At 36.7% G+C, this 51,369-nt stretch overlaps 1 protein-coding gene and 1 non-coding gene across 3 annotated transcripts; one reads left to right on the top strand and one right to left on the bottom strand.

Moving 5' to 3' along the window:
- Positions 1–11,284: 11,284 nt before the first annotated feature.
- LOC133302013 (purple acid phosphatase 18-like) lies at positions 11,285–15,946 on the bottom strand. Of its 2 annotated transcripts, none has more exons than XM_061501725.1 (5): positions 15,716–15,946; positions 13,786–14,458; positions 12,080–12,264; positions 11,903–11,991; positions 11,285–11,721 (listed from the first exon to the last, which is right to left on the bottom strand). In XM_061501725.1, the coding sequence occupies exons 1-5, from the start codon at positions 15,908–15,910 to the stop codon at positions 11,502–11,504; spliced, it is 1,362 nt and encodes a 453-aa protein (XP_061357709.1). In that variant the 5' UTR covers positions 15,911–15,946; the 3' UTR covers positions 11,285–11,501. The 2 variants fall into 2 exon arrangements, with proteins under 2 accessions (XP_061357709.1, XP_061357708.1); XM_061501724.1 differs by having other exon boundaries at positions 12,080–12,268; positions 13,790–14,458.
- Positions 15,947–46,388: 30,442 nt separating this feature from the next.
- On the top strand, positions 46,389–46,495 carry LOC133302018 (small nucleolar RNA R71). The gene has a single exon (XR_009750280.1). It is a non-coding gene; the product is annotated as a small nucleolar RNA R71 (small nucleolar RNA).
- Positions 46,496–51,369: the final 4,874 nt, after the last annotated feature.

Below are 51,369 nucleotides of genomic sequence, written 5' to 3'. Positions count from 1 at the left end.
GTTCTAGCCCAGCCAACAACGTCGAGGAGCCCGGCCAACAACGTCGAGGTATTTGAACCATCTTGCCTAAGGGCAAGGTTGGAGTTCTAGCCCGACCAACAACGTCGAGGTATTTGAACCCTCTTGCCTAAGGGCAAGGTTGGAGTTCTAGCCCGGCCAATAACGTCGAGGTATTTGAACCCTCTTGCCTAAGGGCAAGAATGGAGTTCTAGCCCGGCCAACAACGTGGAGGTATTTGAACCCTCTTGCCTAAGGGCAAGGTTGGAGTTCTAGCTCGGCCAATAACGTCGAGGTATTTGAACCCTCTTGCCTAAGGGCAAGGTTGGAGTTCTAGCTCGGCCAATAACGTCGAGGTATTTGAACCCTCTTGCCTAAAGGGCAAGAATGGAGTTCTAGCCCGGCTATCGACGTGGAGGTATTTTGAACCTCTTGCCTAGGGGAGAGATTGAGTTCTAGCCCGGCTATCAACGTCGAGGTATTTGAACCTCTTGCTACGGACAAGTGGCCTGAAAGGTTCATGCTGGCCTATCAAGCTAAGGAGGAAAATTAAGGGGACGCTCTTACTTCCCTAACATCCTTACAAAAATAAGGGGGCCAGTCAAACAAACAAATATCGGTGCACATCAATCACGCGCATTAATAAGGGCATAAAGCCAAATTCACTGTAACAGTTAAAGATATTTTTAAACAGAAAAAGTTCTCAAAATGGTCAGAAAGCAAAAAACAAGAAAATTACAAGTCAAAATCGGCATTCCGGCTCTTCACTCCGCACCGTGGTTATGCATCATTTCCCTCATCTCCGCCTCAAAATCGGCTCTAGCTGCCTCTTTCCCCGCATTGGTTCCAGCTGCCTCAACCCTTGGAGTAATCCCAACTTGTGAGGTGCTACATTCTGGCAGGCTCTGATTAGATGAAAGCGGGGGAAAATAAACCTCACCACGATCATAGCCAAAACAGTCAAGCTGGTCGAGCCTTAAGGGGAATTCAGGGTTAAAATACCTTACCTGGTTAACACCACTTTTGAAGGCACTTATGGCGGCCTTTTGAAGAGCGGATCGGTTAAAATCATAAGCCATTTGCAAATTTTGAAGATCCGACTTCAACTTATCAATCTCAGCAGTCAACCCGGCAACCTTTAAATCCTTCTCCTCCAGCGCGTCGGATTGATCTTTGAATCGCTTTACGATGTTATCCTTACCAGGGGTAACGCCGACGGATTCAGAAATAAAATTCAGGTCTGCCTGGGAGTTCTCCAAAGAAGTCTTTAATTCAACAGAATTACTTGTTAATTCCTCATTGACAAGAACAGCTTTACCATACCTCACACGGAGCTCATCTAGCTCGGAAATAGTTTTAGAATGTTTTTCAAGCAGCAAGGAATATGGTTTCACCATTGAGGCAGTCTTGAAAGTATAAAGCTCGGCCTTCTGGAGTTCTTCCATCTCGGCTCTCGAGATAATTCCAGAACCAAAAAATGCAGGAGGAGGACAGACGACACCCCAGAACTCGGTTGTTACCCTTGAGTCCCACAACGCTCCCCTCCTAAGTCCGCTTGGGAGAGCGGCGGGAGCAGGAGTACCCCGAGGAAGAGTTATCACGCCATGCATTCTGCCCCCATTAGCCGAGGTCGGAGGAGCTGGATTTGCATCAGTCTCCGTATTCTCGCAGTCGTCAGTGAGATCCAGGATGGAGACTCCAGAATTCAAAGCCAAGGTGGAAGCTGCCGCAACCGGGCTGGCTGTCCTAGGTCTCTTCGCCGGGGGTGCAGGCGGAGCAGAGGCTTGGCCTGTTAAGGACAAAATATAATCCGGACCTGGCCCTTCCTCTTATTCATCAAAATTCATGTCGGAATCTGCAAATAAAAACAAGTTATAACGGTAACAGGAAATAACATAAGTAGCAAGGATTTAAATAGCACAAAGCATACTGGTAGGCTCTGGGGTGGAATGAGATTTGGCTACTAAAGAGGCTGCGCTCAGATGACCCTTGGAACCCACATGGGCTAACAAAGTCTTGGCATTATCCTTATCTTCTTGTGACAGCCTCAGCTTGAAGTCGACAGGCTTGCGACGGTGGTGATCCTGAGTCCAGTAGAGGGGAAAGATGGGTCCCCCATTATCACCAATGAACCATGGCCTCTTTCCCATCTCGGCCACCACTTTAAAGAAGTAGGCTTTGAAGCCCTTGAAAGAATCGTTGTACACATAAAACAACCTTCGGGAGGGTTTGCTAACTCGGCCTCGAATGCTACTCCACCCCTTGAGTTCAGGAGGTTCTGAGCCGGTACGTGGAGTGTAAATGGTAAAAAAATGCAAAAATAGGGGAACAGTACATGGAAAGGACAAAGAGTCGCACAGTTGTTCAAAAGCAACAATGTAAGCCCACCCATTGGGATGGATCTGGGTTGGCGCGAGTAGCAGGTGATTTAGGAGTTGTATCTTAAACGGGGAGAAGGGAAACTGAATCCCAATCTTTGTCACCAGATCTCGATAGAAGAAAAAAGAGTGTGGCTCTTCAGGGTTCTGACCTGAACAAACAGGTTCGTCATCTGCAGGAACAAACGTATTAAAATCAACCGGGTTGCCGATGGGAAGCCCGAACACTTCTTCGGTTGACATCTCGGATGCAAAGCTCAGCACCTCTTCTGTAACCGATGGATATTGAGTACGAAGATTATCGGTGACGGGTGCAGAACCCTTCTCGGCTGTACTCATCCCGGCCTCTGGACCTTGGCTAAAGGAAGCGATATTCGCATTCGATTCTGTAGAATGGGACTCCATAAATACCTAGAATAGTAAAATGGAGGATTAAAAAGCAAGAATAGCACGTAGCACAAGGGATACGTACCCGAATTAAACAAACTACTGTCAGAGGAACTAGAGTCGTCAGATTCAAAAATAGGAGCAGGGGTTGGCGAACCCGGGGTGTGTAAGCAGCTGCCCAAAACTAGGTTGGCTATGAAGTCATTCCCCCTCTCCACAAATTGAGCACTAAGGTATACACAGTTGAAACAAGGCTCAGGATTGATAATATTTTAGCGAGAAGGAACTCTCACACTTGGATTTGGAAAGGGAGCAGATGTAATAGCATGGACCGGGGTAGAATATAAGGGAAGAGAGGACGAAGTTGTCCTGGATGGGTTGCCTAGGTTACGGGGACCCAAACTTTGACCCCGGGCTGAAGGGCGAGAGGAAGCCCGTCTACCTCGAAGACCCCCCTGCGACCACGGACCGAAGAACGAGATGAACAGGCTCCCCTATGGCCACCACCTCGATAGCCGCCTAGCAAAGCAGCCTGAGTTTCTTCCTCGGTTCGAGGCCTGCCATATAACCAATACCTCGGACAAGGAGATAGGCTCTGGATGAACCTTTCCTCTTCTTCTGCGTGTCGTTCTTCTTCTTCGGCATCAATCTCATCACCACGACCGAAGATGCGTGGGCAAGAGAGTCGTCCTCGAATAATATAATTTCTCTCACCCATATCAGAAATTATTCAAAGTAGGGTGCGTAGGAAGTGAACAGGCAGCAGATAAGCTTATATAAACAATGCAGGACTAGTACAGAGAATTTAATCAGACAAAAACAGCATGATGCGTCACAAATGCAGGTTGGCACATGCAAAAGGAAGAAGCAAGCAAGTAAGTCTGGAATAAATGAAGCACTGTAAAACCAAAGGCCATGGCCAAGTTAAAAAATTGACGGAGAATGCGACAGAATGGAAAGAAATGCCAAAGGAAAGTACCTGCGGAAAATGGCGTTGAGGAAATTGGGAATTGGAAAACGTAGAAGATGGTGAATGCCGAAGGAAAATGACGTGGATACTACTAGCAAACGATTCTGGACGAAAAAACAGGCAAATGGTCTGAAAAACTGAAAATGGTAATATGGGGGTTGAAATCGAAAGGTTAAACCCACGAAAGCCAAAGGGCAGGGGCATTGCGGTAATTACAGGGTGGACAGGACAGTTGAAAGACGTTTCTTCAGAAGCAATAAATGCCAAGTCGGCGAGAAACACACCATGCCACACGTCGTGCCTATTGGAAGGGAGTACGTGGCAAAGTAATCATTAGGTGGAAGGGAAATCGTTTCCCACTTCAAAGCAATCATCAGACAGTAGTTAGTACAATCATTCTCTATGCTGCCGAAATAAGTGACCGAGTTTCTAGTCAAAGAGGGACGCAGGACCGAGAACCCGACAGAGTGACCCGGATGAAATTGGCAATAGAACACCCCTGATACATTAATGCTTGTAGAAACCTGGGAAAGCTCTCCTTCTCGGAGCCGAAGTAACAAACACAACGGCCAGATGACCAATGTACAAGCTAAAGCACATACAGGAATCGACTTGACTTGGACATCCCGGCAACCTGAAGACTCAGTCTACCGGGCTGGGGGGCAACTGTTATGGACCGAGGAAAGGCCCACAACTACAAGAAGCCCAACCAACACAAGCCCAAAGGTAAGCTCTATAAATAGGAGCTAAAGACCACAGGTATGGCAGATCTCTCAAATCCTATTTTATGCAATCACGACAGTGCACACACACACCCCTTCAGGCTGCAGCCATTATATAGTGTTTGGTGATTCGTTGTCCCCAAGATACCTAATTGATAGGTATCTAGAGTGAGCCCTAGATCTAACATCAAGTACCCGACCTACGGTCGGACACATCTGCCCAAGGCAGAACAGATCCAATAACAAGGAAAATGATTATAAGTGATTGTAATGAAAAAGATATTGAAATTATAACCTCCCTTTCAATAATCATGTAATTTAGTTATCTTGAATTTTTTTATCTTTTAATAATGCTTAGTAATATTATTAAGTAAACTTAGGCTCCAAATGTTAACATTCTGGTTTTAAAAAAATGATATTAAACTAACTATGGTATAATTAATGATAAACTTGTTTTAAGTAAATATTTCGTAACTTAATTATTTAATTTAGTTCATTTTTTCAATATTCCAGTAAAAATATCTTTTAATCATTATCTATTATACGTTTGAAAAAATAAAACGTTAAATTTCATGTCCCTTTTACAATAACATAATTATCTTGAGATAATATTTCATATAATATTTTTGAGAGATGTTTTATGAATACATTAGCTTTTATTTTTTTGGTACGGATCTTATTAAGAAGGACGACTTCTTTTTTGGCGATAATTAAGAAGGACTTTACATAATCAGGAATCACGACTTTCGTTTTGAAGGGTTAACTTCACAATTATATTATACATATAAAGATACCCTACACAAAGAAAAAAAAGAAAAAATAAAAAGAAGAAAAAACTTCAAGATCTTTCAGTTTTTGAACCTAGGAGATCATGGAGGCAAAGAAGCCTCCTTAAAAAACTGTCAACTAAAAACTGATGGAACCCCAAGAAAACAACACTCAGTAACATCAATGATGCACCCAAGCTGACTCGTGATGATGCACCCAAGCTGACTCGTTTGGATTGGGCTTTTCCATAAGTTATTTCTTTATTTAGGGATTTTTAATAATTACTAGTTATTTCCCATTTGTTATTTTAGATTATGTTTGAGTGTGCGTTGATTGTGTGTTATCTCCTTTGATTGCGCATAATTATAGTTATTTCCTTTTTTGTTATTTTATTTTGCCTATTTAAGGCGTGGAGAACCCTATTGTTATTCAGTTGTTTTTTGGTTAATAAAAATTAAGAAAAGAGAAATAGTATTTTCTCACAATCCTTGTATTTGTTTTTACTTCTGTTTAGCCAATTGGTTACTGCTCCGGCATTATTTGGTAATCAGAGCTCTGGTTGTCACTTAAATGGCTAAACAGAACAATGGCGGTCGAGGTCGAGGTCGTGGACGACGGGGTCGAGGCGACAGCGGCGGTAGAGGGCGTGGTAACACCCTTGATGGCGACGGCGAACAACCATACATCGACGCGCGAGATGCCACAATGGCAGCAATGGCTGCTGCAATGGCATAACAAGGTAGACGAATTCAGGAGCTCGAACAACGGTTAGCCCAAACCCAGTTGGACGAGTTAAATGAAGGAAGGAAATCTGAAAGATCATCTCATGAGGAGGAAAGGAACGAAAACCCATTCTGGGACTGGAACCAGGAGCGAGGAGGACGAAGTCAACCTGGAAATCAATCCTTTTTTGCCAATATTGGGGTGAAGATTGAGATCCCGGAATTCGAGGGCACCACGCATCCAGATGAGTTCATCGACTGGTTACACACCGTTGAAAGAGTCTTTGATATCAGAGACTTGACAAAAGACCAGAAGGTCAAACTGGTCGCTATCAAACTGAGGAAGCATGCCTCAATTTGGTGGGAACATATTAAGAAGCAGAGAAACAAAGAAGGGAAGTCAAAGATCAGGAGTTGGGATAAGATGAAGAAACTGTTGCAACAAAAATTCTTACCAATTCACTACCGGTAGGAGGCATTTGTTGAATACCATAATCTCAAGCAGAGAGACCTATCAGTTGAACAATATACAACAAAGTTTGATCGTCTGCGGATGCGCTGTGATATCGCAGAGGAGGATGAGCAATTGGTCGCTCGTTACCTAGGAGGACTGCGGACTGAGATCTCAGATGTTGTATACCTGCAACAATATTGGTCATATGAGGACGTGTATCGACTAGCTTTGAAGGTAGAGGAGCAGTGTAAGAGAAAAAGAAGTACTTCAAAATTCCAACCCAGATTTTCTGACAAAGGAAAGTTATCAAGTTCGACAACCAACACTAGTGTTGGGAAGGATCCTTCTAACCCGAAACTAGTAAGCAAAGGAGTAACGACCAATAGTGGAGCTAGCAAGACAGAAACTACGGCAAAGAGGTGCTTCAAATGCCAAGGTTTAGGACACTTCGCTGCTGATTGTCCAAACCGGCAGCATGTTACTCTTGTCAATACGCCAGCTGATGATATAGGCCCCACCTATGATGAGTATGAAGAAGATCAGGTGGATGGAGGGTCTGAAGAAGGTGAATTTATCTATGGTGATGTTGGAGAATCATTGGTTGTTCGGAGGGTTTTGAGTGTTGACGTAGCTGATGATGAGTTGTGGCTCCGACACAATATATTTCACACAAAGTGCACCAGCGGTGGCAAGGTGTGTAGTATGATCATTGATGGGGGAAGCTGCGAGAATGTTGTCTCTAATACCATGGTCGAGAAGTTAGGACTGAAAACTGAGGAACACCCATAACCCTACAAGCTTTCTTGGCTGAAGAAAAGAAGTGAGGTGAAGGTGAACAAGAAGTGCCTCGTGCATTTTTCTATTGGCAAAAAATATACTGATGAGGCGTGGTGCGATGTCATTCCGATGGATGCATGTCATATCTTGTTAGGGAGGCCGTGGCAATTTGATAGGATGACGCGACATGATGGCTTCAAAAACACTTATACTTTCAAGAAGGACGGGTTGACAATTACTTTGGGGCCTTCTGATTTGAGGAATGAGGCAAAGAATAAAATGCTATCCAGAACATATTTCCAAGAAGAAGTTGCTAATGCCGTTGAGGTATTTGCTTGTGTGGTGATGGAAGAGAATTGTAGTGTTTCTGACATTCCTTTGCAGGTCAAGCCATTGTTAGAAGACTTTGCTGATGTGGTTCCTGTGGAAATGCCATCGGGATTGCCACCTATGAAAGACATCCAACATTGCATTGATTTTGTGCCGGGAGCTGTTATTCCCAACAAAGCAGCATATAGGATGAGCCCTAAGGAGCATGAGGAGTTACACAAACAAGTACAGGAGCTACTGAAGAAGGGTGTAGTAAGGGAGAGCATGAGTCCCTGTGCAGTACCTACCTTGTTGGTCCCTAAGAAAGACGGAACCTGGAGGATGTGCGTCGATAGTAGGGCTGTCAATCGGATCACTATCAAGTATCGTTTTCCCATACCTCGCTTTGATGACTTAATTGATCAACTTCATGGGGCAATGGTCTTCTCAAAGATAGACTTGCGAAGCGGTTATCATCAAATCAGAATGCGACCTGGTGATGAGTGGAAGACCGCCTTCAAGACAAGGGATGGGTTATATGAGTGGATGGTTATGCCATTTGGTTTATCTAACGCGCCAAGCACATTCATGCGGTTGATGAATCAGGTTTTTCGACCTTTCATTAGTTCTTTTGTTGTAGTTTATTTTGATGATATCTTGATATATAGCTCCTCTGTTGAGCATCACTTACTACATCTGAGGAAAGTGTTTGAGGCTTTAAGGGAACAGAAGTTGTATGCCAATCTGAAGAAATGTCATTTCTTCACCAATTCTGTGACATTTTTGGGGTATATTATTTCTGTTGATGGTATAAGGATGGATCCAACAAAGGTTGATGCTATTACCAGATGGGAGACGCCTAAGAGCATACATGACATCCGAAGCTTTCATGGTCTAGCCTCTTTCTATAGGAGGTTCATTCAAAATTTCAGCACTATTATAGCACCTGTTACAGATTGTCTGAAAGGAATCAAGTTTGAGTGGACTAAGGAGGCAGAAACAGCATTCCAATTACTAAAGCGGAAGGTAACTGAAGCCCCTGTTCTGGTGCTACCTGATTTTTCTGATGTTTTTGAAGTGCATTGTGATGCTTCTGGTGTTGGCATAGGGGGTGTACTCAGTCAAAAGAATAAACCGATAGCATTCTTCAGTGAGAAGTTAAATGAAGCCAGAAGGAAATATTCTACTTATGACAAGGAATTTTATGCAATAGTTCGGAGCTTGGAGCACTGGAGACACTATCTAATCTCTAAGGAGTTTATCTTGTTTTTTGATCATGAAGCCTTGAAATATATCAATGGTCAGCACAAACTGAATACCAGGCATGCTAAATGGGTGGAGTTCCTTCAAGCTTTCAACTTTGTTATTCAACATAAGGCAGGAGCGCTGAACAAGGTTGCAGATGCACTTAGCAGGAAGCACTCATTATTATCCACTATGCAGGTGAAGGTTGTTGGTTTCGATTCCTTCAAGGAGCTGTATGTTGATGATACTGATTTTAGGGATATTTGGGAAACATGCAAGGCAGGGCCTTATCTGCAATTTTTGATAGTTGATGGGTTTCTTTTTAAGGACAACAGACTTTGTATTCCTCATTGTTCACTACGGGAAGCGATCAGCCTCGAGGGACATTCAAGAGGGTTAGCAGGGCACTTTGGTGTTGACAAGACAACAGCTTTAATCTGCGAACACTTCTATTGGCCCCGAATAGAGCGTGATATTGCTAGACTTGTGGAGAGGTGCAGAGTTTGTCACATTGCTAAAACCAAGGGCACTGATGCTGGCTTATACTTACCCCTACCTGTTCCGACTGCACCATGGGAAGATATCAGCCTTGACTTTGTGTTAGGCCTTCCAAGAACCCAACGAAAAAAGGATTCTATCATGGTAGTAGTGGATAGGTTCTCAAAGATGGCTCATTTCATTCCATGTAACAAGACTTTTGATTCTTCGCAGGTAGCTCATTTGTTTTTGCAGGAAGTTGTGAAACTCCATGGTGTACCTAAGACCATCACTTCTGATCGTGATGTGAAGTTTGTAAGCCATTTCTGGCGCACTCTTTGGAGGCTGATGGGGACAAAGCTACAATTCAGTTCATCTCACCACCCCCAAACTGATGGTCAGACCGAAGTTGTGAACAGAAGCTTAGGCAATTTGCTGCGGAGCTTGATTGGAGAGCATCCCAAATAGTGGGACTTGGTGTTATCGCAAGCAGAATTTGCTTACAATAGATCACAGAGTCGCACTATAGGCAAGAGCCCCTTTGAAGTTGTTTATGGGCTTAATCCAACTACCCCTATGGACTTAGCACCATTACCAGCACATAACTATTTCAGTGAAGATGCTGAGGATCACGCCAATCGTATTAAGGAGTTACATTTGCGGGTCCATGATCATATTCAAAAGCAGAACATGAAATACAAGCAACAAGCTGACAAGCATAGGAAGCGAGTTGTTTTCAAGGAAGGTGATTTGGTGTGGATCCACCTTAGGAAGGAACGTTTTCCGGCTAACAGGTTTGGCAAACTTCAGCCTAGAGCTGATGGCCCCTTCAGAGTGCTCGAGAAGATCAACGACAATGCTTACAAGATTGCACTGCCTCGAAAGTACAATGTTTCTGGAACTTTCGATGTTGCAGACTTGTCCCCTTATCAAAATGAAGAGGAGGACCTGGTGTACGAGAGTAACAATGAAGACCCGTTAGATTCGAGGACGAATCTTCTTTTGGCAGGGGAGGATGATGCACCCAAACTGACTCGTTTGGATGGAGCTTTTCCATAAGTTATTTCTTTATTTAGGGATTTTTAATAATTACTAGTTATTTCCCTTTTGTTATTTTAGATTATGTTTGAGTGTGCGTTGATTGTGCGTTATCTCCTTTGATTGCGCATAATTATAGTTATTTCCTTTTTTGTTATTTTATTTTGCCTATTTAAGGCGTGGAGAACCCTATTGTTATTCAGTTATTTTTCGGTTAATAAAAATTAAGAAAAGAGAAATAGTATTTTCTCACAATCCTTGTATTTGTTTTTACTTCTGTTTAGCCAATTGGTTACTGCTCCGGCATTAATCAACCTATCTCTATTAAATGATCCGAAATCCAGCAATTACAGTAAGTAGAAACAGTGAATACAAACTGATAACAGTGACACAAGGAACAGAGCCACAACATCTGAATACAAACTCAAGCAGCAACGGAAATTAAAGACAGTAATTAAATAACAATGTAGAAATATAAACCAAAGATCTCAACTTACCCTCAAAGCCAAAGACCTAGGCCTCAAGAGATCCCTAGAAATCCTTTTCCCCATTCCCAATTCCCATTTCACTCAATACATGCCTCCCTCACTACACACATACTCCTTTTATCTTATACTTTAGGAATATTCTAGAATAATTTTCATAACAAACTAACTAATTGTCTAATTCACTAACTTTCAGCTTCATGGTCCATCAAAAACCAAAGCAAAAACTAGGATCTCTATACTTCTCTACAGATAGCCCTTATTGCTGTTTAAATAACTGTCATGTTGTGGTTTCTACAGTGTTTGCTTATATTAGATTTAAGGAATTCTGAAAATTATATTCATGCAGCAGAACTATCATGCCATTAATCATTGTATGGATTTAGATTCAAAAACAAATTCAGGTATAGAAATACAAAATCAAGAAGTCCTTTACCACTGATTATACAAGTAAATCATTTTCAGCTTTTTCTTATCAGAAACCAATCTTACAAGTTTAGCAATTACAAACAATATCATCAAAAGCAAAGAGAGTAAGATACAACCAGCCTTTAACTTAATTTAGAGACTAAGTACTTACAGTAAATACAGTAACAACCATACAGAAAAGTAATGAAATATCTCAATTTACTCAATCCAACAACAAAAGGCTAAACCACCCAAGCTGCTACTAGTGCTATATATAATCCTAGTAATTGTCTCATAATTTGCATACACAACCAAACTGTTGCTAATCAGTTGTTGAGGAATAAGTGAAGAAAACCAGAGGATTTTAGGGTGTCACAGTTGTGTTTCCGAGTTCATTTTTCTTATGACCAACACATCCTGAGCTGAACAAAGAGGTTATCCAGATATCATCAGATTTTACTGGCTCATCATCCTCATTCCTGTGCCAACTCCAGAATGCATGCGTAGAGTTTACAATCTTTAGCTCACCATGACCGAAACTGGCTTCATGGAATTCTGACCAATTTGGCTGTGGATTTATATACCTGTCAACAAACAAATGATGGGATCATGTAAATGGCAAGATTGATATTAAGAGCAAATTTATGCAGAATGACATATTTTGAATTTTAAAAACAACTTCAATATAGCTTTTTTCTTATTTGGCATAACAAAAGATTCAGATAACAGTTTTATTTATTATGTTTATGGCAGAATCAAACTTACTTAGAAGCTAAGCCTTCTTTGTTCCCTCCATCACCAATAATTATATGGACAGCACCACAACGATCCAATTTTCCATTATATACACGTTTCTGTCAATCAAATTAAGAACTATATAACATCCGAATACCATTAAACAATTCTAACAAAGAAATGAAACTTTAAACCACATAGGCATACTGTGCGTTCATAAGCGTGCACATGACCAGCAATAACTAAATCAACGCTAGCAGCATAAAGCAATGGCTCCATAGCTGCCATCATATCATCCCCTTCGCCTTGATGAGCCGTGTTGCTATTATACCATGGCACATGAAATAACACAAGTAACCAAGGTGTCCTTTTCCTGTCCACCTTTGACAGATCTGCCTGTAGATTACAGACAAGAATGTTAAACCTGTGCACATAAAAATATTAAGAAAGACAGCATAGCCATAGACCGAGGAAGGGGGATTTGTGGCTATCAAGAGGAAGGATTGAAGTGTAAACTGTAAAATCACATGTATATATTTATGGCTGGCATGTTAAGATTAAATAAAGAGATTAAAACTATTATAAAACCCAAAATAACTTTGGAGTGAGTTCCTCTCTTTCTCTTTATATGTACACATGTAATAGGTGACTAAATATAGTGGAGGATATTTCAACTGCACACTGCTTAAGATCTCGAAGATCTGAGTCAAAGACCTGATTCCAGTGCTACAGACTTCTCATTTTTAAGCACATGGTTCACCCAAGCCATATGCAAATACAATGCATGGATCTGTCACTGGAGATTTCGCACTTCAATATGTTATTAGACATGATGAGCAAGTGTAATCACCTAATCAAGGGAAGGAAAATGCAATTATATTTATAGTTTCTTCATAATTTATAGATGTTTTTACATGATTTCATTGATAGATTTCAAGGAAACTAGATGGAAGACAATACGGATGCTAATCATAGCTTTTCAAATGAATCTAAGTCAATGCAACATATAACAAGACATGAGACAACAACTAAGCATTTTCCAAGTAGATAGAGTCGGCTGCACGGATCAATTGACTTCATTGCAAATATTTATAACAAGACAAATGAAAAAAAATGGAAACAAGGACATCATGGAAGTAGAATGTATCAAGATATAAAGACATCTAGAATACAGGATAGACAAAAAAAAGTTCCTTTTTGTTGCAAGCTCAGAGTTATTTACAAGCAATAGTGATATCTTAATACGATGTAATTAGAATTTCCAATGCAATATACATCTATGAATATTCACTTTGGAAAAATACTTTAAAGACAGCATAGCAAAATTTGTGCCATCAAAATGCAAAGCACTTAGAACCAACAAGTCCCCCGCCTTGTGGAAATAATTTTAAATATATATATATAAATGCATTTGTACAACATCAAGGTAAAGATCACTAAACTTCCTATATGTTTGACTTTAAGGTACCAAAAGTCCAAAACCAGGATTTATCCGTCAAGCTATACACAGCATAGATGTCTGCAGATAATATTTAATGACACAAGTGCTAGGATTGCATGGCCAGATATTTCAAAATGGGAATCCTTCTATATGGTTCAGATGAATCATGAGTTAAATATCCCTGGACTGTCACACAGATCAATTCTAATTTTCCCTATATGGATGTGATGCATATTATTCCTAAAGGTGCAACTGCAAATCATTATGTGCTTCTAACTATTACACAGACTGCTTTTCTTCAAAGAAAAGTAGACTGAAATTAAAAAAAAAAATGAAAAAAGAAAACCATGATAACAGAAGGTTTTTTCTTCCATATTTATTACCTCTCCAAGTACTTGCTATTTACAACTGGCAATAGATCCAATTAAACTGATCTGAATGAAGTAACTCTTAGTCAATTGGAGCAACTAACTAACCTTTAGCCATTTATATTGTTCTGAATACTCATCATAATCTGCATAGGAGCCAAGCATGATAATGTGAGCACCTGCAACTTCAAAAGAGTAATAAAGGTTTGAACTTGATCCGCTCTCCTGAAATGGCATTTTCCATCTGGAATTATAGGATACAAACCCATCCTTTAACAAGGGTATGTTCTCCACTTCATGGTTCCCCTGTGTTACCATCCATGGTCTTGCACTAGCAAGTGGCTGCACTAACCTACCAAATGTATCCCATCGATGTTGGATGTAATCAGCATATGCAAGGTCTCCTGGAAGTAGTTGAACATCATATTTACATTGGTCAATGTGATTTAAAGTCGATTTAGTCCAACCGGTTTGACCAAGATCCCCAGCCACAGCAAAAGTAATTGGAAATTGAGCTGGAGGAGTTTTGAGCTGAAACTCAGGACCTTGTCCACCACATCGATAAAAGTACGCAGAATTATGTTCTAAGGGTCCAATTACAGTATGGTGTATCTTTCCTGAGCTATAAAACACATAACTATAAGAGGTAGTCTCTCCTTCAGCCACAAAGTCATATTTTCCTGGCAATGTTCCATATTCTACTTTTGAAGGTGCAGAATCATCATCAGTAATCCACGTAACTCTCATGTGCTTGTCTCCTGCCAAAGAAATGTGTACCTGGAAATTGGAATACACACTTAGCAAAAAAGAATCTGAAACTAAATGGGTGATAAAGAGTAACATACTTAAAAAAGGTTCATATAATTGCTTAAGCAAACAGTCATGGTTCACACTTCAGAGAATAATTGTCAACCGGCAAATAATTCACTTGGAAATATTCTAGTGTGAGAAATGTAAAGTCTCACGTTGGTTAGACATAGACCAATTCAGAACCATATAAGTGCGAAAGACCTATAATTCTACGATCTTAAGTTTTTGGGTCGAAATGTAGTATCGAGCTCACTTATTCGGGGCAAGTTGTTTAGCCCATTGATGCATGGATGGATGTCTTCCCTATTTTGGGTTCTGGTGGCCTTACGAGTGTATTCTCATAGGCCTGAAGCTGATAATAGGGTGAGGACTTTGTGAATTAGTTAATTGGTAGGATGATGTAAGGGAGCTAGTTAGAGGAGAGAGAAGGGGCATCTGATATAAGAAGGAAGGATTCTGCTCTTGCCTTGTGAATCTTTTTTCAGTTTTCTTATGAATAAAACTGACTCCTTTTTCTAGATAGGAATTGCTTCCTATCAACAAATAACCAATCATTACGAATAGATGTCATTTCAAGATTCCTGACAAGATATCAAAATAAGCACTATAATCCCAAAATCTGAGGATCGAAAAAATTAGAGGATGAAGGTTGCATATCATAACCAGACACAACTCTATATACCTTAGTCGAGAACACAGAAATTGTCATCACAATCAAGAGCAAACAAGTGATTACAACTACAAACTGCTGCTAATCATGGTCATGGAAAGCTGTTCCCAAATTGTGCTTGGTCCAAATTCATCACTAACTAGTCTAACATCATGTCACTCAACCAAAAATAACCACATTCAAGGTAGTGGCTTCGCTGAATTTCACACCTCCCCATAAATCACGATTTCTATTAGCCAAATTCCATTATGGAAAAAGAAAATCAGAAAAAACACTAGAAGAACAAAAAATAGCACTCAATGAGGACAAAGAAATACATTTTTCATACATGCAATTTGCAAAGTAAAGGGAAAATTTTCTACTTTAAGAAAAACCCGAAACATAAACAGTGGATTTTTTTCATTTTTCATTTTTTTTTAACAAGAAACAAAGAACCCAGATTCAGAAACAAAAATACAAAAATGTAACATCGATCAACTAGTAGTAAAACAAAAGGGTATAGAAAAATTGTGATCTTGCATGAATATATCATATTATGAGATGAAGAATGTGACCTGTTGAGGGTAAGAGGAGGACTTTGAATCCCATGGGAGATGTAAGGTTTTTCGAGGTTGGGGTCGAACGTAATCAGTTGTGGCAGTTGCAGACACGACCAACAAAACCGTTAGAATTAGTTTGAGTTCCATGCGTGTGTCAACAAAAACCTCTGCAAATGCTAGAACTGTACGACAACAATGTACTTCAGGCATCTCTGATCAGCGCATCATGATTGACGTCGGTGGATTGTGTTAATTGCATCACTTTTTGTCACTGTGCGTCTAATTTGCGGTAATAATTTCATATAAAAACTAAAAATAGAAGTGCATAAAAGTTATTAATAGTTATTTATAAAACTAAATTATGTCATTTCATGTTAGGGTAAATGAATTGTTATGTCACATGGTGTAACATAACAATTCCTACTTTCACAATTGAGAGGAGAGAGGAAAGAGGAGAAAGAAGAGGATGGGACTCACATTCCATTGTGAGAGTAGGAATGTTGTGTTACATCATCTAACATAACAAACCATTTACCCTTCATATTAATGAGCTAATAAGTTGTTGTATGTGATGACTGGGTTAAAAAATTTGTTACGGGGGAGAGTATGAATGCGATCTTTTATAATATTATTTTTTAGAAAAATTTAAAATTTTAATATCGTGATTCTTTCTTAATCAAATTAGTTGTGAAATGATAAATCGATTGAAATGTTATAAAAAAAAAGTGCTATTGTATTTTTTTTTTCTTTTTTCTTTTATATTTTTTATGTATTTTGTCATGTATGTTCTGAAATAAAATAAAACAATCTTAGATTGAAATTATAAATCGACAGATAATTTAGTAAAATTATGAATTTATATGTTTGTTGTTGTTGGTAAGTTGTCCCTTTCAAAAGTAGTGGGAACATTGGATGGAAGGCATGTCTGTCTCAAATTTAAAGCATGTTCATTCCACTTTATTCTTTAGTTTCCTTTTGCATTAAAAGCATTTAGCAATTGGGCTTAGGCTCCTTCCAATTACTAAAAAAAAAAAAGCATTTAGCAATTCCGGTTGACTATAAGTAGAGTTCTCCTCTCTCCTTTTAGTGAGATAATTTTTTTTTTTAGTAAACTTTTTTTTATATACTTTTTTTAAATCAAACACAAAAAAAAAAATTGGTTAAAGATTATGGAATAAATTATCCTTACCACTTTTTTTTTCTTATCACCTTTTACTATTAATCTTGTTATCATTAAAATCAAATCAAATCAATGACTCTCGCTTGATATTATTTTGTAAATGTTGATTTGATTTTAATTCAAAAATAACAACATTAGTGGTAAGAAAAAAAAAAAGATGATGAGTATAACCTCCTCAAAAATTATATGTCATTTCTTCTATTTTATTATTATTTTTTAACATTTAAAACTCTCAATTTACGCTCTTATTTATTATTATCAATTACAAAATAAAATACACTCATTCCCTAATTATTTTTTAAATAAAATATTTCTTAACTTACTTTATCAATTTTTTTAATTGCTTAATCAAATATTAAACGTAATTAAATGATGATAGCTCAGATGATACATAAAAGCTGAACAGGTGGGGTGAAGCAAGTGTTTGATCCTCCTCGTTATCATAGCAAGTGTTTGATCCTTCCTAGTACCATTTTTTATAGGAGTTTAAAGCTTTAATATGTCGTTACTCTGTCAAAATTATTTTATGAATTCTTTTTACTCTTTTAATTTATTTTTATATTTGGCTTGGTGAATTTCATAAATTTACTTATATTAGACATGAGAATAATCTTGAATCAAGTTTATAGATATTAAATAATTTCTTTGGTACCAAATGAATACTAATGGAATATGTAACCTTTTGCTGAATGATTCTGATGTGACTAACCCACGAGAGGATCAGAATGGTTATAGGGTAAGGGACGTCTTATCATGGCTTCGTCATACAGAACCTTCCACATACAGAATTCACAGAATTTGGATGCTCCAGAATTGAGCATTAGTCATTTTAGTTAAAGATTACACATTCATATATATGTTTGTATCTTAACCCACAAAGTTTGGGTAGAACCCACAGAAGTTTGGGTATGGTTGAATGAAGAACCTACAAAGGTCTGAGCTTATATCTGTTGTTTAGGATATTATTTTTTTATTATAAATTTTATTCTGTGAGAATGATATTTTCCACTAAAGTTGCTGGATTGGTTATAATTCGAAAACTCCAATATTACTGAGATTTATTTCACGTGTGCTTGTTTTTATGCTAACCTTTCTAGAGTAAACAGGCCAGAATGTGTAGCTTTGGAGTAGGGTAAAATACTATGATTAAAGACTTTGAAGATTATATGGAGCTTGGTGGAGCAATTAATAAAAAAAAAATGTTCCTTTTTAGTTTAGATTATGATGTATTTCTTATGTAATAGTGAACTTGACTTCTGTATAATTAAATTTTATGAATATTTTGTCATATGCCTTATTTCATATCCGCTGCGTTAGAATTTCACTTAAGAATTAATGTAATATCCTCTATCTTAGTTAGTTGTAGAGGATGTTACACATATAACTTAAAAAAACGGAAAATAATATCATTGTTGTGGATGTGATGTCCTTCGCAAAAATTAGACTAGAAAAGAGTCAATGAAACTGAAAAAATGAAGACTAAAGATGATCAATTAAACATTTATAGGTATGTTTTTTCTGCAGCGACTGCGGATCTTTTTTTGGTGCAACATACACAGAAAAATGGGATCAACTAATTCTTTTTTAAAAAAAAATAGTTAGGATCCGACGTCGTATCCTGACGTTGTTATGTGTTGTTACGGAAGTATTTTTTTGCAGCGACAAAAGAAGTATATTTCTCAACATTTATTTCTATTAATAAGTTTTGGTGGCAGAAAAGGTGTGGGTGGTTTCCAATTGTAAGATTTAATGACGGGCCCACCGAATTTATTTTGATTCAGGTTATACGCACTACACAATCTTTTGAGATGCATGTCTTGGTGTTCCAATCCCATGAAAAACACTTAACTTAGTATTTTGAATGAGGATTCGTCGTATACTTAAATAATGGGAGGATACTTAATAATAAAAAACAAAAACAAAATGTCTCAACTTCTTCTCTAGAGAGTATTGCCATGTTGCACGATGTGGCCCACCATGAATAGGAATTCAAAAAATAATTTTAGCTCGTGTGTCACCTTATTGAAGATATTAGCGAAGACAAATTAGGGAAATTAATTGATCAACAAATTACATGATTTTCCTTATTGTGGATAAAATAATTAGGCCCAATTATTGTATCATCTTATATTGATATTTTCTCTCCTTAACCATCTCTGAGAGGGGGAGAAAAACTCATTACAGTGGATATAAACCACAATGGTTGAACCACTACACTCAACTTGTGTTTTTTATATTCTTTCTTTTACTCTTTTGCAATTTGGTATCCAATGTATGTTGAAAATCATTAAATCAACTTTATTTTCAAGTGTTCCCAAAATTACCACTGTATTTTTCCCAATTACCTTCCTCTCCCCAGTTTGATAGGTTTTTTCTTTTTTTAGTTTTCCAAAATCAGTCGCCGCCTTCTGTCAAACTCCTAGTGTCGTCCACTGCCACATTGATCAAGCACGTCTCCTTATCCACCTACTGTTGACTAACAACAAGCTCACATCGTCCTTTTGGCAACAAGCTTTTGTCTTTCCTGTTGCAACAAGCTCATGTCGTTAATGTTGGTCTCGTGTCATCAATGTTGGTCTCATTGTCCCATCAGTAGCAAGCTCCCTTCGTCGTCGCTTGTCTACATCAACCGTCCACTGCTTGCACTCCTACCTCGTGCCATCCATCATCGTTGTCGGCCTTTGTTTGTTGCTTCACGACGTTGGATCCTTCTTTATGCCTCTACCTCTATCTATAATTAGGTTGCAAAGTGAAAGGAAGACAATCAGTGTAGGGAGAGTTTGTTCGTTTGCAAAGTGAAGGAAGATAATCAATCGTCATCCTCTCTCCAGTTTACTACCAACGTTCAACCTTGCTACCGGCTTCAACTTTGCTGCTGATGTTCAGTCCTGTCTCGTGCCACTATCAGGTTCCTTATTTCGTTGGTTTTTTATTTTACGAGTTGTTTGTTCAAGTTTTTTGGTTCCATGGCTGCTTTCGATAAGACTGGTGCCCTTGACACTGGATATTTCACCATCATTCTCCTCAATGGTTGTACCTATATGTCTTGGAAGCGTGCTGTCAATATCCCACTTGGCGCCTTCTCCAAAGACCCCCACCTTAGCTCTATCCAAGACAAATGCCTCCTACACTGCGTGGAAGGTATCCAACAATCAAGCAGTACTAGCATGTCTGTTCAACTCGATGAAACCTAATGTCTATGAACTCTTTGCATATTCTGACATTGCCAAGGATCTTTGGGAATCAGTTGCACAACACTTCGGGCATGAACATAATGTCTCTCGCATCTTCAAGCTTCAACAAGAGACTCACACGACCCACTATCTCCCCTCGCATTCGTTCACTAATTACCTTGGCCAATTGAAGAAAAAATGGGATGAGCTTTGACAATATCATCCCAAAGCAGCGGCAGTGACTGACTGTGTGACCCGAGAAGAGAAATATCGGGTGCTTACTATCGTTATTGGTATCAAGTGGGAATATGAGTCTCTCAAGCATCAAATCCAAATGACATCTCTATTTCCATCTTTTACATCTATCTATAACATCATTAACAAGAGGAAACATATTGTTGTGCCATGAAGCCAATATTTCCCATTATTGGTGAATGCACCCGTCACTCTTTTACCCAGGAGACTCCTTTGTTAGGTACAGGTAATTATTCATCAATTATCATGTGTCAATACTCCTCAACAGAATGACATTGCTCATAAGTTGTTACCTCATCAATCGACCACCTAGCAAACAAATATTAGTAAAAATCTCCATTGAAAGTTCTCTATGATTGCAATATTGATCTTTCTTATTTACGAGTCTTTGGTTGTGCAAGCTTTGTTCAACTGCAAAATGCCAACAAACATGAACCTCGTGCCACCAAGTGTATTTTCTTGGGATACTCGACTATCAAAAAGGGATACTAGTGTTATGATGTTGTTGCCAGGAAGTTATATATTTCTCGCGATGTTTATTTTGATGAAATGCCTATGTACTTCGCTTATAGGGATAAAAATTAGGGGGAGACTGAAACTATAACACAACTTGACTTTTCTCCCTGGTCGATTTCAAGTGAATTAACAGATGTAGTTAATGAAGTACCACCAGCAGATGTAGTACCACCAACAGATGTGTTATATCACTAGTAGGTGTAGCACTAGACGTAGTACCACCCCTTCTTGATTTTCTTGAAGATGAGATATTCACCTTTAATCCACCAGTAATACAGGAGCAGCCTGTGTTAACGTTCACTATAACACCCCGTTATTGGATCGATGTGTTATCATTAATTTGATATTAATCACAGTTACAATCACCTTTAATCTTGTACTTATGAAAACATTCGTATTAAACAACTTGCAAACTGTGATTGTAACTCAAAACTAATGCGGAAATATAAATACTAATGCTTATCTATCATACATCACCTATCTAAGGTAGCTAGGTGGTTCCCATAAATCAATAAAGCAAAAATACCCAACTCGACATTTTTTCGAACAGAGTAGGTCTCAGTTGTATTAAAATTGAGTGTGATCCATAAATCAATAAATTTTCATCTTTTAGTATGTTAAACTAGACTCTTCAAGATTTCCCACAAGGTATCACATGCCTCAATTGAAGTTCTATAACTTCGGATACGATCGCTGTAAGTTGATCCTCTAAAATTGTCAGCACAGCTCTAATGAGTTCACTAACATCCCTCACTATTTTCAACATTGCAGGAGTTCTACAATTCTAATTGCTCTCAAATTTTAATACAATGTATTAGAGAACTAGAGATTTAATTTGATATAGCATAAGCCTAGTTTGAGTAAGAATTGAGGGTTATATGAATTTTTGAAAATAGAAGACAGAAGTTGCCTCCAACAACGCGTGACAAGAAGTCTGGCTTCAAACGAAAACTGGCCAAGTTATACAACTCTAAATGACACCAAATTTTAGAAAAATATAGTTGACATCCTAAGCTTCAAAATGATGTATGGTATGTCTTAATTGGCTAAGTGTGGAGGGAGATATAGTCTCTCAAAGTTAGATGTAAAACAATCTATTTTCTTAGAAATTTCGACGACATCTCCTTTGTTTTATTAACTAATACCATTTTTTACAAGTGTGTTCTAAGTCTCCAAATGGTACCTAATTGACCAAAGGGTGGCATACAAGGTTTAACATAACTTGGTGCTCTTAAAACTCACAATAGATATTATTTTAATTCTTTGCTTAAACCTTAAGTTATCATTAATCACTTACTTGATTTACAAGTTATTAATCATTTCATACACATTATCCATTTTTTCACGCATTCATCATAGTGGAACAACATCATTACCTAGAATAGGTCTATTTCCCCTCTATCACATACATCAACATTTAATTACACAAGGTCCTCAATATGTCCAATTACGTTTACAATAGCTACAAACATAACTATTACAATTCAATAGCAAAATACAAATAATTACATACCATTGAACTTAGACCAAAATGATGCATGAACATCATCTATGCATAACACATATCAAGTCATGCAATATCCAATGTTCATATCCTAAGTTCAAAATGCAAATTAAATCACAAACATGAATGTCAATGCTCCAAAATATATATCCAATGCCAAGAACTCCCAAAATGGATCAACATGTCAATATGCTCCAAGATGCCAATGTAACCCTATGTGGGTCTCTTGCCCAGGGCCTCTCTTGCTGCACTAGTAGTACCTGAAATGTAAGCCCCATAACGCGGGATGAGATTTGACAATCTCAGTAAACCAATGGTCCTGGAGAGTCACTCCACCCAATAACTCACTCAAATGCATAACAGTAATAATATACATATAACAGAGCATACATCAATTAATTAACACTGGGCCTGAATCCAAGAACATATCCCTAGGATATAATTCAAGGAACCCATCGTATAACTCCCGAGACATTCTTAGTACCGCTCCCAAAATGAAGACAACATTATTACATCATACCAACTGGAACTCCCTACAAAGACCTATTTAGTGGAAGTCCCCTCAACTCTATCTACTGGACAGAGGTACATTGTATATCAAAACATATAGTAAAAAACATGTCAAGAATACATAAGCATATTATATTACATACCATTACAGTTCATAAATTTTCAATCACTACCCCAATGGTGTGGTGAAGCACACACGAAGATTAACTCCAAGATAAAAGATTTACCTGAAAAGGTTCCTCCAAGCCTCGCTTCCTTGCTTGAGGCTTGGAGGAAGGAACTAAAAATAGAAAGAACTAAAAATACATCATTTTTCTTAATAATTAATTCATCCTCGGTTTGAATGTTGAATGTATGTATGGTGATCCGTTTTATAGATTGGTTAATGTGTGGAAGCGTAGATACCCACTATCTAGAGACTTAAAAATAAAATAATAAAAGTATGCAGAAACAAAGGTCTTGAATTCATCTTTTGGCATGCAAATTTGAAGATATCAAATCAATATTGTTGGTTAAAATTAGAAATGGTTGGTTTAACAAAAATCTAATTGCTTTATTTTTTTGGTGTAACCACCTTTCATTACCTACAAGTTGATTGTCCTACGATTGACACACGTTCACTCAATTACTTGTATTTTAGAATATTCCTAAAAAAACACTTATGCCTTAAGGTAGGATCTTTGGCCTTTTGCACTTTCCTTACCTCTTACATATGTAAGATTTCAAAAATAATCCAAAACAAATAAACATTGAGGCATCATGATAATAAAACATCATATATTAATTAATTTAGAAAGGAATTTGTGTAACTAATTGGACCATACTATTTATTGAGTAAGAATTTTGACTTGACTATTAGAATGTTTCTCTCAATGTCTTATTCCGAAATTGAAGCCTTTATGTGATGAAAACATTACGGCTCTTAGGGTTTAAACTTATCTATATAAACTAAGGAGGGGACCTAACATAATTCTAGTCAAAATTGTGTCTATTAGATCCATCTATTTTGAAAATAAATTAGGCATCACTGCCTACACTGCATTGCCTAACTAGGTTCAATTAGTCAAGAGTGATTAATTTTTTAATAGATAATTAATTAAATTAAAATATTCATTAATAAAATAAATTTGAAATATAAAAATGTTAATTAATATTGTCCACGTATAGAAAAAATTCTAACAGTATATGCATTTGAGCACTTTCTAAACTAACACAACACCTCCTCTCTCCTGTGTAATGTCCCACAAAATCCCCCTTTTGTGCCCCTCAAACTATTCACATGTAGACTTTGTTCTACAATATCCTATCAATCCTCTATTGTACTGTAAATCAAACTTTCAATCCATCAATCTGGGCTAAACAGATTCAATCGAGTTTGATGTTCAATATATTCCAACGCTAACTGCTCATTACTAGTAACAACTAAGAATCAGTTGATTACAATTTTTTTCCTCGTGAGATGTTGATACCAATTCAAATCGAAGACGTATTCAATATTACTATATTCAAATTATCACCTTTGCTTGAAAACACAGGAGAATTTAATTATGTTTCTTCCCAAATAGAATAAATTAAACAATTTAAACTTCACTTTCAATAATTGATATCGAGTAATTATAAAATGGGTTAATAGTCTCTTATGTCACATGAGAAAAAATAAAAGAGAAAACTTCAAAAATTCCCCTAAAAGTTTCGTCATAATCACTTACCCCCATCCCTGAAATTTTAATCATTTACACCCCTACTTAAATTTTTTTTATCACTTACTCCCTAATTTGATTTTCCATCCAAAATTAAGGTTAACATAGTTAATTTTTAAAAAAGATACCAAAACTATACTTGCAAAAAAAAAAAGAATTAAACTCTACATTAACTGAACCTTACTACTGGCAAGAGATAGTCATTGAGGAGTGGAACCGCGCCACTGCGAGCCTGACCACCTTGACTGCATGGTTGAGATGCCGATCACAAGAAGCTTTGGAGTCCTTTGCAAGTTGTGTGTTTCTGGTCTTCAGGCAGAGAAAATATTCACTTTCATTGCAGAAAAGTAAACAGAATTGCAAGATTTCAATTTACATGGCCCCATTATTTGGTGTTTACTGCATATAGGAGGAATCTTAAGATTAAATACTTCATTGATTAAATATTTCAATTCCCTTTCTTGTTTGCTATTCCAAAGAGATGATCCATATATTCATTTGCTTATTTATAGAGTCGTGCAAGAATGTGCTTTTTTTTTATCCAAGGGTTAATTTTTCTTTTTTTCTTTTAAGGATAGTTTTGATAATTTTTAAAAAAGTTAACTCTGTTAACTTTAATTTTGGATGGAAAATCAAGTTAGGGGGTAAGTGATAAAAAATTTAAATAAGAATGTAAATAATTAAAAATTTTAGGAAGGGAGGTAAGTGATTCTGACGAAACTTTCAGGAATTTTTTTGAAGTTTTCCCAAAATAAAATAAAATTCCCTGCGGACACAACCAAAAAACGGGCCCCACTAGTTGGTTGTGTTAGTAGGAGGAAAAAAATTTCTCACATAAGAGACTATTAACCCTTATAAAGTCAGCAGAACTGAGAAATTTATATTCTTTCAATTCACCACCAAGAAATGGATTCTAGTCGTAAAAGAAAGGATATGCATTGCAACTTTTCATGGCAAAAGGAATCTTGCCAAACTTTTTTCATTTGGTTCTTTCCTTGCCATTATTTACCAGTATAATTTGCTGCCGAAGTTAAAACAACGAGATGTACCCTTCTTTCATCCCAAGAAATTCTCAGTTATTGCTATCCCTATTCCAATATTTGTTAGAGTAATTACAAAGCTAGAAAATTGAAAAGCTTGAACTTTACTTCCAATAACTTTCTTCCCACAAGAGAAGGTATCTTTTTTAATTATGCTGAATTTCGGGATCCTAAATCTGAAAATAAATTCTATAAAATTAATAAATAATAACCTACGTCACTTACATAGTTTAGGTTTAAATAATAAAACTTATGATCCTAATAATTTAATTTTTTTTAGATTGACATAAAACTTGATGACCGGCCATTTTTTGGCAGCGCAGTCTAAAATCATCTCCTTTGGTATTTTTGGGACAAAGTGTTTTTTTAAACTTGTTATTTTCGCAGATCTAATCTATATTTATATAGTTCAAGTGTTAGTAGTAAAGTTTCACGTTAGTTAGAAACAGATTAAGTAAGGATCATATAAGTGAAAGGACATGTAAGTCCAACGTTATTAGAGCATTTGGTTAATTGTTCTATGTATATCAAATACTTAAATATAATGGTTAGAGTTCCAGTTTAATAGGTCAGTCAAAACCATAATGTGAGCCAAGGACTTGATGTGTATAAGCAAGTCTTGATGTAATTCGATAAATACTTGAAGAAGTTTCTAATTGAAGGAGAGCAAAAATTCAAACTCACTTATTGTGGTAATTGTGGCCTAACTCAATTGATGATAATTCTCACCCTATGATGGGCTCCCAATTACCCAATATGTATAACTCTAATCTGTACAAATATCTTTTTAATATATTTTTTTTTTTATGTTCTTCATTGCCAATTTATGTACATCCCGTGTGTATGTTGCTGATATATTTATTTTTATTTTTATTTTATAAATTATGATCAAGTATTCCATCTCTAAAATTGTATCAATCTTTTTATTTGTTTCAAACACGAAATTTAAGTTTCTTAATAAACTTCAATTCTGAAATTGAAATTACTCAAATTAGAACAATAATCATATGTTGTAATTTCAATTTTGTCATGCAAATAGGTCGAGGAAATTTCAGCTTTAATTGTGGCGAAAAGATTAAAATCAGTGTCAAGAATTATATTCTATTCGTGAAAGAAAGGATAGGTAGAAAAGTAACATCAAGTAATTGGGGCGAAAAGAATGACGTGAAACTTTTGTCCTCGTTTGTTCCTTCCTTGCAACTGTACCTTTCATAAGATTATTAATTAATACAGTTATATAAGATTATCATAAGATATATATATATATATATATATATATATATATATATATAAAGGTTATAGTTACTATTTTTTTTTCTTACTACTTGTTATTACTAAATCTTAATCGTTAATTTTCGTCAATCTAATGGTTATAATTTATTAGAATTAATAATTAATTAATAAGTGTGATCCAACAAATTATAACCGTTAGATTCACGGAAATCAACGGTTAAGATTTGGTAGTAACAAGTAGTAAGAAAAAAAGTAGTAACTATAACTTTTCTCACATATATATATATATATATATATATATATATATATATATATATATATATGGCTTATCGTTTCTCAAGCTGTTTGAGATAATCTTATATCCGGTTACTAAATCATAACCGTACAAAGATGGATCAATGGTAATAAAGGAAGAGAGAGAAAAAAGGAATCATAATCATCCAGAGGTGAATCAATTAATATAAAAAAATAAATAAATAAAACGACGTAATTTTTGAATAGCCGGAAATAAACTTATTTAAATGTGATTGAAAAAAGTTTTTTTACACCGGTGTAAGTTACACTCTTAATCTCGTCCGTTGATCTCACTTATATCTAAGGGCTCTAATTTTTTAGTAACATGAACCATTGGATACAAGTGGATCAATGATTAAGATTGAGTGTAAGACTTCTAACTCTTACACCGGAGTAAGAATATCCTGCCCATATATATATATATATATATATATATATATATATATATATGGTAATGTTTTCCTCCTTTTACATGACACAAGCAATCTTCCTACACAAACATAAAAGTGGGTCCATCAATTTTTTTACTTTTCTTTTATTTTAAAAATAGTGGACCCCACAATCTCTTGTCTCTATGACATGACCTAAGAACTTTTCTACAACATAATGTTAGTTTTTCATATATATATATATATATATATATATATATATATATATATATATATATATATATATATATTTCATCAAATTCTCGTTTCAAATCTAGTTGGAGAAAAATGTCGATTCGAACAGACTCCAAGAAAGCAGTACCTTCGTTGCTGAGGCGCATAACAACAATGCAAAAAGATGGAAACTTGGAGAAATTGATGTCCGAGCTTAACAAGATAAAGGATCTGTTTTCCACAGTGAAGGAAAACGAAAAAAAACTCCTCGACACATTAACAGACGTGGGTAACCTTCTCAGCAAGTGGAACGACTCATATCAAGTTGATAAGTATGCCCGTCTCATTCTGAAAGAAAATTTTGATGAGTTTGTCAATAGCATTCTGAAACAAGCAAAAAAAGCAAACCCAGAAAAATTTTATGGGTTTGCCAAACGCATTCTGCAAGAAGCAGAAGAAGCCAAACCAGAAAAATTTGATGAGTTTGTCAATCTCATTATGAAAGAAGCAAAAGAAGCCAACCCAGAATTTTTTTTTGAGTTTGCCAATAGCATTCTGAAAGAAGCAAAAGAAGCCAAACCAGAAAAGTTTGATGAGTTTGTCAAAAGCATTCTGAAAGAAGCAAAAGAAGACAACCCAGAAAATTTTTATGAGTTTGCCAAGCGCATTCTGGAAGAAGCAAAAAAAGCCAAACCAGAAAAATTTGATGAGTTTGTCAATAGCATTCTGAAAAAAGAAAAAGAAGCCAACCCAGAAAAATTTTATGAGTTTGCCAATCGCATTCTGAAAGAAGCCAACCCAGAAAAATTTTTTGAGTTTGCCAATCGCATTCTGAAAAAAAAAAAAAAAGAAGCCAACCCAGAAAAAAATTTTGGGTTTGCCACTCGCATTCTGATAGAAGCAAAAGAAGCCAAACCAGAAAAGGGTTTGGAGCGCTCTCCGAGCAGAAAAAGTCAAGATGAGAAGAAGGAAGTAGTGGTTCATGTCATTTGCAAAGACATGAATGATTCAACTCGAAAGTTGCTCCCAGTTGATGCTACTCAAAAGGAAACAAAAGCTCCAGGCGAAACATCTCTGAATTCGGAGCAGAACAAGAGTGAATCAATGAACCAAGGAAAATGGGATAAAGATGTATTGGAGGGGATGGATGATGTCTTGAAAAGGTTTCAGGTTAGTTATGACATCCTTAATCTTGATTCAAAACTTTGCATGTTGTCTCTCTCAGTTTTCCCTGAAAATGCTGTTATAAAGAAAAGGCATGCAATTTACTGGTGGATTGGTGAGGGTTTTGTGACAAAGACAGGACAGAAAACAGCAGAGGAAGTTGGAGAGGATGTGTTTAATGAGCTTCTGAGTGGTGAACTGATTCTACCTTATGGTAATGGCAAGTGTCCTGTTGTGAATAGTTTTAGGATTCATCCTTGGATCCGTCAAATGTTGGTGTCATCAGTGTTCAAAGAAAAAGGCGAACCTTTTGCATTTTATTCACAAACCACAGCCAATGACCCTTCTGGTCACAATGAGCATACTTTTAGTTTAGCACTTGACAAACAAAAAGTTAAAATAAGTGATGAGACGGGTTTGAAAAATGAAGAATTGAGAACAGTTTTTAATGTTGGAGCGAGTTATCTTAGTTTTGGTTCTCAAGGTCGAGGGTTGTCTAAAATGAACAAGTTGGTGGTGCTTCAACTTGGTCGTTGGAAGGATTCACCTTTCCATCATATTGAAGTGGATAGTGAAGAATTCCTGAAGGACTTGAAGGCTCAGAAGTATTTGAAGTATCTTAGCCTTCGTGGGATATCAAGAATAACTGAGCTTCATTCCATTGCTGAACTTTTCAGCCTGGAGATTCTTGATCTCAAGGCCTGTCACAATCTTGAAAAACTGCCAAATAAAATTGCAGCATTGAAAAGGCTTACACATTTGGATGTATCACAATGTTACTTGTTGGAGAGCATGCCAAAGGAGATTAAGGAACTCACTGAGCTCCAAGTACTCAAGGGGTTTGCAATAGGCAATTCAAGCTTGACTCTCAGAATTCAAGATCTTGAAAAATTGGTAATGCTAACAAGACTCAGCATACACATAGGAAGTGAGACCGTGGTCAGGTATGGGGAACTTGAAGGGTTAGAAAAGTTATCAAAAGTTAAGTGTCTCAAAATATCATGGGGTAATAAGTCTGACATTAACATCAAATTCCCACCAAAGTTGGAAAAGTTAGACCTTGAAGGCTATCCTATAGCAGAATTTCCAGATTGGTTGAAGCCTAGCAAGTTACCAAGTGGATTGAAGAAGCTATATATAAAGGGAGGGAAACTCAAAAGTATGAATCATGGTAAAACTGACAAGTATGAACATGTGGAGATCGTGCGTCTCAAATACCTGAAAAATCTGGAAGATGACCCCAATTTGCGGGATTTGTTTCCTTCACTGAGATATTGGGAAAAAACACAGGTCCTGAACCATTCACACTCGGAATGGAGCATTGAAGCTGAAGGTCAAAGTAAGTTCATGGGATGAAATGCTCGTCCATATATGTTATTTCAAGACCAATGCTATTTACATAAGTATATACACATTATTTCATCTATCTTAGTTTAGAGTGTGTGCCTATTAAGAATGAAGACAAGTTGAAAAGTAAAATAAAATAGAGAACTAAATCTATGTTGTATCTAGATGCGTTACTATTTATCTTCTATCTCCTATCTCCTATTTAATTGTTTCGGTTTTCTAATTGAATCAATTGTATCATCTTCTACCCACGCCACGCCACGCCACGTATACTCAATTATCATTGATATCAAATGAACTATATATGTCGTACACTGCCATCAAAATGTTATGCAATCCACGAAACAATTTCTAATTATCTTAAGTTATCGCGCACTTGCTATCAACTCAATGGGACTGAATGTTGCCATCCTTTCTTATCTCAATTAAAAAGATAAAAAAGAAAAGTCCATAATACAAGTACGATCATTATGTTTATAAGTATTCACAAAGTCCCCTCAATTACCAAGCCTTCCAACATTTTCAGGTATACAAGACATGGTCACAAACCATGGTGCACATGCAAGCTAACTTTGTCAGCAAATCACTGAATAATAAAAATTCTAAAGCTAAAATAATAAACTAAATACTATTCGAACTATAGTTCTTCTCGCAAAAATAATAGAGTAACTTCCAAAATATTAACATATAAAGTTTCTAAACAACTTCTATAAAAACATAAAATTAAAATTTTAAATTTTAAATTTGTCCACACGAACAATGTGTCAATTCATAACCCAATACCAAGTTGTTGTTGTGACCATGACAGGCGCATATAGACTAAATTAAAATACCAATTGGTCTAACGTGTTGTTACGTGCAAGTAATGTTACCATTAAAATATTGGCTTGAGGGCATTAGGTGGTTATAACGGTAAGAGTTAGCTAATTTTTAGTTTCTACACTAACCCATTATGAGGGCATTAGGAATTACGCAGTAATTAGAATAGTGGTTGGTTATAAGTGTAACACCCCGTTCTAGAATCGATTTGTTAACATTACATTATGATATTAAGCGCAATTACAATCATATTGGTTCAATTAGAAATCCGGATAAATTTTTATTTTTGAACAAAACCGAATTTAAAATAACCAATTGTGTAACTATAACCATATGACATTGCGGAATAAATGAAACTAAGTTTAACATCATATTCTTATTTTATTTGACTATACTTTACTAATTATGTATTTCTTTTATAGTTCTCATCTCCTATTATATTATAGATCTCTTCGTTATCTTCGCCTGGGTTCAAACCACGTTCAATTCAGAGCACCGTAGCTCAATTTATGCAGTTTTTACTAAATCATGTTTGTGCTGATTTCGGGTAGCGCGTTTTAGCGCTCAACTGGCGTTAAAACGCCCAGAGGCAGAGAATTTGGCCTTCTCCAGGTCTTCAGCGCATTTTAGCGCCCACTTACGCGTTTTAGCGCCCACCTGGGCGTTAAAACGCCCAAGGGCAGGGCAACACATGAAAGAAATCCTCCCCATGTTAAAGCGCCCTTATCAGCGCTAAAACGCTCTCCAACTGGGCAACACATGCCCTCCCCTGTTTTCATATAACTCCACGAGAGAAATCCTCCCTCTTTTATCATCCTCTTAACACCTAATAGACATTATACTACCACTTGATTACATGGTTCTTAGCTATTTCAAGACACGCATTTATCAAATAGGCATTCATGCCCTTCCATCATATCTACAATAAGTACAATATTACACAATATCCAAGTGTCATTAATACATAACCATGAGACTTAGCTACAAAACACTATGATCAAATTCTTGGCTCCCATCAACAAAAGAGACACCAAAGGAAGTGAGCATAGGTTAAGTTCACCACAATAAAACATGTTGTACACATATCAAATGGCTTTCAAATGTGAATCATATACATGGTACTACTAAATGACATGCATAACCAAAATAATATAACATCCTCATGTATCAATCTAGTCCAAGTATGGCCACTTGCCACCAGAGGCTCCTGCAGCATCTGTACCTGAAAGGGGTCCCCACAACACGGGGTGAGATATACGAATACATCTCAGTAAACCAGGTCCTTGGAGCATCTCTCCACCCCATAGTTCACTCACAGTATAATAGCAATAATCAGTAAATAATGCAGTAAATACATATCCATGCAGTGTGTAAAAACATCTCCAGGGGACATCCCTCGAGATCTCATGCTATCTTAAGGATACTCAGATGCAAAATAGTCCTACTGGCCAGCTAAACTACCAAGTATGAATTACGCATCATCATGCAACATACAAAACATAGGGAAACAACATCCTATGCCACACCAAATGCATACAAATACGTATAACAAAGCATTAAACTACTTTATTACATTTACATACACTATCAACAACCACTACCCCTTCCAGGCTTGGTGGAACAATAAAGGGATCAACATCCAAGATCCGAAGGCTTACCTTAATGAGATTCAGAGCTTAACCTTTGTTCACCACCAATGAGCAATCAGCCAAGCTTTACAACAATACGAACAATCAATACCTACATCAAGGTACTAGACAATCTATCAAGGCAATTCAATGAATACCAATATTGTCATCAACTAACAAACCTATTTATACTATAATGGCATGAACTTACCAATTCAAGTGAGCTAATCAAGCTCCATGGCTTTCTCCAATGGTTGGTCCTTCAATGTTGGTCCACAAGGCTTAATCATATCACCACAAGAGACACAATTAACCATCCAACCAAATCATGGCTCAACAATGCAAGAACTCCACATGTTCAAGCATGAATTTTTCCAATATATTGAACAACAACTAAATGACAATCTAAGTCCATTTCTACCGTTTATTTATCATTCCTAACAACTTTTACAAAGGAATTTAAGCTTAAATCAAACTCAAACTCATACAACCCAAAAACACTATTCATCCTCTTCCTCCATTATACAATCTCCATGAAAATTAAGTTTAAGGAGTGAAAACTTACCCCAAAAGATCACATAACCAAGGAATGGTGGTATCCTAAGCTCCCATGGAAGAAAATGCCATTAATCTCTCCGATCACCAAGTGGGTCAAACTCTTGGGAAGGAAATATCTCAATCCACAAAGCTTCTCACTCAAAACTAAGTTTGGATTCCCAAAGAGAGGAAGACTTGAAGTAAGATTGGCTTTGGAATGGAAGGATTTGGGTGAGAGATGAGTAAGCTAGGGTTTGGGGCTTCAAATTGGTTTTCTCTCCCTCTCACTCTTTACTTATCGACGAGGAAGAAGAATGAAATGGAGTTGGGTTTTTATGTTTTGTCACTTAACATTTGTTAAGTTATCTCAATCGGGTATAAGCTCATCTATCTATTCAACTCCATTCGCCACTAAACTTTACCAAATGTCTGGAATATTTTTCTAAGAATATTTCTAATTTTACTTTTATATTCTGGGTACTTTTTTCTACACACATTTTTACCCATAATTTTCACTGACTGCACTTTTCACCTCAAAAGTGACTCTAAGTCATTTAATTAGATATTTTACCTAATTTAACCCACTAATACGAGATTGATTGCCTAATTACATGCAATTAATTACATCTCATGATGAGAGATATTATAATAAGGAGTGTTATAATAAGCCTTCATGTACTGATAGTTCTATAAATAAGAGTATTTTGTACATTACAAAGCTTTCTGCGTAAGCTCGTATTGTTGGTGCTTTTATTTTGTACACCACATTATAATCATGCAATTGCGCGAACTTTCCACATTAAAATATGAAAGGTTAACAACAATTGATTCACATTGCAATTCTCGATTTCTAACACCCTTGTCAGCCTAACTTTGTAGGAGCTTTTCTCCTTGCTATGGATGCCAGTGTAGTAACTCATGGAATCTTTGTGTGTGATTGATGTTCGCCTCAATTATTCTACAAAAAGAAACCCCTTCTACTCCCAAAGCCTAATATCACGATAAGTATCAATTACTCTTCCTCCAACACTAAATGTGGACTCATATGCTATTGTAGAGATTGGAACAACAAGTATGTCTCTTGCCATCTTTGATAAAATTTTATACTTCTGGCTATTATTCTTCACCATTCCAAGGCATTGAAGGAAATATGGGATTTTTCATCACAAATATAAATGCGCTCTTCAAGATAATATTTTAACTCTGATTTTATTGGGGGGGGACAACTTGTTCGCACACAATACTCATGATTTTAGCAAACCTAGAGCCAAGTGAAAGTTGAGATGGGAGAGTGGAAGAGGTGGATGAATGATTCATATTATTTTCCACCTCATTATTAGCAGATGACTCCTGCAAACTTTGAGTCAAATACTCATTGCAAAGATGTTCTAAAGCATTGTTCACCTTCTCCACATTTTTATTTCCTCGTCTTTTATTTTGTATATAAGCGTAAAGCAAATACTGACCACGTGAAATTTACACCTTAGATCTAAAACACTAGCAATGGCCATCAAAAGATTGCATTTCCCCTAATATTTGTCAAATTTTTCTTTCATTAGCCTTGTCATTTATCTCATAAAATTATTATTATCTCTAGTTGCAGCATCAATCAATTCTTTAACCCTATAAACTTCAGAAAAATATAATTTGGTTGTGGGGTAGTCACTGCCTGATATGATATTTAGTAGCAAGATTGAAAATTTCTAAAAGATTACAAACTTTATCAACCTTTTTCCATTCCTCAGTAGATGGAAAGAAATTATAATATGGCTTTCTCTCCTTATATTTTGGAAAAACATCTTTGAATTTTGGAGCCATAGATAACATTTGATACGTTGAATTCCATCTAGTGGGACAATCAATAACTAACTTCCTTTCCTTAACACCCATCTTCTCGACAATATCACAAAACATCTTCAATCTTAAGTCAGACTGATTAACATATTTGACACTTTCACGTATATTTTCAATGATATCTTTGATTTGACTATGACCATCTTGCACTAACAAATTCAAGATATGTGCACAACATCGCACATAAAATAGATTTCCACTAAGGACTAAATTATTATTTCTTGATAAAGTACTACTAAGGTTTCTTATGCAAACATCATTATAAGCAACATTATCAACAAACGCCGAAAATACCTTATTTTCAATCCTCCATAATTGTAAACATTTAAAAATTGTTTCACCAACATCAACTCCACACTTGGAGGTGGGACTTTAACAAAACTCAAAATCCTTTTTTGTAGTTTCCATTCTGAATCAATAAAATGTGCAGTGACGACCATATATTCAGCTACTTGGTGATTAGATCTCCAATTATCAGTAGTTATACTAATTTTATTCACATTCATCAAAAGGGCCTTAAGATTTTTTTCTGCTTCATATATTGCCATGCAATCATTTTTGATGGTTTGACATGAAACTTTCTCAAACTCAATATTTGCAAACAAAAAGCTCCACATAAAAATTGTATCCTCCACAATGCTAAAAGGATACTCATGAACCATAATCGAAGTAGAAATAATCTCTCTCATCTTTTCATTAGAATACTTACCTCCAGGTGTGAGGAAAAGGTTCAAGACAAAATTTGTAGGTTGAAGTGCTATAGTGGATTGCCTATGCTGTGGTTGGACTAATTTCATTTGCATGCAAATTTGTAAATGCCTCTTCAAGTGGCTAGTGCTACCTCTATTTCTACCCAAATAAAATATACATTTGCAATAGTTGCAAATTGCTTTCCGTACACTATTGGAGAGTTCAACTTCCTGAAAATCATTCCAAACAACTGACATTTTTTGCCTCATTTTTGCTATGATTGAATCTGCACCATCTGTTATTTGTTTTCCTTCCTCAGCTCCTACTTGAAGTTGACTTGAGTCACTTGGTACACTGCCACTTTTTGTTGGATTTGATTCCATTTTTCAGACCTACAAAAAAATGAGTACAACAATATTAACAAAACCCATAGGAGCACATAAAAGATTCATGACAGGTTGAGATAGAAATAATATAGAATGGATGTTATTTTTTTAAAGTCTCCAATCTGTGTGGATTGGTGAAGTGGAAGAGGAAGAACAAAAAGTGAAAATAGAAAAAAATGGTCAAAACATGGTTAGTGCGTAAAAGTATTGTTGTGATCTGTGAATAAAAAATCAAAAAGAAATTAAGAATTGGATTGTTGGCACTCAAGTTGGTTTCTAACATTACTCCACCAGTCAGCAGGATCCCCCTGTAACATGTACATCGCATATAGGAGCTTCGTGTTGGCATCGCATTCCATAACCTGAAAAATGCGCTCCATCTCTTGGAGCCACTCCAATGCTGCGATGAGATCTCTTCCACCTTTGTAGTGAGGTGGGGAATGCTTCCTGAAAGCATTCATCATACGCTCTCTAGTATCCCGGTCAAACTTGGGTGGTATAGCTGATCTATCAACCTCAATAACTGGCTGTCTCACTAGTCCCTCATAGATAGATGCCTCTGCCTCCTGATGGGCCTCTCTTGACCCTTCCTGTCCTAGCACAACAGGCTCAAGAATCTGTACAGGACCAGCAGCGCGTGCAACCTGCTGCTGCACATGTGGTGTAACTGGCGGTGGAGGAGGTGGTGAATGTGGTGGAGATCTTCCTCGTACCTCTGTCAACAGTAGTCGGATCATCTCAGTATTGACCAGCCTATTCTGCGCCATAAGGTCTTCACTAGCCTTTCTCAGCTTCTCTCTATCGCGCTCTCTGACCTCTTCGATTCTTTTCAAATCAGCTTCCCTGGTTTCATTCAGGGTCTGCTGCAATGTTGCTATAGCTGCAACAATAGGATCAGGATGAGGGTTTCAAACTATTTGCCTGGGTCTCCCCCGAGATACCATGTCACTACACAAAACTGCACGAGGTATTAGTTAGCTACGCTCAATCAAGTGATAGCATATGCAATATCATGACACTCAAGAGACACTCAATAAACAGTTCTAACACTTAAGCAATACATTAGTGAACGTCCTGGTGAAACTGCTCTGATACCACAAATGTAACACCCCGTAGTACTCCGGTTGTTAACATACATGATATTTAACATTCACAACGGAAGACTTTATTTGAAAAGGAATAAAACATCTTATAAAAATACGAGTAAACTTTTTCCAAAACATTTTATAAAAATATTTCTAAAAACGTTCATGTGAGATACTGCGAAAGCGTAAATCTAAACATACATCTAATAATTAATCCCATGAGCCAGTATTAGTGGTCATTGACCATCAAGATATGACATCAAGTGTCATTCCTGACGGAGTCTCACGGACAGCATAACAGTTGTATTTTGGATAATTAGGAACCTGGTCCCACACATACAGTTAACCTGATAAATATAATAATTTAAACAGACAGCTTGCAAGTCCCACACGGACTGCAATCCCCTCAATGGGTCAATACAAACAAGAAGGCTCCATGCCCAAATTAACTGAATGCATACATCAAGTCTATATTAATTCAAATTATAAAAACATCAGTAATTAATCCATAGCTCTAAGGATACAATCATGAGCCTAAATAAACACATACAATAATCTCCATAAAATAATTCAGCATGTTAACAAGTCTACATGCTAACATCAAATCTAAACATAATATAAAATCATCAACTGCATCATCATATACTCCAATGCGGGGGCCTTGCCCCTAGAAGCATCACCACTACTCTGGGTACCTGAAATGATGTCCTCAAATGAGGTGAGATAACAACATCTCAGTAAGCTCAAGGTTCATAGAGGATCCTCTAATCCCCTGAGCCCACTTCCTGCATGACAAGTCAGATATAAAGCATATAATACAAACATACAACAAAAACATAACATCATCATATCATCCTTGTGTAACCCCAGGGTCAAAGCCATAGACGGTTACACATGTGTGACTTCCATGGTCAAGCCATAGACAGTCTACACAACCTCAGTATGAAATAGCTCCCAGAGTCAAGTCATAGGCAGCCTACATACCATGATCACTGGCCAGGATCTTCATAACATATATCATCAGTGCATCATCATAACATCAAGATCATATAACAAATATATGAATGTGAATGAATGCTCATATACATCATACCATATACTTTCATACAATATAACCATAATGCCCACCATCATGGTGGGGCCACAAGAGAGATGAGTCAACTAGAACTAGGAGCTTACCTCAGGGAGCTTAGCACAAGCCAACACTCCAATAGTATACGTATGCTCCAACAAAATCCTCAAGTGTACAGTTCTCTAGGCACACCTAGAGTAGGAACCATTACATCATTAATTACATATTAATTAATCAAGTCATATCCACGACTTAATCATTTAATGATTCCACTTTTCATACTCATATGCCAATAATATGCCCATTACAAGTCTAGACCAATTATTACATAATTACGTATTTTAGTGCATTATTACAAGCTACCTAAATCTTCAATTAATTATATAACTTAGAATCACATGCAAGGCTCACTTAGGTAACTTAGATTATTTTCAACTCATCCAAGACATATTTATGATTATTATAAGTTACTAAGGGTTCCCCTAAGCCAACTTAGCTTAAATATCACTTTTATGGTTTTCCCATAACTGTACATACTTCTATTTTCTAGTTACTGAGCGTAACTCACATGTTATAAAATTATCATCTTTTAGTATGTTAATCTAGACTCAATCACCTTTCCAACAAGGTATCACATACCTCATTTGGATTTTCCTAGCTCCGGTTATCACCATTTGACGTTGGACAAGCAAAACTATTTGCCAACTCCGAACAGAGCCCTAAACATCCTTTACCATTTCTGCGATTATGGAAAATATACTAAACCAATTGCTCTAAACTTTTTATGTAGACAACTAGACACATTTATCTTTAATTCGACATATTATTAGCCTATGTTGAGTAAGAACAAAGGGAGAAACAATTCGTGGAATTTGCAGCCATGTACAGCGCCCCTGCACATGGCCTCCCTGTGCAGTCCTCACTCAAACAAAAATACAGAATGGAATACATCTTCAATTGATACCAAATTTTGACACCACATAGCTAACATCTCAAGATTCAATTTGATATAATGCACAGTCCTATATGACCTCTGTGGAGGGAGATATGCTCTCTCCAATTTTTCCTAAAAACTGGTTACTTAGCCTTAAATGTGTTTAAGATTTAATTAATCAATTATGCTTAATCCACCTCACTTGGTCCCTCCATTAGTGTCCTAATTAGGTCTTAGAACCATTTTAAGACATTAAACCCTAATATATATCCATATGGCTGAATTGAATAGTCATAAGATTAAGGTTTTTACTTGTCTTTTTAAAACACTTTCATGGTTTAATTAAGTCCTTTATGTCTTTAGTCCCCAAAGGTGTCACCTTTATTAATTTTAACCCTAAACCCTAATATTAATGAAGAGGGCAGAATCAAAGCATGGAGTTTTTAGGGTTCTTAGTTCATCCACATCAAAAACAACTCACACACAAGCCAAAGGTGACACTTTTTCTTACAAGTCTTCATCTTTCTTGAGTTTTAACCTCTACCACACATTTAACCATCAAGACCCCATTTTTAATAATTTACAACATCATTATCAACATATAATTATTATGGACGAAATGGAAAGTGGGAGGAAGAAGGGTTTGGATTCATCTTTTCCATGGATTCAAGCCTTACCTCTCCAAGATGGCTCCTTTAGATCAAGATCCAACCTTTACTTACCAAGAATGTTTTTTTTACCAAGAACCCACCTTCATAAAATATTCAAGGATTTAGAACCAAGAACATGAATTTAAAAGAGAAAAGGTAGGGTTTTTGAAGAAGAAAATGTAAGAAACTTACACTAGACTCGAGAAAACAAGCACCAAATAACATCTCCATGGCATGAAGAAACTTCAAAATCGCTGCTATAATGACCCTTATTTTGTGATCTTAAATTTAAGGGTATTATGCACAGATGAAATTTCATCTGTTAATTTTGACTGCTGACGTAATAACAGACAGTAGAATAGCTTCAAATTAGCAAATTATAGTTAGAGATGAAGGATACCCTTCTTCCTCCCATACCCATTTCGTCCATAGTAATTATATGTTGATAAGGATGTTGTAAATTATTAAAAATGGGGTCTTGATGGTTAAATGTGTGGTAGAGGTTTAAAACTCAAGAAAGATGAAGACTTGTAAGAAAAAGTGTCACATTTGGCTTGTGTGTGAGTTGTTTTTGATGTGGATGAACTAAGAACCCTAAAAACTCCATGCTTTGATTCTGCCCACTTCATTAATATTAGGGTTTAGGGTTAAAATTAATAAAGGTGACACATTTGGGGACTAAAGACATAAAGGACTTAATTAAACCATGAAAGTGTGTTAAAATATGAAACCTAAAATTTGCAAACATCTTTTATATGTTAATCTAGACTCAATCACCTTTCCAACAAGGTATCACATTCATTTGGATTTTCCTAGCTCCGGTTATCACCATTTGACGTTGGACAAGCAAAACTATTTGCCAACTCCGAACAGAGCCCTAAACATCCTTTACCATTTCTGCGATTATGGAAAATATACTAAACCAATTGCTCTAAACTTTTTATGTAGACAACTAGACACATTTATCTTTAATTCGACATATTATTAGCCTATGTTGAGTAAGAACAAAGGGAGAAACAATTCGTGGAATTTGCAGCCATGTACAGCGCCCCTGCACATGGCCTCCCTGTGCAGTCCTCACTCAAACAAAAATACAGAATGGAATACATCTTCAATTGATACCAAATTTTGACACCACATAGCTAACATCTCAAGATTCAATTTGATATAATGCACAGTCCTATATGACCTCTGTGGAGGGAGATATGCTCTCTCCAATTTTTCCTAAAAACTGGTTACTTAGCCTTAAATGTGTTTAAGATTTAATTAATCAATTATGCTTAATCCACCTCACTTGGTCCCTCCATTAGTGTCCTAATTAGGTCTTAGAACCATTTTAAGACATTAAACCCTAATATATATCCATATGGCTGAATTGAATAGTCATAAGATTAAGGTTTTTACTTGTCTTTTTAAAACACTTTCATGGTTTAATTAAGTCCTTTATGTCTTTAGTCCCCAAAGGTGTCACCTTTATTAATTTTAACCCTAAACCCTAATATTAATGAAGAGGGCAGAATCAAAGCATGGAGTTTTTAGGGTTCTTAGTTCATCCACATCAAAAACAACTCACACACAAGCCAAAGGTGACACTTTTTCTTACAAGTCTTCATCTTTCTTGAGTTTTAACCTCTACCACACATTTAACCATCAAGACCCCATTTTTAATAATTTACAACATCATTATCAACATATAATTATTATGGACGAAATGGAAAGTGGGAGGAAGAAGGGTTTGGATTCATCTTTTCCATGGATTCAAGCCTTACCTCTCCAAGATGGCTCCTTTAGATCAAGATCCAACCTTTACTTACCAAGAATGTTTCTTTTTTACCAAGAACCCACCTTCATAAAATATTCAAGGATTTAGAACCAAGAACATGAATTTAAAAGAGAAAAGGTAGGGTTTTTGAAGAAGAAAATGTAAGAAACTTACACTAGACTCGAGAAAACAAGCACCAAATAACATCTCCATGGCATGAAGAAACTTCAAAATCGCTGCTATAATGACCCTTATTTTGTGATCTTAAATTTAAGGGTATTATGCACAGATGAAATTTCATCTGTTAATTTTGACTGCTGACGTAATAACAGACAGTAGAATAGCTTCAAATTAGCAAATTATAGTTAGAGATGAAGGATACCCTTCTTCCTCCCATACCCATTTCGTCCATAGTAATTATATGTTGATAAGGATGTTGTAAATTATTAAAAATGGGGTCTTGATGGTTAAATGTGTGGTAGAGGTTTAAAACTCAAGAAAGATGAAGACTTGTAAGAAAAAGTGTCACATTTGGCTTGTGTGTGAGTTGTTTTTGATGTGGATGAACTAAGAACCCTAAAAACTCCATGCTTTGATTCTGCCCACTTCATTAATATTAGGGTTTAGGGTTAAAATTAATAAAGGTGACACATTTGGGGACTAAAGACATAAAGGACTTAATTAAACCATGAAAGTGTGTTAATAAGACAAGTAAAAACCTTAATCTTATGACTATGCAATTCAGCCATATGGATATATATTAGGGTTTGATGTCTTAAATTGGTTCTAAGACTTAATTAGGAGAATGGAGGGACCAAGTGAGGTGGATTAAGCATAATTGATTTATTAAATCTTAAACACATTTAAGTCTAAGTAACCAGTTTTTAGGCAAAATTGGGGAGAGCACATCTCCCTCCACAGCGGTCATATAGGGCTGTGCCTTATATCAAATTGAATCTTGAGATGTTAGCTATGTGGTGTCAAAGTTTGGTATCAATTGAAGATGTATTACATTCTATATTTTCGTTTGAGTGAGGACTGCACAGGGAGGCCATGTGCAGGGGCGCTGTACATGGCTGCAAATTCCACGAATTGTTTCTCCCTCTGTTCTTACTCAACATAGGCTAATAATATGTCGAATTAAAGATAAAGGTGTCTAGTTGTCTACATAAAAAGTTTAGAGCAATTGGTTTAGTATATTTTCCATAATCGCAGAAATGGTAAAGAATGTTTAGGGCTCTGTTCGGAGTTGGCAAACAGTTTTGCTTGTCCAACTTCAAATGGTGATAACCGGAGCTAGGAAAATCCAAATGAGGTATGTGATACCTTGTTGGAAATGTGATTGAGTCTAGATTAACATACTAAAAGATGAGAATTTTATAACATGTGAGTTACGTTCAGTAACTAGAAAATAGAAGCATGTACAGTTATGGGAAAACCATAAAAGTGATATTTAAGCTAAGTGGGCTTAGGGAACCCTTAGTAACTTATAATAATCATAAATATGGCTTGGATGAGTTGAAAAATAATCTAAGTTACCTAAGTGAGCCTTGCATGTGATTCTAAGTTATGTGATTAATTGAAGATTTAGGTAGCTTGTAATAATGCACTAAAATACGTAATTATGTAATAATTGGTCTAGACTTGTAATGGGCATATTATTTGCATATGAGTATGAAAAGTGAAATCATTAAATGATTAAGTTGTGGATATGACTTGATTAATTAATATGTAATTAATGATGTAATGGTTCCTACTATAGGTGTGCCTAGAGAACCGTACACTTGAGGATTTTGTTGGAGCATACGTATACTATTGGAGTGTGGGCTTGTGCTAAGCTCCCTGAGGTAAGCTCCTAGTTCTAGTTGACTCCTCTCTCTTGTGGCCCCACCATGATGGTGGGAATTATGGTTATATTGTATGAAAGTATATGGTATGATGTATATGTGCATTCATTCACATTCATATAGTTGTTATATGATCTTGATGTTATGATGATGCATTGATGATATATGTTATGAGGATCCTGGCCAGTGATCATGGTATGTAGGCTGCCTATGACTTGACTCTGGGAGCTATTTCATTCTGAGGTTGTGTTGACTGTCTATGGCTTGACCCAGGAAGTCACACATGTGTAACCGTTTATGGCTTTGACCCTGGGGTTACACAAGGATGATATGATGATGCTATGTTTTTTATGTATGTTTGCATTATATGCTTTATATCTGACTTGTCATGCAGGAAGTGGGCTCGGGGGATTAGAGGATCCTCTATGAACCTTGAGCTTACGGAGATGTTGTTATCTCATCCTGTTTGGGGACATCATTTCAGGTATACAGAGTAGTGGTGATGCTTCTAGGGGCAAGGCCCCCCCATTGGAGTAGATGATGATGCAGTTTATGTTTAGATTTGATGTTAGCATGTAGACTTGTTAACATGCTGAATTATTTTATGGAGATTATTGTATGTGTTTATTTAGGCTCATGATTGTATCCTTAGAGCTATGGATTAATTACTGATGTTTTTATAATTTGAATTAATATAGACTTGATGTATGCATTCAGTTAATTTGGGCATGGAGCCTTCTTGTTTGTATTGACCCATTGAGAGGATTGCAGTCCGTGTGGGACTTACAAGCTGTCTGTTTATATTATTATATTTATCAGGTTAACTGTATATGTGGGACCAGGTTCCCAATTATCCAAAATATAGCTGTTATGCTGTCCGTGAGACTCCGTTAGGAATGACACTTGATGTCATATCTTGATGGTCAATGGCCACTAATACTGGCTCATGGGATTAATTACTAGATGTATGTTTAGATTTACGCTTTCGCAGTATCTCACGTGAACGTTTTTAGAAATATTTTTATAAAATGTTTTGGTAAAAGTTCACTCGTATTTTTATAAGATGTTTTTATTCCTTTTTAAATAAAGTCTTCTGCTGTGAATGTTAAATATCATGTATGTTAACAACCGGAGTACTACGGGGTGTTACATTTATGGTATCAGAGCAGTTTCACCGGGTCGTTCACTGATGTATTGCTTAAGTGTTAGAACTGTTTATTGAGTGTCTCTTAAGTGTCATGATATTGCATATGCTATCACTTGATTGAGCGTAGCTAACTCATACCTCGTGCAATTTTGTGTAGTGACATGGCACCTCGGGGGAGACCCAGGCAAATAGTTCAAAACCCTCCTCCTGATCCTATTGTTGCAGCTATAGTAACATTGCAGCAGACCCTGAATGAAACCAGGGAAGCTGATTTGAAAAGAATCGAAGAGGCCAGAGAGCGCGATAGAGAGCAGTTGAGAAAGGCCAGTGAAGACCTTATGGCGCAGAATAGGCTGGCCAATGCTGAGATGATCCGACTACTGTTGACAGAGGTACGAGGAAGACCTCCACCACCTTCACCACCTCCTCCACCGCCAGTTACACCACATGTGCAGCAGCAGGTTGCACGTGTTGCTGGTCCCGTACAGATTCTTGAGCCTGTTGTGCTGGGATAGGAAGGGTCAGGAGAGGCCCATCAGGAGGCGGAGGCATCTGTCCATGAGGGACTAGTGAGACAGCCAGTTATTGAGGTTGATAGACCAGCTATACCACCCAGGTTTGACCGGGATACTAGAGAACGTATGCTGAATGCTTTCAGGAAGCATTCCCCACCTCACTACAAAGGTGGAAGAGATCCCATCGCAGCATTGGAGTGGCTCCAAGAGATGGAGCGCATTTTTCAAGTTATGGAATGCAATGCCAACACGAATCTCCTATATGCGGTGTACATGTTACAGGGGGATGCTGCTGACTGGGGGAGTAATGTTAGAAACTCACTTGAGTGCCAAGGTTATGCTATTACTTGGCCGTTATTTGAGAGGCATTTTCTGCAGATGTAGCTGTAGGTTCAACTCCTTTCTTTTTCTCCACTAGAGGCTTTTCCACAGGTTGGATCACGATCCCACTTCTGGTAACAATGGACTTACATTGTGCATTATTGTTAGTGTCTGTGTTACTCGAAAAAGTGCTTTGAGTTCTTTCGGTGAACTGTCTTGACAGCTGGCCAATTTGAGTTTCCAGGTTCCGGAGAGAAGCTCTTGTTTCATCTCTGAAGGCGTTTGCATTCTGAATATAGTCGGAGGTGGTTTTGGACAGCTGTGCAAAGGCTTTCTCCCACTCTGAAGTGTTACCTTGTGGTGGGGGTTGTTGTTGCATTGGTAAAGGAGGATTCAGCTGATGATTTGATTTATAACTTAATCATGGGTGTTGATTTTGATTTTTCCACCCTTGATTATAGTTGTTTCCATATTGGTTCCTTCCCGGATTATTCTAGTTCTTTTGATTGTACCAGATTCCATTGACTTCAGCCTTCTCAGGTGTCCTCATGTAATCGCAATCTTCAGTTGCATGAGTATCTACACAAATACCATAAATAATTTGAGAATTAATAACAGAAGAAACTTGAGAATTAGAAAATTGCTTTATAAGAGCATCTAATTGTGCTTGTTGTTTCTTATTCATTTGCAGTATTTGTTCATTCTGAGCCAATATTGCATCATAGCCGTCAAGCTTCATGATCCTTGCTCTCCTACGTGAGACTGGGGCGTTATCAAACTCTTGAGAAGCTAAAGATTCCAGCAATTCTAACGCTTCCTCTGTAGTTTTTGTTTTCTATGATCCCCCTGCTGCAGCATTCACCAATGTTCTTGTGCTCAGCGTCATTCCTTGGAAGAAGATTCTTCCTTTCTCCCAGGCTTCAATGCCATGTTGGGGACACTTTCGGAGTAGTCCTTTAAATCTGTCCCATGCCTAATACTAGGATTCACTTTCTTTTTGTTCAAAAGTTGTGATCACTGCTTTGAGCCTTGCCATCTTTGAAGCTGAGAAAAATCTGGCCAAGAACTTCTTTGTCAGGTCGTCCCAACTGGTCATGCTTCCTTCAGGTAGTGACGGCAGCCAAGCTATTGCGTCTTCTTTAAGCGAACATGGGAAAAGTCTGAGCAAGATGGCATCACAAGAGACTCCATTCATCTTTATTGTATCACAATAAAGTAGGAAATCATCAAGATGACTGTAGGGGTCTTTTGTGCTTCCTCCAGCAAACTGCTCTTTTGAATCAATTGTAGCGGCGCTGGCTTGAGCTCGAAGTTGTTAGCGTCCACGGTTGGTCTAACAATGCTTGTCGTCTGCAGAACTCAGGCTGGAGTCATGTAATCTCCCAACATCCTTGGAGGGTTCTGAATTGCATTGTTGTCAGCCATTTTTCTTCCTTCGGTTTCGTCGAGCTTGCTGCTTCTTTTGCTTTTCTTTTTTTTGCGCTTTTTCTAAGTTTTTTGGCTGTCTTCTCTATCTCAGGATCAAACTGCAAGGATCGTGGGTTAACAGTACCTCGCATAAACTAAGAGTGAAAAGATTATGCAAAAAAATAGATTATGCAGAAAACATAAAACAGAAAATTTAAACAGAAAATATAATGCAGAATTATGCAGAATTTTTTTTTAAAAAGCGCAAAGGTGCGGCTGCTCACTTTGGCTCACCAAGTGGAGAAGAAAGCAATGGAACAGTAGTAAACTGGTCAGCTCCTCCAAGAAGGTTACGTAACAGCTGGTGTGTCTAGGGTTTTGGGCCAAGTTATGTATTTATAGAGGTTTAAGTCATTAAACATACAGTATTAGCATTAATTGCTACGCTTAGCATTTTAATCCCAAACTTAGGATTCTGAATCCACTCATTTTTCTAAGATTTATCATATTTTTATTTTATTTTTTCGCAGCACCTTTCCGGTACGCGCTTTTCCATAGCCAGTATCAGTTCTGGCACCAGTTCTCATTGGTTTGAGTTGAAACTTGTTTTACAAGTTCTATATATTATTCTAGTAATATTCTCAACTTATTATAATTTTCTGGGATACTTCATCAGTACGCATTTATATCGAGTAGCAGAACCGGCATCTGCACTTTTCGTCTGAAAAGTGACTTTCAGCATTATTACTCACTTACTATAATTTTCTAAGCCTCATAATAATTATTAGGGTCAATTATGGAATTATTTCCTAATTTATCATAATTAATTAATTAACTTCCTTAATTAACGGTGCGGGTTCTTAGAGTGCATGGGTCAGGTCGGGTCAGGTTTTTGTGCTGACTCGACCCAACTTGATTTTTATAGGTCAGGTATTTTGACCCGAACCGCTTAAATTTGATCCAAGTCAGGTCTGACTTGGTTTGGATTTTTTTGAACTAGAACTGGGTCGGATATGACCTGACTTGGTTTCTGAAGTGGGTCTGACTTGGTTTCTAAAATGGGTCACATTTGATCTGACCCGTTTTTGACTTGGTTTCAAAACATGTTTTTAATTTGCTTTTTTTATAGTTATTGATTTATTTTTAAACTCGTGAAATTTCTACATTGCAAATGACGAAAATTTCATCACAAAATTATTTTTTCGTCGGAATACTTTTTGTCGAAAAGCGACGAATTTTTTTTTTTTTTTTTTTTATAACACGAAATTTTTTCTCTAATGAAAATTTTTACAAAATAAATTTTGTATCGAAATTTAGTTTCCTTCAGAAGTTTTGATGAAATTGATTTCCTCCATCAAATGTTTTAAATGAAAAAAGAATTCCGTCAAAAATTTTGACTGAATGTTTTTCGTTCAAAATTTTGATGGAAATGTGTTCCGACAAAATTTTTTAAAAAAATTGTTTTGAGGGAAATGTTTCATTCAAAACTTTCGACGAAATTTAGATTCTCCAAAGAATTTTGACAGAATATTTTTTCCATCAAATTTTTTTATCGAAATATTTTTTATCAAGATTTTTTGACAGAAACGTGTTCCGTTGATAATTTTGATGGAAATATTTTTTATCAAAAAACTTGACGAAAATATTTAGTTGAAAATTTTTTATGGAAATATGTTTCGCTAAGAAATTTTTTTTTGTCAAAAAGTTTAACAAAAATGTTTCCGTCGAAAACTTTCGTCGGAATTTGAATTCTGTAAAGCTTTTTGATGAAATTTTTTTCCGTCAAAAAATTTCGATGAAAATGTGTTTCGTCGAAATTTTTGATAAATATGTTTTTTTGTGAAATATTTTGACGAAATTTAGATTCCGTCAAAAAATTTGACACAAAATTTTCCGTCAAATTTTTTTACAGAAATGTTTGTAGTCACAAATTTTGATTAAAAAAATTTCGTCAAAAATATTTGCCAAAAATTTTGATAGAAATATTTTTCGTAAAAAATTTTGACGTAATTGTTTTACGTAAAAACTTTTCTTTTAACGTAATTGTGATTTTCTTTTTCTTTTTTTTCACATAATGGGTGTGGGTCAAGTTTTGGGTCAATGAGTCGTTATTAAAACAAGTCAGGTCGAAAACTGACCCAAATAAAAGTGGATCAGTATTTGAACCCAGTTCAAAAAAATAGGTATTTATAGGTCAGGTCAAGGTCAGATCAAGGGCAGGGTAAGTAAACCAATTTTTTCCACACCCCTACTGTGGATCACCGTTGGAAGGCGCTATCATTTTGCGCCTACAAGTGAAAAGGTAATTTTGAAACCTCATCTCGTTTCAATGTAAAGATTCCTAAAGCATTCATACATGAGGTGCATAGATGGTCTATGCTTCCGCACCCCGAAATTTTTTGTTTTTTCCACTCATGTATGCGCCCAATAGTATGACTATGGTGCTGATTTTTCGAACCTTTCATCATCTCATACACTCACATAGCAAAAAAACTCACTTTCTAAGTTGGGACTAATCCACTTAACCATTGATTCCAATATTTTAGTATGTTAAACTAGATATCTTGGGCTTTCCGGAAAGGCATAACAATAACCATTTGGTTAAGTGTAGTCAGAGTTATTAAACTAACAGGGTAACTGCTTTATCCAAATTTCTAAAAATGTAGCATCAAATTTAAATCAAAACTGGTACTAATATACTCACCCAATGGTTCTAAAATTTTATAAGGTTATAACCCTATGTGTTAGCTTCATACATGTCTAAACTCACTAAATTTGGAGCCTTGTAGCTCAAGATATGATCATTTTATTATAGCATGTTCCTACTTATTCTGGGCAGCGCACTTTAGCACGCTCTTCGAACACATTTTCTTTCCAGTAGCACGCTTTAGCGCCTCCCAGCGTGCTTTAGCGCTCCGAACCCAAAGAAATTGGCATTTCTAAGAGTGCTTTAGCGCGCTCCCCAGGACCAAAAATGGTCCATATCAGGTTGTAAAATATCTAGGAACATTTCCAACCCACTTTGGATACCTAATTGACCTGTTTGGCACTTCTAGGACCAATATCCATAGGCACAACACCTATCCTTTAATTCTTTCTCATCATATACATGACTTGGGCATCAAGCCATACTTTACTTCATTACAAGCTACCTCTTTTCAACCTCATTTTCATGCATATGCTTACACTTGAACCATTTCATAATTTGCCAACTCTCAGGCCTCAAATGCTAAGAGAGATCATCACCTCATTGGATGTCTCAACTTAGACTTTCTTCTATTAATCATACATCTCAGATAATGTCTCAATATACATATATTGTATCAACATGAATAATATACTATTCTTGACAAAAAGTAAGTACATCATCAATGTCTCTCAATACATTACATGTCGTGGAACTTAGTTACACAACATGATCAAAGTTCCTTACCAAAATATACATTAAGGGCAATACAAAGTAACTATGATCATTTCCTAAGTTCGTATATATATATCATATGTCTTCTCAAAATTGGATTACAAATATATATATATATATATATATATATATATATAGACACACACACACATACACACACAAAAGTAATCCATATTCTAACAACATGCAATAACTGATATCTAGGATGGCCTCTTGTCACTAAATGCTCCCTCTCCATCAGTGGAGGTACCTGAAATATGATCTCCACACGGGGTGAGATAAACATCTTGGTAACCTAGAGGTCCTTAGAGGATTCTTCCACCCAAAGTTCACTTTAGGTGTAATAGCAATAAACAGCGATAATACATCATATAGTATCATGCAATGTATAGCAATGTCAACCAAGACATCCATCAGGGCAACACACCGTCATTGGAATGCTCATACAACAACTAGTCGTACTGGCCAAAGAAATGATGATGCATGCATTACGCAAAGAATGACCCATCTTGCAACATACCAAGTATAAGGAATTATCCATCTTATACCAAACACAAGGAATTGTACATCTTATGTGTAACATCTCGGGTGCTAATGATGGGGGGAATGATCGCTGGTGCAAAAGAGATGAGGCACGAACAATGAGCGACTCCTAAAAGGCATAAGGGTTGGGTTGTACTATCAGCCGTTATGCCCACTATCTGGAGTCCAGACCTGCTAAGGTAGGAGGGCTATGACTTTCAGCATAAGAGTTACATGAGAGAATCGAATCAACACTCGAACGAGAGGGATCCAAAGACTCTACAGGTATGGGACTGAACAATTGAGGATGACTTATAAGAATTAATAGGTACTACCTATACTAATAAAATGCATATACTTTTTGGTAGCCTATAATAAAAGAATTCCATAGTTAAGTGTGCTTGACTTGGAGCAATTCTAGGATGAGTGACCCCCTGGAAAGTTTCTCAAGAAGTGTGTGAGTGAGGACAAAGTATGCTGAAAAGTTGTGTTAGTTGGTGGGGACAATCATTGCTCGTGAAAGTCACCGGACGTTACATTATGCCTCACACATG

The sequence above is a fragment of the Gastrolobium bilobum genome, unplaced genomic scaffold (assembly GCF_033153095.1).
Source record: "Gastrolobium bilobum isolate Gb01-03AN ecotype WA unplaced genomic scaffold, APGP_CSIRO_Gbil_v1 utg41191, whole genome shotgun sequence".
NCBI lineage: Eukaryota > Viridiplantae > Streptophyta > Magnoliopsida > Fabales > Fabaceae > Gastrolobium > Gastrolobium bilobum.
The sequence above is the reverse complement of the archived record's forward strand: the minus strand, read 5'-3'. Positions and strand labels throughout refer to the sequence as shown.

What these genes read in the sequence shown, in the direction of transcription:
- LOC133302013 (XM_061501725.1), bottom strand. Translation starts at nt 15,910, where the DNA reads ATGCCTGAAGTACATTGTTGTCGTACAGTTCTAGCATTTGCAGAGGTT. An exon ending in CCTCCTCTTACCCTCAACAG is followed by an intron (nt 14,459 to 15,715) that starts GTCACATTCTTC and finishes TCCAATTTCCAG; the next exon opens with GTACACATTTCTTTGGCAGG. An exon ending in TGCACGCTTATGAACGCACA is followed by an intron (nt 11,992 to 12,079) that starts GTATGCCTATGT and finishes TTTGATTGACAG; the next exon opens with AAACGTGTATATAATGGAAA.